This window comes from Amblyomma mixtum, chromosome 2 (genome assembly GCF_055824585.1).
Source record: "Amblyomma mixtum isolate Tamu chromosome 2, ASM5582458v1, whole genome shotgun sequence".
NCBI classification, from domain to species: Eukaryota; Metazoa; Arthropoda; class Arachnida; order Ixodida; family Ixodidae; genus Amblyomma; species Amblyomma mixtum.
Window position 1 is genome coordinate 228,852,279 of NC_143013.1, and position 71,874 is coordinate 228,924,152.

Here is a 71,874-nt window from a genome sequence, read left to right on the forward strand (position 1 = left end):
GCCAGGAAACGCTTTCGCCTTGCAGCACTTTAGAGAGCCAAAGTGGCCCCTAAATTTCTTTGTAACTCTATACATTGCTTCAAAAAAACTATCAATACCATAGATAGTCAATTTCCGGATAGTTATGCATAACTAACATGGACTAATTATTCAGCAATGGTCGCATAAACTTCAAATTAACGACATTACTCTTGAAATCAGTGCATTAATTAAGTATTGAATACAATTTCTTATTAGCGAGGAATATTAGGGAACAAATTCTTGTTTTCAATACCTTCCCTCTTTGGAGTTCATTACACGCAACTGAAACGGCCATCGAAAAATTTCGCTCAAAGAAACCCCCCGGAACGCAGGGGATTTCTGCATGAGCTTATCTCTACCAGAGGAGACAATAGGTTTTGAGGGTCCCTGCTGCTTTTGAGCTACTTATTCATTATATTGGTGAATACCGAGAGGAGCTAATCTGCGAAGGAAATATCGCTGGGTCAATTTCAGATAATTTCAGAAACACATACTACGAAGCCTTCTTTTGGATTTGAATAGCAGCCCCCCCGAAAGAGGCCTACAAAAATTGTGCTCTACGTTGAGAGCAGTCAAACTGGTGCTGAGGTAACCCTCATCACGACGCCTTCGCTCTCCCAACAGACGGAACTCGCTTGGGCCTCCTGCGGAAAACCACTGACATTACATATTCGGTACCAAAGTAATTCAACTTTTCTTGTGTACTGTACTTCCTGCATCAACAAAACCGATTATGTTTCTTTGTCCAATGTGTTCTCTTAAATGAAAAGACGCTTGTTTATTTGGCAAAGTCTGGTTTATTAAAAGTAGTTACTTATTTCTGTACAACGTTCTAATCGCGAAGGTATTGCTCTCTGGCGAATCTTTGTGAAAGTCTCTGTCTGTGTTTACGATTTCTGCCGATAGATGGCGGAAGCATTTAGGCGCGCTTATGTCCGCGCGTCTCCCTTTCAGAGGGGGTGGGGGGGGGGGGGGGGGGGGACACCCTTCGTACCACCCCGTGCCGCCGTATCTTGCGAAGATAGTGTTTGGTGTAGGCAACTGCAAGCCGTAACCGGTGAAGTCCCATGACGTCGCACCACCATAGATGGCAGATGAAATCGTGAGCCAGCGTCAAGCTTAGAGACGCGGTCCTGTTGATGGTTCGAATCATTCCAGTGCGCCTGCATTGCGGCTTGCATTAAATGCGCCAACAAGGCTCCAATGTCTGATCTAGAAAAGGCTATCTTAATGAAAGCACCATTACTATGTGCCAGCCGAGCCTCGGCGTCAGCACGCTCGTTTCCCGCTATGCCGCAATGGCTCGGTATCGACTGAAACTTAATGATATGGCCGCGGTGGAAAGCTTCGGCTAACAAAAGCACAATCTGTTGAACCAGCTGTTCGCATGCGCTTGGTTTTACATAAGCTTGTATGTCCTGCAATGGCGATCTCGAGTCGCAGAATATAGTCCATTGGTGCGCTCACTGGTGACCAATATAACGGACGGCTTCTCGTATGGTTGTCAATTCGGTTGCCGTAGAGGACGTTTTATGCATTACATAGAAACGGTGACATGAGGCATTGCCTGCCACTATCACCGCTGCAGCTGAAGAGGTAGGTGGTCGTCACGGATCCGTCTACGAAAACATGCTGGGCGTCTCTATACATAGATATAATGTGTGACAGCGCCAGCTGTTTCAGACCGACTGCTGGGATGCGCGTCCTCTTTGCTATCCCTGGGATGGTTGTACGTATATATGGTTTTGGTTTGGTTTGTTTATGGGGTGGTACTGCCCAAAGTGGCACCTCTGCAATCTGGTGTGACATGTAGTTCGAAGGCACCACTCCGAGAAGTCCATCTCGGCGCCGTCCTCGGTCTTCCGCATCTTGTGTCGCGGAACACGCCCGAAGAAGATGCGCCGCTATCCGTGGCCGAGAGCTGCGGCTTGGCGCGTTCGGCCAGTATCGCCTTGCTAGCGCCGTAGGCCTTGCTAGTGCCGGCTTCGCGGCGTCAGGGCCTTTGGTGTAACGGCAGCACCGGACAAGGGGCCTTCCTTGTTGCTCGGGAGGACGTGGGCGGGGCCTGCCGAGTGCATCGTGCGCGGGGCGTAGATCAGGGCCTCCCGGTTGACGGAGGCCATGTGGGGGACCGGCGCCGGCTGCTGTACGATGGACTGCCGGTGCTGGTTCGCGACCGACTGCGACGTCGCGGCCTGGGTCTCCGAGTCGGGCGTCTCCTCTGAGGGGTTGGAGACCCTCGAGTCCAACTGTTCTGCGGTCTCCTTCTTCGGCGCCTCGTCGTTGGAGGTGAGGACAGAAGACGCCACATCAGTGGCGGCCCCAACGTGACGGTCGACGACTTCTCATCGTCGTTCACTACAACTTCCATGGTGGGTTCTTCTGGACCGCCAGGCGCCTCAACAATCTCGACCGGCCAGGGTTGCCCACCAGGCCCCTGGAACGTCTTGGCAGCCGCAGCAGCCGCATAGGACCGCGGCAGGATGCAGTCCGACGTATGGTGCCCGCTGCCGCAACGCTTGCACGCCGCGCGGCAGTGCACCACCGAGCACGCAGCGCCGAGGTGGCCCTCACCGCCGCACCGCGAGCATCTCCTCTTCATGCCGTGGCATTCCAGCATGACGCGCGTCCCGGTCACCATCAGAAAGTTGGGAGTCGACCGCGTCCCGTTCCGGACATGGCTCTTAAACTGGAAGGCCACCTCCGTCACGGAGCGCACCTTCCCGTAGGAGGACAACGCAGCGGCGAGGTTCTCGTCGCTGACCTACTGCGGGAAACGGTAAGCCGTCACGTAGACCACTAGATCTCCCATCTGCTCCAGCGGCACCTCTTATACGGCAAGGCGCAGAAGGACCCTCGCCACCATCTTCGTAGCCTGCGCCAGATACGAAACTGCGACCAGGCAACGAAGGTGACCAAGATGCTGCAACTATTGCAGCCCCCCCCCCCCCCCCCCCCCCCCGAGTGTCGGCCGGAACAGGTTCCGGCACACTAAAAAAATGAAGGGGGACGCTTTGTTGACCTAAAGTGCGGTGAGGCGAAATCCTTAAGCGTGGTGTTGCTGCTTGTGTCACTGATATATGGTTCAGATGTTAAGCTTCGCCTAACGTGGTGGCTCAGTAGTTATGGTGCTCGGCTACTGACCCGAAAAACGCGGGTTCGATCCCGGCTCCGGCGGTCGAGTTTCTATGGAGGCAAAATTCTAGAGGCCCGTGTACTGTGCAGTGTCAGTGCACGTTTAAAGCACCCCAGGTGGTCGCAATTTCAACGTCTCTCATAGCCTGAGTCGCTTTGAGATATTAAAACCCATAAACCAAACCAAACCTAAGAGTGGAAGAGACACGTCTTGCAACGCCTTGCTCGTCGGTAAATTGGTTTTTGAGGAAAGGAAATGTATCCGTTTCGCATATCTCGGTGGACACCTGAACCTAGCCCTAAGGTAAGGGAGGAAGATGGGAATGAACGAAGACACCGTATTCACTAGACGCGCCTTTTGTTCATTCGAAAACCATCGAGCTGGCATGGTGGAGTGGTTCACGTGTTCGTCTCGCACTCCAGAGACTCTGGTTCGATTCCCCAAATCGACGAATTTCCTACCCGATTTTATTTATTTTACTTGGAGCATCACTATACCATCCCTATAATTGTTTGCATGGTTACTAGCCAAAGTACAATGGCCCCGTTTGTAATTCGCGCACTGTGACGTCACGACCTTTTCGACCAATTGAAAAGTGACTTTTCTGTCGAGAACTCCTGCTTACAACGATGAGGCAGCCTTACAGTGGCTGGAATAGTATTCCAGCCACTGGAATAGTATTCCAGCCACTGTACCTAGGAATGGCGCTGTGCAGGAGCGGGCACCACCATGCTCGATCGGCTCGTCCGGGCAGCCACGGCTGGGACACGGCGCCGGACGTTTTCAATAGCCAAATGATGACTGTGGCAGCCGGCCAAATCTTTAGCTGGCGTGTGCGACGGCCGCTTTTGAAGCGAAAAGCTTCACTAGGCTCGTCAACATCGCGCTTCGCGTGAGCCACACTACAAATTTGCCACGGCTGCGCATGCGCGAAACCGAGTGACGTCACGTGGAGTGCACGTGGCCGCTGCTGCCGCAGCCGTCGTCGCGCCGCGCGCTGACTCCGTCGCCTGACCTTTCGCCGCCGCCGCGCTCTACTGCGCATGTGCACTGCCGCTTCTCCTCCTCGCCACCATTCGACCTTTCGCCGCAGCCGTGCGCAGTGCGCATTTGCCCATACAACAAGCGCAGACACTCGCCATGGAAGGAGAAGAAGAAACAACTGTCGGACGGCGCAGAAACACCGATCCAGAAGTGGTAGCTCGGGAGTTGGCTGAAAAGCAGCGAGAGCTCTTCGCTTCAAGATATCCAGGCTTAACCTTAGTAAGTCACAGCCAATTTTTACTACGCTCCTGCGCTTTGCGACGAAGAAAACTTGCGGAAGGCTCAATATTAAGCACTGGCTTAGTGAGCCTGTGCTCAGAATTGATATTTTCGCAAGTTTGCTCCATCACAAGCTGCAGGAGCACGGAATACGCGGCCGTAAGGCACGCCAGCTAAAGATTTGGCCGGCTGTACGTCACGTGAGGTACGAAAAAAAAAAACACTATATAATTGCTGATTCTTCATAGGCCATTCCGATTGTTGAGGTATGCTGACTTTAACAATACAGGGAATTAAAACGACGCTACGGCGATTACATCACAGTTTTCATGCTTCATGTGACCTATATTGACCGTCTTTTCTTTTCGGTGGAGTTTGCGGACTTGAAAATGCTCCCACCTTGCTAAGAACATCTTCAAAGAAGTTTATTTGGTGGTCGGTGTGGCTCCATCCAAGCGGAGATGCAAGTAATACGAGCAAAGGTGGAGAGAGGAATAGAGAGGGATAGAGAGAATTAAAGCGCCTGGCATTGTGTTTTGCGCATCGCTTTAAACTAGCGAATGTAGTAGCAGTTTACGAAGAACTGCATACGTAGAGAACGAAAATAGGCTTGCGATTTAACATTGCTAAGCACGGAATATTGTGCAACCGTCTAGATCACTCAAGATACCCTGGCGTGGTGTGCAAGATGCCGTGTCACGGCTGTGACGCTGCCTGTATTGGAGAAACCGGAAAATTCTGCCGAAGGCTCCAAGAGCATCAGAATGACGTCATCAAAGGCCGCTCTGCATCTAATGCTTTGAGGGAACAGGTTTTGGTTTTGTTTATAGGTGTTTAACGTCCCGAAGCAACTCAGGCTATGTCGGACGCCGTAGTGAAGGGCTCCGGAAATTTCTACCACCTGGGGTTCATTAACGTGCACTGACATCCCACAGCACACCGGCCGCTAGAATTTCTCCTTCATTGAAATTCGGCCGCCGCGGCCGGGATCGAACCCGCGTCTTTCGTGTCAGCAGCCGAGCGCCGTAACCACTGAGCCACCGCGGCGGGGCCTATGGGGGAACACAACGCATGAACCCCACTGATTGGGACGAAGCATCTATCATTGCCACAGAGAAGTTATCATCACGCCTCCTTTGTAATCATTCCATATACAAAGCACAAAGCATGCTCTTAACAGAACACGTGGTAGTCTGCCAGAAATCTACAATGGCTCGCTACGCAATTTTAACCCCATATAAGCCACTGTCGTTCCATGCAGCTCTCTATGTGATCAAGGGACCATTACGGGCCCCGAAACGTCGTGTTTCCTTGTGAAGAATTTGTTGGCGAGTGTGTTTATTTCCACGATGTTCGCTCCTAGCCAGACGGTAATCTGTCAACCCCTGGACTATAAACATTGTAAACACCAATGCATGCAACGCACATGTGTCATCACTGCCACACAGCTCAAAGCGCGATTGAGCCAGTGATGCGCCTTAGCTTTCCTTTCGGGACTACCTCAGAGGCTTCACGCAAATAGGCTGATTCTGCGGCGTAGGAGGGTAATAGCGCATCCGCACTAAAAAAAAATTTGCAGGCTAGAAACATTACCAATCTTCTATAATCAGGGAGTATTTGGACACTGGCACCCGCTCAAGCACAGTCATACGGGTACAAAGGAAAGCTGTACAGCTTCCACAGAAACGTGGAAAAATTCGTGCTGGTTAAGAGTTCGAACGCGGAGCCAGCGCTTCATCGTTGCAGTCTCTCTACCAACTGAGCTAACAGGGACTTTTTTTCTTCATTGCCTGTTTCGACAGGTTACAACAACAGGTAACAAACAGATTAAGTTCGGCATTCCATTCACAAAATCAGGAGCGGACAAGCGTTTCGCCAACAGCAGAAACTCAGAACCGTTTCAAGGAACATAACTGCTTCAGGGCTCTTGGACAACTAGGAGCCCACACTTGAGGACCTTTTGTCCTTTTATTAAAATACACTTCATCACCAAAAACACAGCGCCTTGTACACTTCATGCAGATTAAGCACATTTTCGTAGAAGTAATCGCTGACAAATCGCGCATCTTCATCGCAGTGTCTTGCATCCGTCCTGCTGCGCCAGATATACTGTGCAGGCCAAGAAGGAAGACGACATCGTATATATAAAGGTCCGGTTCAACGTCAAGGAATCCTGTCCCTAATAGCGTCGAGGGTGAGTCTTCTTTTATTCTGCGCTGGAAGACGTTCCAAACGAGCAGCGCATTCCAGCCATCAATAAAGACGTCTTCAACTGACTCTGGTTTGTGACACCACCAGCAGTCAGCTGAACATGGTAAGGCCTTCTCCTCCATCCACGTTTTACATAAAGAAAAACTTTTTTTTTAATAACTTCCTCATTGGCCTCCGCTGCACAAGGATCGGTACATTGCCTCGGGGCACACTGAGTCAACCAAATATTTCAGTAGTTGTTTATATGTGACATTTCAAAGGCATTCCACACTAAAGCAAGCATTCAGTAACAGGAAAGCAAACATCACTTCTTTCAAAATCAACTTGCACTGCATCGCAACCCGTCTACAGTGGAAACAACATAATTTGGCAAAGCCGAATAAAGCCGCTCTGAAGTCCGCAGGAAAGGGTCGCGCTGATCCCGCAGAAACACGAATTTTGGCCCTACTTGCCTTAGATACAAGTGCGGCAAGACAATACTCCTTTTCTATGCCAGCGTATCGAAAAAGATTATCACGCTTATTCCTCTCCATGAGGACTACCGAAGAAAAACTGTGTAGAGACTAGGAAACTTTTGAGTGCCAAGTCGAGAGCATGAAAAGACATGCAACAAATGCCACACTTTTGAAACCAAGAAAACATTGGATATGTATGCTCGCACAAAAAGACAGGTTCCTCTCGAAACATTTTTGTGTACGTGTCGACAATGCTCGAATTCTTTCGTTCCAAAAGTAATCTAGATTTCGATATCTGTAAAAACGGACATCCAGGCAAGTGAAAAGGACATGTGTCCATTTTGCACATGCATGAAACCTAGGGGCGGATGCCCAGTGATTAAGGTGAAGTTACTGCATCGCATAAATAATTTCTATGTAAAGCGATGAAGCAATATTAGAGTATATTTTCGAGGTAATCATTTTGTCCCTTCGAAAAATCGCGTATCACATCTTGCTAATGGTATGTACTATTACGTCATTCAAATGACCAATATTTTAAATCCGCTTGCACAATATGTACGCCACCAGGGCTTCCGCTGTGCACACACGCTGGTCTTAGAGTTCATCGTTTTCTCTCTCTATCTCACGGTATAAAATAGCAAAAAATGAAAAGATAAAAATAAAATAAAGAAGAAAGTTTGTTATGCAACGGGATGTCGCCGAGCCGGCTCAATTTGCAGACGCAGTCGCTCGCAGCGTCAAAGCGTCGGCTGGCCTAAGGAGAGTCGGCAGGTATTTTCACCAGCATCTGCAGGAAAAGAAGAAAACATTTGATTAGGTACACGGAGCGAAAAAAAAAGTCTCTGCCGGCGCATTTAATTTTTTGGAGAAAAGGATACTAGATTTTTTTTTTTACTGGCAGAAGAAAAATTCACTGGGTGGAATTTAGGCAGAAACGCGGAGCCGGGGAAAAGGCAGTTTTCAGAATTTGTTACAAGGCCTATATTTCATTTGAGTAATGAATAAATTAACGCTAAGACTTTATCCCAGACAAGCAGAAGAAAACAAGGTGAGCTAGTCCTCCTTCGTTTCAGCAGATCTTGAGAATGCATCAGAAGCGGAAGCAGCTCTCTCCTCATAGAGGGTATAAATGCTTTAGATTTAATCCTTTAATAAGTAAATAGTTCGATACAATATGTGCACAACTGAGCACTTGGCAAAGTGCCAGCCTTTTCTCAGACATCATTGGACACTTGTCCCCAATTCGGATCTTCCTATTTCTGCGTAGTAAAAATTGTCTACAAAGCGCCATGGCGCAAGCGAACCTTATGCTCCTCGCCAATGTGACATCAAGCTGCACTGAGCAGTGCTCAGCAGTTTTGCGAATTGCTCACTATTATTTTTGTCTAAAGATTTGTATGGGCAGCTTTCATAGATTTTGAAAAAAGAAACGGCATGGTGCGACGGAGCAGTAGGCCCATAAGATATTTATCTATTTCAATTATGCACATCATCGTTCCAACCTGAACCAAGATAGGAATGGCTACAAGCACCAAGTTCTGCTACAGTCGTGCCCCGTTAATACATAAGACTCGAATTATGGACATTTTTCCTCGGGAACAAACTCTCTGAATGTATTTCCGCCTCGTTAATATGAAAACTCGCTGTCCGGACAATGGACAGCGTGAAAATGCACGTAGTCCATTTGAATCCATGGATTTTTGTTCCATTAATACAGAAAATGATGCCGGCCTAAACTACAGTTCCGCCCCATGCATTATTTGCGCAGAACACCGCGAAACCACCACCACCAGCGGACACCAGTAGGAAGGTGCAGGTGCCGTATACATTAATGTCGTTTTTGTGCGTGTGCTTCGTTCTTTTATAGTTGCAAGGTGCCCGGACAACGCGAATTACTATTTCCCTCAATACATAAATGGCTGAGAAAAAAAATTCTCCCTGCGCGCAATACGCTCAAAAAGCACGTTCAGCGCATGCCAGCTAACTCAGTACGCAGAGTTTGAACACTAGTAGTAGAAGATGCTTCGCACCAAGAGGCGTCATCACGCGTCTATGGACCACCAGGAGCATGAAAAATTCTAAATATGGCGACCAGAATAATATACCTGGAGATTCCAAGACTGCGCGATGTCCACTTCACTTCCCGCCTCTATGCAGAGAAGAAGTCCCTAATCATAGAGCGTTTTGTTTTTCAGAATATTTGTCTTTCTTTCATGATTCATTGGTACCAACGACTCGCTTTATGGTATCTTTTGCTCAGGAACTAAAGCGTCCATATTAAGCATATAAAGGAGGCACGACTGTATACGAAGATTAATGCGCTGAGTTAACGCATAATCTGTCTGCGTAGAATACGCGCAGAATCTGGGAACGAGATGATTTTCCGGAAAGCAAATATCAATACGCATGCGCCAGCACTGAATTTTGCGCGAAACACTTTTTTTTTGTTCTTTGGTCATGTCGCTTTTTTATTTCCTCCGGTTTTATATTTCTCCCTTATTTTTTCCCCTTGTTTAAAACGTGGATTTGTAAGTTTTGGCGAAAAGGCTTCCGGCGCGCTGTTCGCTGTGCCTTTAAACAGACAAAGGCCGCGGCCGCACTCACCCGGACATCGTGCCGAGCAGAGACGACGGGGCAGTCGGGTCCCGACCGCGGGTTGCAGCCCACCACGTCGCCATCTTCGACGACGGATCCCGACCCGTTAACGGCGAGGTACCCCACAACGAGTGCCCCGTGGTGGCGAGCCCTGGCCGCCAGAAGCCACTTGCTGGGAGCCTCGTGACCAACGACGACGACTGCCGTCGCTGTGGCCCCGCCCCCGGCGCGTTGAACCAGCCAATGGGAGCGGGCGCCCAAGGACGGCGACAGAGGCTGCCAGCGGTATCGAGTGCCTCTGCTCTGTGCCAGGTACTCGAAGGCGGACGCCAGGCGGCAGCGGCCCTTGGCACGATCCGCCACGAGGCAGCCGCGGCCGTCGGCGAAGCACGGAAGCGTGTCGCCCCTGCAGAGGCAGCAAACACTCTTTAATGCGAGAGCATCATGTGGCAACAGCTGTTCTGCTTCGGCGTCTGTGTGAAGCGTCCACCGGCCAACCTTGGCAGGTGGCGTTTGAGGGGAGTTTCCGCTCTGCACCTACCACCATCCTCCTGCCATAAGACCGGCTAGAACGAAACAGCGGCTACAATGAAGCACCGGCGAAGGACACTTCAGTGACATGTGATATAGATTGTGTTCTTGTAATGTCAGTGGCTTAGGGAAGTTAAGAGTAGCGGTAGTGGCCGTAGTGGTACAGCTCAAGCTGTATCCACCTTTTGTTCACTCGCGACAACTAGGATGACGGCAGAGAAAAGTACTGCTGTCACCGCGTCTGCCTTGGCGAACAGACCATGCTCACCTCTATCCATCAGGACATGCGGCATTCGTCGTGGCCGTGAGGTTGCGTACTCCTGTCACGCGACAAATTTCCGCGTTCGAATACGACCCATTGTGGTGTTTTTTATTTGTTTCTGTAACGCACGAGGACCACAGGGACCGCTTAAATCGCTCACTGTGGCCAACAGTGCTAGCGCACAAAAACAGGCAAGGGACGAGGAAGGAAGAAAAGACAAGGATGTCCCAACTAGTTTCACTCCTTTTTGTTCTGGAGGTGAAATCTACTTCGCATGACTGGAACTTAATAACATAGTGGAGCAGTACCTTTCAGTACTCCTCGCAAAGTGATGTCTCTTCATCACTGGTGCACAAATCCTCACATGGATACATGGATGATCGCCGAGAAGACCAACTAGTCTTTATCCATGGCATATGACATCTTCACAAGAGGAAGTGGATATATGATGACAGTAATTCATAGCCTCTCTACACCCACACATGGCTACGAAAAACACACTCATAAGCGTCCAGTGTTAGTCTCAGCGGAGGAATTTCTAAACCGCCCGTGCCTGGTCACCGTGCGGCCCACGATCTGCCCGACAGCCTCGTCCGCTCCGATCCTCGCGGGCCACAGAGGTGCACTGCGAGGCAGCACTGCGGGCAGCCATCGCTCGACGGGGAAGGCGTCCAGCCGTTTGCTCAGCACCTGCAGCGACCGCGACGGAGGCCTCAACACGCCGTCCGGGCCGGACAGCACCCGCCGCGCTGAAGACAGCAGACCGCCGGACGGGAGGCTGTGCGGCGACGTGAGGATGATGATGTAACCGCCGCCAACGCAATTCACATGTACCGTCGTGCGATACAGTTTGACATGCGTATTAAGCAGCCCTTTAGCTTTATTGTGAGCCCTTTCATAGCCTCGAACAGTTTCAGGTGTACCAGTCCTCAATAGACTGCGACACACGAGATGTGTACGAAACAAAATGTATTCCTTTTCCTTTGTGAGATTGCGTCAATTTCTCACGTGGCCACCCTACACGCTATGATTTTTATTCAACGCTGACAACTGCACAGCCCGTTTGTTCTCCAGTGGAGAAAAGTGCACAGATGTAGGCTTAGGAAAGCCGCGATTGCCCCATCATTTTGACTTTATGAACCTCATTACACTGTTTTTTGCCACGTCTAAGGAGGCCTACATTTCTTTAACATTTAACTGGTCCCGTGCTGCTCAAGGATGTCTCTCTTATGTATGCTTCATTTTTTAATCTCATCTTAGGCGTTCTACAATCTGTTTTCGGTTGTTTATCGTTCAATCGTCGCTGCTATTTTTCGGTGAACTTTTATGTCCTCGCCGGTTTGACACGTTTCTAATGTTCCAAAATGGACCAGCATACCCAAGTAAGTACTCTGGAAACTTTTTACTGACAATATTCTTTCCTTCTTGCATTGCACTGTGTTTATTTTTATTGCACAATTATTTGCGCTGCCGTCAGAATCCTGGCTCTTCAAGAGACGCACCCTTCGTCTTCGTACTTGAGCTGCCTGGCGAAGAAGGTGACGTCACCCAAGGCGGCGGGGTCTGCCCTGACTGCGTTGTCCGGAACACTGGCGTGTACACCTACCGGCAGCCAGGCGAGCACCAGTCCCTCGGTCTCCAGGAGGTACTGGAAGTAGCCGCTGTGCACCAGGCCGGAGCTCAGGCTGGACACGCACGTCGGCCTGGTGACGCAACAGTCAGTTTGTTATTATTCGCAATGCTAAAAAAGGCCCTCAATCCCGCCGGAGGTATTCAGGGTGTACCGGGTGAGTTAGCTAAGAAAGGGGGCAGCACATGCACAGAAAATAGGCGCGTGCTGTCTGCCCGTGTCTGGGTCGATGGGCACACTTTCAGCACTACACAAGAGGTTAGCTGTATCACCGTATTCCGGCGTACAGCCCAGCCTTCCATCCATACTGGAGTGATAGGTGACATTCACGGTAGGGACTTTCGAACATCGTCCGCTCGCAAGCAGAAAAGTGAGTCGAGTTCCCCCAGAGAACAGACGTGCGTTTGTTGCATACTCAGGTGCATCTCTCAGTGACAGCTGCGTATGTGATTTTGTCGCGCGCAGAAAATTTACATCGCTCTCACTCAACAACAACTCCAAAAACTATCGTATGCTCTCAACACTCTCACTCAACAACAACAACCCCAAAGACTATCGTATGCTCTCAACACTCTCACTCAACAACAGCAACCCCAAAGACTATCGTATGCTCTCAACACTCCTTACAAAGCATCCCTTCATCTTACCATTCCCACCTTGCCTCACCAGAATCAGCGCCTCGATGGGACAATTGCACAAAGATAGGCATGTTGCTTGCCTGCCTGACTCCCGACAGGGCCGATGGATCTTAAAACGGGAAGATGTGCCTCCCGTTTCAGAAGAAGCAGTGAAAGCGAACAAAAACTAATGGAAATAACGTTAAGGGCGCCACTATCCAGTTCGCTTCATGCTTTCGTGGAGGCGAGCGCTGCTGCTTCAACCGCACCGAGAAGGCATCGATAAGTAAAGGTGATCGACACGCATTGGACAAAAATGTTAAGATAAAAACCGCACAGGACGCGAGGTTAGAGGAAGGATTTACTGATGTTATCCATCCAATGCTACCCACAAAGGAAAAATGGAGAGGTTCTTTTGCTGAATCAGTCGCCAGCAACGTTGGTCGTCCCTGCACTGTCTACAGAATATACGCGAAGGGACGATACCGTCAAAATTCGCGGCTGTAAACTTCTCTGGGTGAGTGAAATAGGCGAGTGAGAGGCAGTTTTCTCTGAACTTATGTGGATTTTCGTAAGTGGAATAACTTGTTTTCACGCTCCGTTTCAGTAATTCTTTTTGAGGAAGCATCAGGAATCCAACCAGGTAATTCCGGTGTGGGAAAAACATTGCAGCCATGGAGGAAGGGAAGAAGTCAGGAGAGGCGGCTCCGTCACAATTTTTGAAGCCCGATCGGAAGGCTCTCCCCCCCCCCCCCCCCACACACACACACACACATACTTGGCCGTCGTCTCAGCGTGCTTGTGCATCCGCAGCCGACGACGCCGCTGCGCCCAGCGTTACCATTGGCTCCACCCTCTGCCAATGACTCCCAGTAGTGCCTTGCAAAGTCACGTGACTTCCGGCGCACTTTTCGGTTAGAAGCTCGGACAGCAAGGGCCTCCATGGTCCTCCATGGTCGCAGTGCTCTTTAACCTTCCTCTTTCGGGACAGACCCAAAGTTGACGCAAAGCTCATAAAATACTCCCGGTACAGAGATAAAAATTTCTTAAAGCAGCACAGAAGAGCGAAGCGCTTAGTCCGTTGCGCAGTCTCGGCAGCTTACTTGGCCTTCCGAGTCACTAAGCACGGCGTCTAGGCGTCTCCCCGGTCGGCGCGGCCCGCGTAGTACAGCGAGCGGCCGTCGAAGCCAGCGGCCACCGACGACCGAGGGTGGTGAGCGTCGGCGACCGTCAGCCAGTGCACTGCGAGGAGCGGAGACACGTGCAGCGCTGTTGACTTTTCACGAATGCGTTGGCTGGGGTTAGCTATTTACAAAACGTGGGCGCTACAGCGCCTGGCTGCCAGCGCCACCAGCGGCAGCGACAAAACCGTGCATGGCCGCACATTTTACGCACCGACTACGTCATACAAATATACCAGCCCTGTAATGCAGCATTTAGTCGAAGTTACAAGGCGTGCGTGTTTCTTTTTAAAGTCGTAGGTTGTCCGTCGCGTCATTTTTATTTCTTCTCGCTTTTTGGAGAAAAAGTGAGCAACCGCAAACTTTCTACAGCCCTTCAAAATAGTTAAATGGTAGGTTAGTTCCTATAGCCGCGCATCCTGGGACGCTCTCTCTGCATACGCCCTGCGAGCCTGCTCCGACAGGGCTGCGTATTATTTGTATATTTAATTTAATAAAAAACAAAACTAGCTCCCTCATTGAGGAATGGAAGGAAGCCAACGAAGTCCCAATTCACAAAGGTCGTTCACTGAATAGTCCTGTAAAGTACAGGCCTATCTTCCTTACTTGCATGTACTGTATAATAATGGAACACATCATTTAAAGTTCTGTGATCAAATACTTTGCATGGAGTAAATTCTTCACAGCATCGCAACAAGCTTTTCGGGCTGGCCATTCATGGACAATGCAATTAGCTCAATTCACTCATGATCTGTCGTCTGTACTCGACAGCCTGCAGCAGGTTGAGTGCGCATCCTTGGACTTCAAAAAGGCCTTCGACACACTTCCCCATCTCCTGTTACTTCATAAGCTATCGTTTCTTGGTGCAACAAGCAAAGTGTTTCAAAAGATTAAAAATTATCTTGAAGGGCGCAAGCAACAAGTCGGGGAACGGCCACTTTTCAGACATAGAAGTAGTCACTTCTGGTGTTCCGTAGGGACTTGTGTTAGGGCCTCTTCTGTTCTTAATTTATGTCAGTGATGTAGTGAAGAATTTTAATTGCCAGGTGCGGTTGTGCGCGGATGGCTGCGTTTTGTATCATTCAGTTAAAGTCCCATATGACACAGATGATCTCCAGCAAAACATGGAGCGCATTAAGCGCTGGTCTGAAATCTGGAACATGAGTTTGAATGCTGCAAAATACTGCTGGGTCTCCATTACGCGAAGGCGTACTCCTACTGTGTCGGATTATCTATTAAACAACCAGCTTTTACCTGAAACGACAGATTACAAATGTATCTGTGTTTATATTTCGGCTGACCTGACCCGGAGAAAACAGGTTGAATACATTTCTACAATGGTCTCACGAATGTTAAACATTTAACAAAGAAATTTCCAGAATGCTCCTCGGAAAGTTAAGCAAATTTTATATTTCACTTATACCAGGCCAATTATGATGTATGCATCTGCAGTTTGGAATCGTCGTGTTGGAACCGATTGTGATATGCTGAAAGCGTTAAAAATCGTGCAGAACGTTTGTTACTAACAAGTATTGTTTTAATATTTTCAGTAGCTATATCAAACTGTAGCTTAATATGGACTCACTAGAAGAGCGCTGGTTGGGAACTAGGTTCGAATTTCTCTGCCGCATCTATTCCAATAAAACCGGTATTAATCCTAAAGCTGATTTCCTGCCACCGCATTTCTTATCCACAAGGTGCGACCACGGGTGGAATATACCCGAGACAGAATGCCGGGCTGATGTTTTCGAGCACTCCTTCTTCCCGCATACCATCAATGAATGGAACAAGCTGCCCCAGCATGTTGTTGAATGCCAGTCCGAAGCTTAGTTGTCAGCGCTGCTATCGGACTTGTGACATGCTCAGTTGCTGTTTCCCGCTTTTTCTCTTTTCGTGACAGAACTTCGGCGAGTGTGAATTCGCAGTTGAGTGTTTTTTTCCAGCCATGCATTGTATCTTGTACAAATGTTTCGGGTGTGCCGTATATTCGACTTGTGCGTGTATGCATCCACCCTACAATTATGCCTTCAGGGTGCAGCAGAAAACGTAAATAAATAAATATGATGCTGTATGCTCCGTACGGGCGAAGTTTAGCCAATGCGTCACCCGATTATTCGCCGACCGACTGAGGGTACCTCAACAATGTGTTGAAGATATGCATAAATAAAACATACCGCAAAAAGCACACACATGTAGTGCAGCGTGATTCATCACTGCGTTGGCAGGCGCTATTCACTGCTCCCCCAGCAAGCGCAAAGAGAAAACTACGCGGATCCTCCTCCTCAGGCGCTGGAAGGCACTGAGAGGCACCATTGACCTCTAGAGATACTTGATCACGTACATTTAACGGGAATTTCCGGCTCCTCTTCTGTCGCATTCGTATCGTCCCACCAGTTGTCCGCCTCGCCGAAGATTTCCCCGCGCAACACTTGGCTGGTATTGAAGGTCGGCAGAAGCTCCGACAGGTTGCCTGTCTCGTAACTCTCATGACGCAGGGGCTCTTGGTAGGCTGCAAAAGAATAATGGTTTGGTTTGGTTTATGGGGTTTAACGTCCCAAAGCGACTAAGGCTATGAGAGACGCCGTAGTGGAGGGCTCCGGAAATTTCGACCACCTGGGGTTCTTGGAATTGACCTTGCTGCTCGCACGCGCAAGTGCACAAGTGCGCGTACTGATTGTGTGATGCAACACAGAAATTTTGTTAATTTGGAAACTATTGGACACGAAGGTGCTAAAACTCTCAAGCGGCTCACAGCAAGCCGCGTGAGATGCGAACTTACTTGTTCAATCCATCCTAGTCGTCATCTGTTCCGCAATTATAACATCTAAAAATTAATTTAAGCGCATCTATCTAATTAAAGATGTTTGCACCTCATCAGTTTTCCTACATCGCACTGACTGCGGCCCCTTTGGTTTGTGTCTCGGGTGGAGCAGTCTTAGACGGTGCCATTAGAAGAAGGTATAATATTTGGTCGCTTCTGTACCTGTCTTGGCGCATGATAGCCTTAGTTGCTTATGCGCCATTAAACTCAACTCAAGCTTCTGTACCTGTCATCAATATGAACATCACAAGCTCCCTACCTGTACATACGTTACAGTGTAAATAGTATATCTGTATACTGGGCCTCTCTCCCCTCTAGCCTTTCTGCCTGTCCCCTCAACTCTTTCATTTCATGCCTCCAGTCTGCCTGCTATCCCTTTATTGCTTCCCGTAGCGATGGCGGATGCCGGGGCTAGTAAAAGTATCTTCCTTCCCTTTATTATTATTTTTTAAACAAACCCCTACAACTACTACTGCCATCATACTTCGCGTGGCACAAAGTACACGCATCACTTCAGTAATGTCCAGGTTGTTGTTGAGTCTCTGTAGAGGGCCCTTGAAACAATGACGACGGAAGCGTATACTTTCAGATACTTACGTTTATATATACCAAATATATACAGTATCCTACAAATATTTGCAACTAAAGGGTAGTGAGTCCACTGAGCACATAGTAACTGAGACCGCTCGGGTTTCAGACTCCTGAGGAGGGCGTTGCTTCAGCCCGCACTGGCGTTCGAAGCTCGCGCGTCGGCCTTCGTGGGGCGCCCTGCTGCCTCCTTAATATGCTGATCTTCAGCTAGGCCATCGACACGCTGGAATCTGACAGCGCGGACAGTCCTCCGGAGGCAGTGGGCTTCAAGGTAGGCTATGTGTGCTGGAAGGGTGGGCGACGGTGAACAAAAGACTTCGGTATAAAAAGGAAAACGTGCCGTGTCGATTTAACTTTGGGAACACCTGAATTAGGCCGCTGATAAGTTGGGACGGGGATCGAAAGAGGAGGCGTCACGCCATGAGCAACAAGCTATGTGTTCTCGCCCGCTTGGGTCCGCTTGGAGGTTCCCGCTCCATTTTGTGTCACTATAATCTACGGCTACAAGGAGAACCGCTCCTCCCAACAGGATTTGTCCTTCGCGCCCAATCACTCATATATCTGAGAATTTAAAAAAATAAATAAACAAACACAGAGCAAATCAAATCAATATAAGCAAATCAAAGTTTTGACTCATTTAGGAGCTGCGGCAATTCGAACACCATTTCTTTGATTCCACGCTTACCTCTGTACAAGTCATGGATAGAGATGTGAAGGCCTGAAAAAAACACTGCAATTTTGGAAAAAAAAAAAGTGGTTTCTTTCGTTTTTTTCAGACGAGGAAAAATGGAAAGAAACATCGAAAATTTCACAATGCAATTTCAAGGTTTCATGATGGCTTGCTTTTAGTTTAGATTTTGTTTTTGCTTCGAAAACCATTACAGCGTGCATCGTTGAACGATTGGAGAGCAGTCGTCATCGCTGTTGCCAGGTGGTGCTTTTAAATTGTTCGTGCTGCGAGTACGCGGGTTGAAGGCCAAGTCACATATAAGATCCAGGCTCGACTTAAAAGCATACTAATACTTGAACTCACGGCTAAAGTAGAATAAAATGGCTGCAAATTCTACAGCGCTACACACATGTCATAAATAACATAGGCTGCTGTGCACGTAAGCGGTTTTAGCCAAAATACAAGCCTAGCTTCTTGATTTCCAACGCAGCAGAGTACAGGACATCTGCAGGAATTTGGTCCAGGACAGGGGTATTCAGCGAAGTATGTGGCCCCATCTAGCTGGTGGCAAGACCTTTGCACAAACCAGCCGCTAACTTGTCTGGCTTGCCGACTGCTGCAGATATCACCATCATCCGCCAGCTGCGAACGAAACTGGTCCCGTTTCGGAAACGTCCATACAAGGATTCGCAACAGGCTTTCAGGGGAACGCGTTCAAAAGCTTGTGTATGTGCAGTCGAACCCAGCTGTGGACGCAGCTGCTGCGCGTAGTGCCGCATCCAGCTACAGTGATTCTGAGTCCGATATAGAATGACTTATAGATCAGTTTTCATGTTCCCTCTTTTGGTGCAATATAACAAGAAGTTCATTCCACAAATATGATATTTATATCTCCATATTCGCCTGAAGTGCAAATCATTATTTATCTTCTCGGTGCAATAGAACAAGAAGTTCGTTTCACAATATGACATCTATAACTGCATATTCGACTGAACTTCGTAGCATTATTATTGATCGTTGTGCTGTTGCAAATAAATCTGTTCTTTTCACGTTTTGCAAAATTTTCAATTTTTGATGAAAAAAACCCTGAAAAAAAGGGTTTTTTCATGCCATTCAAAATTTCTTGAAATTTTACATCTCTAGTCATGGAATAAACATACTGAATGCACTCACCTCGTAGTGCCAAGAAAGGTGGGTTTTCTGCAGGAATTTGAAAAGAAATACAATTAGGGGAACAATAATTGGTAGTTCCTTAGATCTACTAACTTAAATAGGTAAATTTATCATTCGAGGTTCTTCGGAAGACGATTAGAGTGAAATAGGTTAAAAAAGCCATAAAAAAAACCGGGCCAGGATAATAGGACGAGTTCATTCCACTTTAGTTTTTGTTCTTTTCAAATTTCGTCGTCAGCCTAAGAGTCAACCCCACCCCCGCGTGTGACACGCTTGTTAACGGACAACAGTATGAACCATTAAACGCTTTCACCTTACTAATGAGATAAAGAATCGGCGCTCTGAAATTCATATTCCCTTAAGATTTCATAGCTGTGACTTCATTAATTGAAAAATATTTTCTAAGACCAGTGTCCCCAGTTAAGGACAATGCAAGGCAATCACAGATGAGTCGGCGCGTCCACTCACTGATGCCTTCGAGGACGAAGAAGACGGCGGTGACCACGATGGCGGGACACACGAGCAGTCCGCAGATGGTGTTGATGAAGCTGTTGCAGTTGCGGGACAGCGCCGCGTCGCCGGGGTCCCTGCACACAGGCGGTGGCAGCTTCACGTTATAGTGCATCCCTGGACGCCTTCCAGGTGGGTGTACGACGTGCGGAAGGTGCGTGGGTGAAGTCAGTAATAAAGAGAGGAGCAGGCGAGATTTTGGGTATTAGAAGCGAGGCAAGAGCGATGAACCGCGTACAGCATAGGCAGGAGGTCACTGATCAGCGGTAGGAAGAATGAGCCGCGAACATTCAAGGGAAAGGATGTGCGCACGCAGATGCGCCTTGGTTGCGGCATTTTAGCCCACGTTCTCTCTTGCGCAGTGTTTGTTTCGCGAAGGCTTAAACAGTTGCATTGTGTCTCTGAATGCCCACAAAGCACATACTTTTTTGCAGGTACCCTGCAAGTAGTACAGAACGCCATTAGAAAACGGGAAAGACACGGCAAGATTTTGCACAAAACTCTGGCTATGCTTGCTGCTGTGGTTGTTACGCTGTCGAACCGATGCAAGATGTCAATTATAAAGAAGTTACTTGACTTGAGTTGGAGAAAATAATAAAATTGATGTGCTTTTTTAAGTTCTGCAGTGGAGCATACGCTATTAACGCTATAGTCCCCCCCCCCCTCCCTTCCCTATTCCTCCTGCAACGTCCCACAACAGCACAGATTCTTTGTGACCGAAATAGTTCGCTCCAAGCTACTCTCCGTTTCGAGATTATTTCGCATGCGTCGAATAAGGACAAGTTCCCGTCTTTCGGTGTCTGGCGAAAGTTGTCCGCATTGCTCAGGCGCACATACATGTTGCGATCACGAGGAAGGGCGAACAACTTTGAGCTTGGAAATCAACAGCAGCTCACATGGTCGCCAACTCCCCATGGCAGTCAAAATTCCTGGAAGCTGGCCGCATACCAATACACACAAGCGCCAAAGTAGGCTCACACATGAAAAGGCTCGCCTCGGCCTGTCTGTGCAAGGATCCGCCAGTAATGAACGCTCGTCTCAAGTGCTGCTCGCAAAGGGTTTGCTGTGTCCCCCCTGTTTTGCTGATTAGTATCGAGAACATCCGGGTTTGTGTTCGCGTCAGCAACGTCTAGAGATTTCAGACAGTTCGTGCCTTCTAACAGAATTTTATTCCGCACGCAGTCAACCCCTGAAACACAATATCACGTGCACTCAGCGCGTAAATAGAACGAAACACTGTCATGCGAATTTTCGCTTGATGGCATGCTTACCAGTCGGCTGAAAGAGCAACAAGACGGATAGGGGCCGATTGTAAAGAGAGGACCTCAAAAAAATGGTGCGTTTAATTATTCCTTTAATGTAGACGACTTCGGCTTCATCTACAAAGCTACAAAAGTGGCTTTTGTACAGCGCTCGCCGCATCGGCGCTACAGCGGCATCTTGATTTAGCAAAACTTTCACGAAACTGTTGGCCTGTAGTAATCCGCTTTCTTCCATCTCCAGGTGTTCCATTTGGAGCTGGACCGTTGTTAGAGAACTTCCTCAACCAAGCTGCATGCCCCGATCACACGATGGCGGAATAGCTGACACTTGTAGATTTATGCAGAAATTAAGATTTTTCAGCCACTACAGTTTTCTACCTCTAGTATATATAAGTACATATTAAATTGATCATGAGGACATGAAAGACGCAGCAACTGTCCTAATCTCGGTGGGCACCTCAACCCGGCCAAATATTTTCTTTCTTCGTGACTCATGGGTTGACGGTATATGGTCTGCGAACTTCTGCGTTTAATTTCCGTCTGGTCAGATTTTTCCTCTTAATATCAGTCGCACGTCGACGGGCCAGCTGGTCAATAATTTCACATACCATGAGATAAGCCTGCGTTGGACGATTGCCTTCAAGGTATTACATCAATACTCAGGCCAAATAACTGCAATGCATATGTAGTGAATCGATTGAAAGCATTCGGTTCAGCATTACCGACTATCATCCTCCCGAGTTTAAGAGCTTCCTGAGAGAGAGAGAGGAGGGTCAGGAGGTCCTATTAGAGAGGTGGAGGAGCTCCGTAATTTGGGCCTTTTCATTCACCACAGACTAAGACCGGACTCCACTATTGTGAAACTCAAGAGAGTAGGCGAACAGGTAGAGCGCGTGATCCGTCGCGTTTCCAACAAGCGGGGTGGTCTGCGGGACAGGGACGCGCTTCGGCTCGTCTATGCCTTCGTGACTAGCCGGATCCTCTACGCCGTGCCATATCTCCGCTCTACTAAGCAAGACGAGGCGCGAATAGACGCCATCATCCGCAAGGCAACTGCGAGCCCTGGCTAGGTGGCTACCTCTAATGCCAAACTCAAGGCATTGGGGGTGCTAAACTCCTACCAGGAGCTGCGGGAGGCCCACCTCGTGAACCAATACACGCGGCTCATGCAGACGGCCCCTGGGCGCCGCCTGCTAAACCGCTTACACATCCAACACGACTGCACTCCTGAGGAGGCGGAGCGTATCCCAGTACTGTGGTGCCATATGCTCTGGGTCTCCCCGCTCCCGCGTAACATGGACACCGACATGCACGAAAACAGACGACAAGCGCGGGCTCGGGCTCTTGAGAGACAACACGGCTCTCGACCCGGTGTATATTATGTAGACGTAACAGAGCCATCGCCCACGGGATTTTACACGGCCGCTGTCGTTCACCAGGAAATGCACGTTGATGGACTCTCCTTTCGAGCCCCGAATTCAATACGAGCCGAGGAACTAGCGATAGCGCTTGCTGCCGCCCACACCAATTCTAGAATCATCATTACGGACTCCCGAAAAGCATGTGATCATTACTTGGCAGGGGAGATCTCCCCTTAGCTGCTTGCATTCTAAGACGGACTGCCACTGATCCAACACCGAAAAGAATCATTTGGGCTCCTGGCCACCAGGGATTACGAGGTAATGAGGCCGCTGGCGAGGCTGCCCGAGCGCTTATTCACCGGGCTCCTCATCCCAGCTCTTCTGGCTCGGAGACTAACTAGCCGCTGCTGCGATTCAGGGAAATAATAACGCATTATAGCGACAACCACCGCCTTTTCGCGGCGCCTGCAAAGGGGCTGAGTAAGACGGAGGAGCGAACTTTAAGGCGCCTGCAGATAGGTGCTCTACTCTGTCCTGCAATCATAAAACATTACGATCCTAACACGGATGATGATGCCCTCACTGTGGGGAGACCTGTAATATCTTCCACATGGTGTGGGCATGTACTCAAAATCCCCACCTCCCCCCTTCCCCTACCCCTTTCAGAGAGGCATGGGAGACTGCCCTCCTCAACTGCTCCTCGCTTGAGTACCAAAGGGCTCTGGTGAAACGGGCAAGAGACGGGGCCTTGTCATGCGGTGTCCCGGACTAGGGACGCCGACCAAGTAGCGGGGCCACTCTGTGGCTCCCATAGTCTATCTCATCAATTAAAAGATTTCACCACCACCACCACCACCTTCCTGAGAATTTAGAAAGTATAAGACCTGACTGGAATGCAAGAGCGGCACAACTGAGCAAAAATTAGGAGCCCTACCTGCCTGCAGCCCTGAAAAAAACCCTCATTTGATTCTAGTCATAAAGTGAAAAAATCTCACAGTCTTCGTTCCTATTTCCTCACGCATTTAAACCGAAGTTCTTTTAGCCCATATACCACACCGCTTTTTCCAGCGAAGACCAGGAGAACATTTCTTGATTTTATTTCTTTCAGCCCGTTATCGCCTGTGGGTGTACCAAACTCTCTCTTCTCTCCTTTTGGTCTCATTCTCATTATGACGGGATCAGTAGTCTAAGTGGAACGTATTTTTCATAAATTTTCTTTGAAGTTTGCCTCAGCGAGTACCTGTACCTCTCCAAAACTAGCTATACTTCCTCAAATTTTCGGAAAACATAGTTTGTCACAATTTGTGTTCGACAAATTTGTGGCCGAGATTGTCGCTGATCATGCCTTAGCTTCACTCGTCTCTGCGGTAACGAGAATAAATTGTGTCTTTCCTTGGCTACGAAAGCGGTCGGTTCTGAAGGAATATTAGAAAAAGCAGCTAAAATAATGCCCTTATGAAATAATACAGACAACTGAATAGTAGCGTAAAATGTCGCACGCGCCACTCCGTGCTTCGCAAATGCTGCAATGTCCAGCAACGAGCTTTCCACAGGCCGGTTGCAATCGTCAGGTTGTATTGAAGCTCATTTAAATTCTCCAGGGCAAACTAGGAATAGAAGGTTTTTGGTTTTTTGCTTACGTGCAGCCCGCAAGGTTTACATAATGCTAAAGCATTCAAAAACTCAAACAACGAAATTGAAAGATAAATTCGGTGATAATTGGCATTACTATTGTTGTACGGCACGATTGCACCAACTCTTCAACGCCTGATCACATATTTACGCTTCATAGCGTATTTGCGTATAGAAAGCCCAATAATGCTGTGGAATGCACTTACCAGGTCGCAGTGCTAAGAGAAACAGATCAGAAGCGTTAGTGGGTCAGCTGAGCAAGCCCAAGTCTTACATGATCGTATCTTACAGAGGCCGCTGTTTCAGGCCACAAACACAGGAGATAGGCTACATACGTTTTTGGTCAGCCTACAAATGAGAGCATAGTTCTGTGCAAGGTGTCTGCTGGTCTCAGAGTTCCGCTAACCTCCACTTCTATCTCGCCTTCACTCCCTACAACTTCGCGGCAGCACTGCGCTTCCCAGCTTGCACCTTCAAACAGCCAGGTTCTACTGATTTTTTTTATAGCACGGCTGTGTTGACCGTGGCCATGTGCGCAAGGTTTTGATGTCGCAAACGCCCTTTTTCTTAATGAAATCGGTGCTTTCCTTTTGGGTAGTTGAGTCCTTATGCGAACGTTGTGGCTGGCTGCAGATTCGATTCCTCCCGATTTCATGTGCAGGCAACCGAGAAGACTCAAAGACCCGATTAGTTTGCGTTCACAGCCCGCCATGCGAAACATCTAGTAAACTATATATGTTCTGGCAATATCTATGCGTGCGAAAATGATTAGTTTAAATCTTTTCAGTAGACGATCAAAGCCGTCCTTAGCATCCATGCACGGGAAAAGGCAGCATCTGATAACAATACCAGCGAGGAAGCTGCTAATTGTGTCCTTTTCAAAAAGAGGTCGCAGCATGCCGCCATACTGGGCACTATGCTGTGGGCAACAGTTGCCAGCAACTGAGTGTTGAGGCAAAAACTCCTCCACGTTCTCCCCAACGGCCAAAAGCAGCTGGCCAGGGTGGGCGTGAAAATGTCTGTTGGCACTTGAGCTACTAAAACAATCTTGTGCCCAGAAGGTATTAAATTCACGCGCTAGGTAACAATAAGGAATATATTCATATGTTCTCACCTTCGATGCTTTCTTCACCTGATGTCATAGAAAATAAAGAAAAGTAATAGTTAAAATGCAAGGCTTGCGCTGCATGTCATCAGACCGGTAGAGCGATGCTGAATACCAAAGCGTGCTAAGTGTGACAGCGCACTGCGCATCCCCGGAGGGCCGCTATCTGCGGCGATATCTTCCCTTTGCGGGACCCCGGAGGCGCTTGACCAAGAGACTGTATTAGTGCACTGCACGGGCTCGGGCCGGCCCGAAAGCCCGGGCCCGGCCCGGCCCGCGGGCCGGGCCGGGCCGGGCCGGGCCGGGATATGATTTGTTTTGCCGGGCCTGGGCCGGGCCCGGGCCTGAAGTTGCGGGCCCGGGCCGGGCTCGGACTTAAAGCTGCGGACCCGAGCTGGGCTTGGGTCTGTAGAGAAACGGCGGTAGAGAAACTATTGCAGAGTGAAGTACACAATTGCGGCATTGGAGCAGTGACACGGATGAGCTATGGGTTATAGTACGCGCTGAGAAAAAAACTAAGCTTTATTCATTGACTTATTTATTTCCTCATTTCCACGCCGCGGTGGCTTAGTGGTCAATGCGCTTAATTACTAAGCCGGGGAACCAGCGTTTGCTCCTAGCCTCGGCGGCCGCATTTCCATTTAAGTGGCAAGCATCACAGCCGTGTACTGTGCAGTATCTTTGCTCGTTGAAGAAACCCAGGTGGTCGAAATGATCCGGAGCCCTCTGCATCGGTGTCTCTCACAGCCTGACTCCCTTTGGGCCTTTAAGCCCCCCCAAAAATAGCTGTTATTTTGCAGCCATATTTTTCTTATGTCAGAAAATTCACAAACTAAAGCGCGTTTGGTTTTCTTTTTGATCAGCACCGGGACGTCTCGTAAATGAAATAGCCACAAAAGCTCGCGAGAGTTTGTAAATCTCATCTCATAACCACATATATTCCTCCTCACTTCTTTAGCATGGTTGTCATGACAAGTGTTTTGCCCTGTAAGTTATCACGTGGTTTGCGCGTTATCTTCTGCTCCACCAGTAAGATTAAAATTCAACCGGTCTTAATTTGCCATTGATCGATCGTCATCCCAAAACATACCTATACACTATTCGAAATACATTCAGGAAGAACATTAGTTTAGAAATACATTCAGGAAGAACATTAGTTTAGGACTCTTATAGTCTTCAAAACACACATCGTGAAATACTCAAGCCTTTTAACTTTTCGTTTCTGCTGAAAGGCGACCAGTTCGGCTATGAGTTCAACCTCTGAGATCGCTATCACTAAAAAAATGTCATTCCACTGCTTGCTAGGCAGCTTTAATGTTTATACTTCGCGGGCGGCAAAATATAACTGATTAAAATCATGGGGGACTGCAAAGTAGCCTACTACGCGCGTATGCAGCCCTCATTATTTGGCTTTCGGAACTTCCGAGTTTATCTTTGCGCACCTACACGAGATCACTGTCCAAAAGACGGGCCTGCCGAGCACTACTCTTAATCACTTCCTTCTGGGTTAAAAAGAACCAACTTTCTTCAAGCCAAACTGTGGGTTCAGAACCTTTGTCGGCCAGTTTCTTATCGGACTAGTAGCAGTCTGCTTGCTCAGAATGAGCAGTATACCTCAAGCGTTACTGTGAAACGGGCCGGGCCGGGCTCGATAGAGCGATAATTTAGCGGGCCTGGGCCGGGCCCGGGCTTGAAGCCGCGGGCCTGGGCCGGGCTCGGGCTTCAGGTCTCGGGCCCGGGCCCGGCTTGGGCCTCAGATTGAGGCCCGTGCAGTGCTCTAGACTGTATGGCACCAGGAATCGTCGGGTGACGGGGACCAATGTTCATTAGCGGTCCGAAGGCCGACAGCCTGGCTCTCATCTTTATCACCACACTGACAAGCATTGAACTGGTCAAGAGCACCTCGCAAGAGTGACAGGAGCGACGGCAGAAGGGGATAAAGACCCAGGCCGGCGGACGGTCCGGAAAGGCGGTGAGTGCCGAAGCGCTGGCGCTGAGAAAAGGGCGGGGAAGACGCTCCAGTCTCGAAAGGAGGATCGCCCCAATACGGGACCGCTGCTTCGCAGGGGGGCACTGCGGACGCCAGTGAAATGCGCCCTCTCCGGCCGACTCCGCTTTTTTGACCGGGCAAACCGGTCACCCCTCCCATTGAGTAGCTGCGCGAGCAGCGCGCTTTCTCCTGAAAAAAAGCCACTTCTGCACGTACTTTGCACGTGTTGGCGAGCCTGCAAATCTCTTTGTGCATTCGCGAGCTTTTCTGGCTTTTTCCCCTCGTGCTTGAACGCTGACGAGCTTCAGAGGATTAGCAAAATGTACAGGGGCGCTAGAAAGAAATGCGGACAGCACGGCGCCCACGCGCTGCGCAGTCGGAATTTATCTTCAATGCGTTTTTATCTCGGTAGTAACAAAAAGACGCTAGAGTGGTATATTATTGTATCACGGATGTCTCTAGCGTATTTGTGTTGCGACCCAAGTATAAGCGTGACGAAAATAAATTCCAACAGCGGAGCGCCTAGGCACCGCGCTGTTCGCATTTCTTTCTGTCGCGGCAGTACGCTCTGAGATGTAGGTTAAAAGAAATAGTGGACAGTGAATTTTTTTTTTCGCTGCGCAAACTTGAAAAAAAAAGAACTGCTAGTGGATCAGGCCCACTCCGTGAAGCAGATGGTTGACGAAAAAGCCGGTACCGTAACGGCGAAATGTGTATCGCAAGTAAATGACTAGATCATTTAAGACATGGAGTTCGAGGTAAATACCATTTTTTTTTTTTTGGCGCAGCCATCTTCGCAAGAAACTTAATTTCGTTGGGTAGCTGAGCAGTTCTGTTCGTCCAGGATTGTTGGCCAAATAATAAGGATTTTGTTACGTGTTTGGCTCAATAATAATGGAAATAATTTTTACTTTAACTTAATATAAAGTGGCCTTAAGGCGACACGCGAGGCTGAAGAGAAAAACGAAAACACGCTCTAGTTTGGTCAATCGCTGTAACGGAGATAAGCGGTTGGTATATTTATTTTAATGCCGATTACAGCGCACGCGCATCCCCAAAACAATTTATTTGCAGAGCTATCGCTCATATGGAAACGCTCATTCATATGCAAGCAAGCATTTCGATTATTTTTATTTTTAGAAATTGTTTACATGTAAAGCAACTTCGAAAATTGAGCCAGGCGTCACAAGTCGGAACATTGAGGCGATCACTGACCTTGCCTCACATGCGTCTGCATAACGCCGCTAGCTGTTGTTGTCAGCCTCCAAAATAAAAAATGGCAAAAAAAATTGAGTTTCGTTAGCGCGAGCTTTACTAAACACTGCATGCTTAAATTACATAAAAAACTGCTCAGAATATTACGCGTCCAACATACCAAACGTGTTTAGCAGCAGAAAAACGCTTACTTCACCCTGCCCACAGCAGTTATCGAGGCCTGCCGTTTCTCGTTCTCATCCATTTCATACCCAACAATTCCGGACAAACACTTTTGAATTGAAAAGAGTGTATGAACGCATTTTTTTTTTTCATATACTGGAAGATTTCACTATAGCAATCTCCCATCGATAGGCTTGCATTTTTTTTTTCGTATTAACGTTTTTCCTATCGTCAACTGCTCGATACGAGCAATGAAAATTTTTTAGGATTTTGCTACATATAGAAAGGGTGGACTGTTACTGTACGTTACAACATTCCAATATTAATTTTTTTTTCCCCAAGAATGTAGGACATGTGCAGGAGATCTGTAGAATTCTACGGGCAGTCCTTGGCTGTTCATGTTCAGAGAACAACTGTGACAGCCCCTGACACAACAAGTTTCTCCACTCTTAGAACGTCGCGGAATTCCTACCATGACTCACAGCGAGCGCCACCATCTCTTTTGTGCGCCCGCGAGCAGGACGGCGCGTGCTCACAATGAGAGAGAGAGTGCCAGCCGCGCGAGCAGCACGCGCTGCTTCGACAGGCTGCTGGCTCAATGCGCTCCGCCGGCGACCTGCCCGGACACAAACGGCAAAATGACCGGCAGGGGAGAAGTGGCGCTGATGCAGGGGGAGCAAACTTCAGGTGCGCTTCCCTATGGATGAAAAAAAGCGAGGAAGTCTGTTCAGTGGAGTGACGAGCAAGGCCCGAGACGACACCGCTGGGCAGTCGGTCCTCCGGCGCCCGAAGCGCCCAAGCCATCGATGAGAAGCCGAGCCTCAGCGAAGGAACAAGCTCAACTCCGCAGTCCCTCCGCTCCTTCTGACGGAGACTCCGCCGCCAACGGAGCAGCATGCAAGCTTGGGAATGCAAGCTTCTGTGTCATGTACTCAATAGTAATTCTTGAATACATATGTTCTGTTCCAACTGAGTCTAGCGGTGCCTTTGCCTCTCCGTCCCGTGTGAACCCGCGCAGTATGTAGGGTCTCAAAAACAAAGCTGCTCTGAATGCTGCGACATTCATGACTTCAATCCAGGGAAAATCACGGGACTGATTGTGGAACTTTGACCCCATTTGAGAGGCTTGAGACATCGAAGGGCTTCAGCGGAAAAAATTTCTCTATCTGAGGGAGCTCCCACCCCGCTGCCATCGCTCGGAACAAGGATGCTGGCATTGGGGAGCATTGTTTCGATATTTACGGGTGATGAGATGGCTCTTCCCATCAGCGCTTTCTTTTCCATGCTAGAAAAAAATTGGGAAAATGGGAGGGGTGTTCGATGCGCACCTGCTGGAAATTGCAAGGTGCAAGATGGCAGCAGCTGTTCGTGATTGGCGAGCCGAAAAGCTGAAGTCCACAAAAAAAATTTTCGGAATTGCAGAAGCTCGTGTTCAAGCACTTCGGTACTGAACTTCACCATGCGCGTATACGTAAGTTCCGCGGGGCCCGAGAGATGGCAGGGGAGGACGTGAGAGCATTTGCGCTGCTACCTCAGCGCGTAGCACGCTCAAAATTCGGAGAGGAGGGAAGAAGCAAGAGACACCGCGACGCTTAGATGGAACAAAACACATATTCAAGAATTACATATTATTGAGTACATGACGCCAACGGTGGGATGCCCAAACTTACATGCCGCTGTATAGACCACGGAGTCTTCGTCAGAAGGAACGGGGGGACTGCGGAGTTGACCCTGTTGGTTCGATGATGCTAAGCTTCTCCCCGACGGCTTGGGTGCTTCGGACGCTGGAGGGCCGAGTGTCCAGCGGTGTCGTCTCGAGCCTTGCTCGTCATTCACTGACAAGTTTTCGGCACTTTTCACGCCTATTCGGGTGATACTTCTTTTCAGGCTGGAGCGTCTCTCTCGCCCTCTACGGCGGCCAGTAACGGGCCGACTATAGTTGTGACGTACAAAGTCGTTCCGATGACGCAAACACAACAAGCCAGTTGAGTGGAAAGGAAATGGATACGAACTAAGACTATAAGAGGGAGGAAGGAAACGACAAGGGGGCAGAAATGAAAATTAGACGGGAATCAGCGGTGACACTTACATGCCCTCTGGTTTCTTCGCCACATTGGCCACGTTTCTTATTATCTCTGTATAAACGTGTTAATAAATGCTTTCGTGGGTGGTATCTATATTCTGGACGTCAGGGAATCCACTTCGGACTCCTTGGTGTGCGCCAGGATGGATTCCTGTGAATTTTTCGGCGTGCAACTTGTGCCCCCTGATTTGAAGCGAGTTTGCTTGTGCTGACTCCCAGCATGCTTACAGAATATTAAAGCCCTGGGATCAAATGACCCCGCGTGCTGCGAATACGAAACGTTTGATATGCTGGTTTAAAATCTGCTGATCACGAAATACTGTGCGACGGTCCAAATGCGTAAGACAAGGATGGAACATGGGTATAAACAGTCGGAACACAGTCATTCGCGTTATGAGGCTCCAAAATGTGAACTATGGTGTGTGCTGCAGCAGTGCAAGCCGTTATAGAGGGACAAGTAAAGGCGCTTTCGTTCTCCGAAGATCTGCTTCCATTGAGAGTCCCCTCTGTCAGAAGAGTGCCTTCGTTGAGGCCGTTTTGGGCCACCCCTCCCACTTCGAACGTGACTGATCTCACTGCTAGTTTTCTGACCAAAACGCTTTCATAGACGATTTTTCAGCTCGACAGCAATAGTACCCTTCGATCAGCTTGATCACGTTGACTTGCCTGAGAGCACAAACCCCTAGTTTAAATGCCATACTCGGAACCAACATTACCAAACTTACAACAAGGACATACTATGACATCATGCTCACGCCAATGTCATTACTAATAGTTTTTTCTCTATCTGTAGTTCATGAACAAACACGGGAGCATGAGCGCAGCAGAAAATAGGCATGTCTTGTTCAAACCCTGCCACCACATCCACCCACAAATGGAATCCATTTTACTACTCTCTGAATGGGGCGTTTCCGAGCAACGTAGCCACTGCTGCCTCGGGAAATAAGTCACCTAAGTCCCGTTTTTCTCCATTCTTTCCTCTCTATTTCGCTCTCTCTATGCGGTAAGAGTAATTGAAAGAATGCGAATGCGTGCTGGGGCAGTAATTCGAAGAGTGAAAGGTTGCGTACTGACCCTTGGCCCCCTTGCGGGCGGCAGCTTCGCCAGCACCAGGAGCCTGCGGCTGCTTGCCCCCACCTGGTGGAGAAACAACAGCAGCGTCAGAAAATAAATTAAGCCAGAGCAAATCCACAATCAATGACAGTGTAAATTTACTCGCTAACATTTGGCGCGCGCTTTACTTGAAATTGTTGGAAGTGGTATAGTGACAAACGAGGCAGTTTGACGACAGCAAGTGACAATGCCAAGGACCGACTCTACAGCACTTTTTTTTTCGAGAAAAATCAAGTTGTTCTCCAATCCAGCTGTGATGCGTGGGGAATATAACTGAACAAGATGTCTCAAGGTGATAAACGCAAGACAAGAAGACAAAGTCAAGACAAGACGACAAAAAGACAAGAAGACGAAAAAAAAATTTGGAATAAAGTAAGTTCTTTTAGGGAGGCTTCCAGCGCTTCAGAAAACAAGACAAGTGCTCTGGAACGCTGCTGGTAGCGAACTGCTTGCGTTTGGTGAAGAAACTTTCCGTCATTTCACGTTTAGTCAGGAGTGTTTAAATGAGCCACGTATACGTGCCTTCCTCCTCGTCGGACCCGCTTTCTGAAAAAAAAAAGAAAATAATGAACCGCATGAGCAACACGTCTAACTAGTGTGGGGGCCTGCATTTGTCATTTCATTTCAGTGCCCCTTGAAACCACCAAACAGGGAAAATAAAATTTCGATAAATTTTGCCAAGCCATCTGTTTGCGTAAGCTTCACCATCATAACATAAAGATCGATAAACGATGTGCGGCGGAGAGAAATACAGAAAATAAAATTGTATTTGTACTATTAAGAGACAGGAATAGGACATCTTAGTTCAGATGTAGAAGGAGACACAGGCTCGGGTAGGGCACGTGATGCGAAGGCAAGATAACCGTTGGTATTAAAGGGTAACGGAGTTGATTCTAAAAAGAAGGGAAGCATAGTAGGGAGCGCCACAGAGAGTCGGATAAGCAGATGCGATTAGGAAGTTTGCGGGGATATATGGTGGCCGCAGCTCAGCGCCAACGATAGAAATAATCATTAAGAACTAATGCTGAATTCCAATGGCAGATCGGGACCGCTCCGTCGGATCGCGTACGGAGCGCGTCGGAGCGCGTAGCTTCGCCACCTCCCATTTTGCGATTGGAATGCGAGTGCTCCCTCGGGAGCACTTGGTGCATCTAAAGCCAGGTGCATCAAGTTTGGTTGCGCGACGCCAGCGCCGCAGCGGCGAGCCGCGGAAACTAGGGGCGCCGCCGGAGCGGACGCACTGCTAGCTTCGTGTTCAAGTGCGACAGGAGTTGCGCGAGGCGCAATCTCCGCGTTGACAGACGCCGTCTCGGCGAAACAAAAAGGAGCTAGTATGAAGGCCGTAATGTAAAAACAAAACCAAAGCGTATGTACAGGATGGTCCACTCTCCGTGAACACGCGAGTATGCGGCCGCGGTCTTCGGAGCGCCAGTGAGCCTGTCCCTACCGTTCACGAAAGAAGTGGCGGACGACGCGCAGGCAAGTCGCTCGCTGCTCGATTTTCCAGCCTTGCGACTGCGAGACGCAAGCCGCTGAACCAATCAGCGAGACAGCCGAGCTTTCGGCAACGACGCCGCCCGCGGACACGCCGAGCGACGAACTGCGCTGCCCCCGGCCAACGTTTCTCCCTGGCTGCCGTAGTCGTCGCTAAGCCTAACTGTTTCACATCGATGCCGCAGTTGAGGGCGCTGTAGTAAAGGTTCTACTCGCGTCACCGTTTTACTGTGTTCCTCGTCTCATAATAAAATAAAGACATGATCGATTTCTGCGACGCCTCCAACAGCGGAGCTAGCAGGCAGCAGGCCAGCCGCACTGGGCATCTTGCAGGAAGAAATTTGCTTGTATCGCAGTTATCACTTCTACCAGCAACTCGGTATTGGCCAACGATCCTCAAAAATGATTCATTTTTTTACACTCCTCTACTCCAGGGCTTGTTATGAACGCGAACAAAGAATATTAGCGCATTTTTCTGACGCCGGCGGCAGGCATATACAGGTCGGCAGCTTTACACTCGCTGTCCGTTTCAGACGAATCTTCACTGCTGGACTCCGAGCTTTCAGTGCCCGAGTCGGAACTGTCACTTCCATGAAGCAAAATTAGTGCCGCACGGCTCGGAGCAAGATCATTGCCGTCCACTGTAGACTGGAAAGTGCCCGGCTGTCCCGACTCGCCCGTCTCACCACGTAGCGACGACAGGAACGAAGCGGCTGCTCCCAGTCGCGACAGGAAGCAGACGCGGCGGAAAAGAAAACGTCACGCGAGGTTCCGGTCAAATGCGCCGATTTCGGCGGATCAAGTATCGCTGCTCCACGGAGCGATCCGGGATTTACGCCTGATCCCGATCTGCCATTGGAACATACAACTCGCGCTCCCATTTTACCATTGGAATACGACTGATCCAAACCGAGCAGAAAAACTTGTTCCCGATCTGCCATTGGAATTCAACATAAGCTTCAGCCGGGCGTGAACGCTCGCCGTGCTTGTGCTATTTTCCAACATAAATGAGTGCGAGCAGCAACGATGCACATCCAATGAGCTCAGTAATTAACCAATCGCTTCAGTTCCCAGTGCAGCCGGTTCAGTGGCAAGAGTGACCAGTTTGCACAAATGTACCCGCTCGGGACAGCGGCAATGGACACTTGAAGGTGGCCGCCACAGATTCAGTTCCCAGAGCGTAAGAGCCAGACGAGCGATGAGGACAACCACGGAACCCACTTTCTCAGCTATGCCACCCTTCGTTTGACAGGAGCTGTACTCCCATGCAAAGGCCTCACCTTCTTCCTCACTCTCCTCTTCGTCGGAGGCCGACTCTTCGCTCTCAAGTTGGGAGGCGAAGAGGTTGGGAGCGTAGCTCGGGTCTTCGATGATGCGACGCCAGTCAATGCCTGCGCATTGCACGCCAACCACACGTGACTCCGAATTGATAAATCGTGTGCTAATTAACGGGCTGGGGTTGCAATAAAGAGTCGATCAATTGAGAGCATTCAGAAAGATTTTTGTTCAGTTTGAGAAAGATGGAGTACAAAGTAGCCTAGAATGTTAGTGGACGTAAACACCAGTAAGCGTTCATTCAGTGCAGCTTCCACTAAGCGCAGCCACCGAGCTGAGGACACCGGCGGCATGTCGTTAGGGGCCAGAGCGAGTGAGAGTGGGGATGAACAAAACACACAGAGAGAAATCTGGGTGAATTGTAGTCAGCAACGGGTAATTCTCTCGATATAGGGCTACAGGGTTCAAAACTACTTTTTCCCTCGGTATACTTGATTCAGTGGCCTTGCATGTACAATCAAATGCCGCTGATCCCAAATTCGCTTGATTTAAACCTCCATTTTATTCGAAAGGACACTTCGGTCCCGTCACGACAGTGACACGACGGTGCAGCAGTAAGCGACCGCGCGCAACTAATCGTGACCGTCGATTACGTAACTGCGCAACTTTGTCGCTGTGCTGTTCGGTACTGTTCAATTCGATACTATCGAAATGCGACGGTGTATTGTGATGATGTAATATTACCTCTTTGTGACAGGACTTGTAGGATGTTGTCCACGGTGAGGCTCGCTTCATCAGGGGAAAGCAGGAACAAAGGAAGTTAATCATTATTACGCGAGTACAGGGAGACAGCGTGTGATTTAATCAGGAAAAAATAAATCCTTCCCAGCGATCCCTTGATACGCTAATTAATTCCAATTCTTCAGCTGTAGCCCTCCGTTGCTGATCCTGTTATTAGAGGACACACACCATGTTTCACCTCAATCTATTATTAATTTCGAAAATTACTTTTTCACCGAAAACGACATATTCTTCGCCGCTATATGGATACTGTCACCTGTGGTGGCTACCAGAAAACAGCTTCGATGTGTTAATCGGGAAGTCATTTAACTAAATTTAACTTTCTAACTCTTGCAGTTAGGCTGCTTGTTTCTATTGAGACTTGTAGCTCGTCATTGCAGATATCTACACCGGTTTTTAGATTTTATAAAACTCCACTCTCGTCTGAGGTACGCGCAAAAGAGCATGGATAGTTTCCACGTGCTGAACCGAAACCCAGTAGCTGAGCAGGGCTTGCATTTACGTCTACGCACTTCATCCGTCGACTAGCCTGTCACGTGACCAGCCTGTCACGTGTCACAGCCTGAATAGATGTGGTTCCTACCTCTCTCTCACAGCCCTCACTGCGTTGTTGCCGCCCTCAAAATGCGCACAAAAAAAGCGCTGCATTTGCATCGCATGTCACCACATCGGTGGTCATCCACGGCAAACGTTGTACACAGGGTAGTTGGGGCGACATATGAAGCTTGAAGAGTTTGCGCCACTGTTTAAATATATGACCCAGGACGCGTACAGACCTGAAGAGAAAGATATTGCTCTACTGAATAGACACTTGTCGATGATCGCGGAGAAAGAAGCCCGTTCCACCTCTTTGAGAAGAAGATTGCTGGAGGAGCCCTTGCAGCATCTGGGCCTCAGTTTGAGCAGCCCGCTCTGGCTATCATTTGGCACCACCGCACTTGGCAGTCAGCCACGGCTCTGTTTGTGCCGCTGTTCAAAATTTCTAGCAGGAATCTCATCAACAGCCTTGCTAAATTGCAAAATTTTCTTTTCTATGCATTGTTAAATTTTCACTTAATAAATTATTCCTTTTTCTCTCTCTCACAATCTCTTTTTCATCCAAACTCTAAACTGTTTTCAGTCCATGCCCTACTTTAAAGCTTTTGAAAGGCTAACAACAGCAACAAACGGCTCGTGTGGAGATTCCTATCATCGTATGCCTTAGTGACGGTATCGGGGCTTCTTTTCATTTTGTAGGCTTTGCACCAAACTCACGTCGAAGTCAAATATTGGGCATGTGTTATTTCTGGCGAGACCAACACCATCACGTATCGATTCCCGAAATTTTAGATTACAGCTGCTCAAATGGTCACGTGTCGTCGTGTTTCTGAGTCCGATTCCTTTCTCCTGTGCATAAAAGTGCTGCTCAAGTTATTCAGGGATCATCCATGGCATGCCTGCCCAGTTCTACGGAATTTAACTGCACGACCAAACCCCGCGCAATGGTGGGCGGTCCGTACCGGGGTCCAGCCCGGCCAGGGCGTTCACTGGCAAGGCCGGCTGTGCCACACCCGCTTGAGGAATGGTCCCCAGGGGCTGCTGGCCGATGTAACCCGGGGGGGGGCCACGGCCGCTGTCAGGTACGGCGCCCCGGGCACCCCGATGCCCTGCGGGGGCACGCCTGGCGCGGTGCCGGGCGGAGGGGCCTGTAGCGGGTAGGGCGCTTGGTGCTGGGGCGCGAACGGTGCCTGAGGCGCCAGCGGTGCCGCACCGGGCAATGGCTGCTGCACTGCAACGACAAATGTACAGGGTGTGAGAGTCAGCATCAACGCCTGCCTTAGTTTCAGCCACTGTCCGCATTTTTTCTTCCTCGTGCTTTTGCACATTTCGCTTTTTTTTTTGTAACTGTTGCAGCCTGTGCATTCTGTGTGCTAATGTGTTGGTCATGACCAGCAATTCTGGACGAAAGCATTTGTAAGCAGGAAATAGTTTATGAACGCTATTTTTATATATATATTAGATTTTCCGATGGCAATCAATGCATCCGCAGATCTCCCGTCGGCAGGCTTGCATTTTTGTGCAGTTAACGGTTTTGCTATCGGCACAAGTGCTTCTCATGGATTTTGTATGGCAGTCTTAAGTGGCCGATTTTGCCGATTTGCCGCACACCGGAAAAATGGACCGTAACCTTCAATATTTGCACCAGTGCCTGACAATTTTAGAATGTTGAAAATTTTTATGAAGAATGTTGGACACGAGGTACGAAAAATAAGCAAACAAGGACTGGGCTGTCTTGCATAATGCCCATTACGGTGTTTCATTCTTTGGGATGCAGCGTAAGTAACTTAATATGTATCGAGATGCAAGGACACTATAACTCAGAAGAAGACATTAGAATGCACCCGAATATAACTGACCAAATGCACCTCCTTCGCTCTTGGGCAGGTTATCGCGTTCGAAAGTTCAACCCCTTTGTCTGGCCAACTAATCTAGTGGCTAGAAGCCTGAATCTGAACTCCTCGCTATTGTTCAGTCATGTACTCCAAAGTGATGTTCCCCTCATTTTTCCAGTATAGGTAAATGATGTCGTTAAAGGTCTCATTGTGTTCATCTTAGTATAATCTTCCGCCGATGTTTATTTATCTGTTGCATCTGTATTCTGTCTCCCGAAGTCTCTAACCACTCATATTCACTGCGCAAGCACATTACGGAGGTCACACGGCCACATGCAAACAAACAAAGCGAATCTTCTACAAGAGAATCTAGATGTCGCCAAGTATCTATCTGCAACTTTAGGAATCCGGGCCTTTTTACGGGCAAATCTATTTAGCCCAGCCACGTAAGTACAAAACAGCTGGCGTCGTGCCAAAAAAATGGCGATTCTCGGCGGATCGTTTTAATACGTTAGCATATCCGAGGTTGACACACTAAGTTCTATCCAAGATGATACAGTTAGGTTCGTATTTTCCGAGGTGAACGCACGAAAGTTGCTTATGTCCAAGGTTAACGAGAGTAACGTTGGTTATATTCGAGGTGGTACAGCAAGCTTCGTCATGCCACGCGGCCACGTGCGGCGGCGGTCGCCGTTTAACCCTTCTAACGCAACGCATTAAAAGAAGTCACTGCAGAGGACTCTTCGCATCGGATAAGGTCGGTTCCCGCGATGAGACCATTGGCCCGCGGAGTAGGTGTCACGTGACGTCCCATTTCACCTCCGCGAGGTCCGCGCCTGACTTGCGCAGGGAGAAAATGCACACGCATGTTTTATGCGCTTATCCTCCGAGCTTCACATTTACAAGTAGCGATAGCGACATTAGGCATTCGCATGGTATTCAACCACGCTATCATTGCTCGTTGACCATCGTGGGTAAGGCACAAGTTCACGAACAGGAAGGGAGATGTCATGTGTAACCTGATCCGCGGACCACGACGCAGTCAGCAGGCCCTGTAAAAGGAATCCTGAGCCATGGTTACAATGCAGGAACAAAGGCTGCAATTATCACTACCCACCTCTTGTGACAGAATGAAGACATATCATGTTATTCTCAACGTTAAGGTATTTGTGGACACGCCCCCCCCCCCCCCCCCCCCCCCCCCCTCGCAAGCCCTGTCGCGCTAAAATTTGCGGGCCGCTTCAGCCGCATGGAGAAGGCGGAGAGTTTGGCAACCGAGTTTAGTTCCATTAACGTTGGCGTACAGTGCGCTCTGCGGTTGCGTAGCGTCAGGATTAATGCGACTGAACGGGAAGTATGCATTAGGTAGTTGGTTCGCTCGTCGCAATAATATTCTGGTACTTTTTGAGTGTCTATTATGCATCGTACAGTCGCTGTAATCACACGGCAAGCGAAAATTAATGACGGACTGCTGGGTTCCCCAGTCACTGGCTGCGATGAAATAGAACAGCGGTGATTTGGTGTTCCTTCGTAGTTGTAATTTATAGAGCCATGGTCGTCGAATCCACTAGAATTAGGCTCCATTTGTTGTTCGTACGTGAGCACTGGTCGGAGGCCCCGAATTTTCTCGGCATATGGCAGCAGCGTGGAGGATGACCTGCCAAATATAACTTTTTCATCATTCTTTGCGATCTTTACTCCACCATATGTGGAGAATTCCACGAAGTAGTGGCAAATTTCTCTTCCAGACGTCCGTCGTCACACTGCTCTGAGGAGTAGAGCTGTGACATGTCTAATACCTCTTGTTCATACTTTCTCAACTGCTTGTTCCGCAAAAGAATCATGCAGCGGTTTAGTTTGCCTCTGAACGGTGTTGACTACATGCAGACTGATGATACGATGAGTCGAGGTTTTGCTGACCAGTGGTTGTTAAGCAGGAAAGTCCAGTCCTAAGTCCAAGACAAATTTAACTGACACGTTTATTTTTTCTTTGCAAAACTTCAGGAAAGAAATCATCAAAAGCGACCTCACAAAATGAGCCTCTAAACCAATTCGCTTGAATTCCATTATCCTTGCCAAGCTAGATTAAACAAAGGGAGTCGGAGCAATGCGGGCTGCCTTCCTCGCTTCGGCGGAACCGTCTGCTCTAGTTTCGAAAAGACGCTGTCCTGTCGCCTCACTTAGTAATATTCGGGCAAGGCAACTTACCTGTCATTAAGGTATGGGTCTGGGATAGTTGGAAAACGACTTTTGACGTAAAGCGCGCAGAAAGACACGGACGGGTCAACAGAACAGACAAGCTCTCTTCCCCGCAGCGGTCATCAAGAGAGGCAATGAAGAAAACACAAACTCTCGGAAATGCCTGCCAAGGGACGAATTTTACCGATGTGGCTGCGTGACGCCAACGAAACGAACTTTTTTTTCTTTCTAATGGAGAAAAGTTGGGTCCTATCGTTCGCGTCACGCAGTCGCGTCTTCTTTGCTTACTGACGCACAGAATCTTGGTACGCCGACAGCATATTCGTAGTGAGCTGGCGCAAAGAAGCGAGGAAGGAGCGGGGTGCTTAGAATACCTTCGTGAAATAAAGATAAATAAACTGAACGAAATGCTTGAGGAGAGCTCACACACTCGCTTACCAGAGGGAGCTCGCCTAAATAATATGGGTGCCTTATTGGGACATGTCTTTGCCGTCAGGTTCTGTAGGAAGCGCTCGACAAATCTGGATGTGTCCTGGCATGTTTTAACCCTCGCCTGTCCCTGTTGCAATGAACTGCGGGACGATTATAGCTTTCGCGGCCGACGTCATCGGCGCACGTGCTAGCGGTCTGGATAATACACGCTACTTCTGACAGCGTGATGCGCGGAAGGTTCAATGTGAGACTACTACACAATGATGCGTCTCCAATCGGGAAAAGAAAGGCAAAACCGAGGCGAAAGTATAAGAAAGTCCGCCCATTGGGCCACGCTTCTTTGCTTGAAGCGCGCGTGTTGTGAGCGTGATGTAGCTGTCGGAGGTCAAGCTGTGAGGATTTGTTGTGTTCCCGGGTGTTCTGCTCAAGAAGGCAGCGGCTATTTCGTTTTCCTCGGGAAGCGTGCGGAGAAAAAAATGGGAATCACAGGTCAGGTGAGGCGGCTGTAAACAAACATAACTCCAAAGTATGCGAGGCAAGGCATGCGAAATGCTTGCATTCGAGAACAATGTTTGCTTGATGCGGAGTTATAGTGCGCAACTTTAACGTTTGATCCTCGTAAACTTCTCGCACTTCACTTAGCGGCGAACGGAGAAGCTGTTTAAAAGGCAGTCTTCTTGAATAAGAAAATGTAGCTCGAAATAAGTAATCCTCTTTGTTTGCACAGTAATGAAATGTCAAGCATCCGGATACAAATATTCAACTGGAGCATGCGACGCCCGTTCTGAGACTGTAACGACTGTTCAAAAGGCGCCGAGTTTCAAGGCAGACTATTGTGAACGAAGGTATATTTCAGCGTAACTGACTTTGGTTCACCTTTTAAACAATCTGTGGTACCACCCGGTCTTTGGATGACACCAAATATGAGGAATTTCGCGCGGTAGAGGCAGTTGTCTCTTCGAAACAGCCCGTCGCCGCATTGCTCCCAATGTAGCCGAACGGGGGAGAGGGACCCAGCATTCCTCCGTCGAGAGCGGTGTCCTCACCCTGAAAACGGCGCTGGCCATCGAGGCACCCTAAGCGCGCTAAGGGTGCCATGATGTCCGCTCCACCGCACACGGATACTACTAATGGTGAGCCTGCTGAGCTTCGAGCTATCGCGGGGATTGCCATGTGAATTGATAGTCGCGAACGGAACACGTAATGCCAAACGAAACTCAAGAGTGGCGCGATCGTGCTACGCCCAGGGACTCAGGAATAGAGGAGGAAGCGTGGCACAAGCTGTCTAGGACGTGAGTCAATAAATCATAGTTTCTCACTATCGCGTAGAGGGAAAGCTGGCGGCGCTGCACTTCAGCCAACATGGACGCTCAAAGCATCATGGGCCGGTAAGCTACATGGTTCGGAACAGTCGTATTTTTGGGGAACATGGAGTGTCACTACTGAGATGTTTCATTCCGAAAACGCTGTTCGTGTGTGCGCAGACAATATTGGCGCGAAGGCAGTGTGCAAAAGCCATAGTAGCGAAACCGCAACAGCACACGACGCCAATAAAAGCGGCGGCTGAATTTCCATGGAGGCGAAATTCTAGAGGCCTGTGTAATGCGCGATGTCAGTGCACGTTAAAGAACCCCAGGTGGTCGAAATTTCCGGAGCCCTTCACTACGGCGTCTCTCATAGCGTGAGTTGATTTCAGACGTTAAACCCCAATAAACCAACCAAACCAAGCCAATAAAAGAGTTTTTTTTTCCGAAATGCCAACAAAACCTCTAAAATTGTTTAAGCCACAAGATTTTTTTTTTTGTAACGTATTTCCTTCTAAAAGTGCGCCTGCTAATCACGAAATATTATTTTGTAGTGTTCAATACTTCACCAATAGGACAGCTAGCTATCTCTTATTTTGGGCAAACTTTGCATTTACTTGCTTTTCTGCTCATTTGTTGCAATCATTAGACAGGATATTGAATATTAGGGCATTCTTTGTTATCGAACAGCATTTATTTCTGCCTTATTTTTTGGCCAAGAATTGTAGTTCTGCAGTCGGCAGCTCACCGGCCCATGATGCTTTGAATGCCCATCGCAGCTGAAGTGGTCTTGAGGGAGCTCCAAGCAAATTCCCATATACGGGGTGCCTCGTTTCCCTCTAGGTAACCGGAAGAAACTCTATAAAAAACCAGAGAGGTGCATGTACGTCTCTTGAGCTACTTTTGTGTATTCTGAAATTTTTTTCGTCTGCACGGTGACCCCTAGCAGGAAGTAAGTTGTGGGCGTACGTGTCTCTTTTTTTTTTTGTGTCTTACTTTTTGCTGTTCTAAGGTCACCTAATCCAGAGTTGAAGCGGAGGTCTTCTTTTTAGTTATACGTTAATTTTGCCTTCTCCAAGATGGCGGCCATGCAGCGTCAAAGTGCAGGCGCCTACGTTTTGCCTCTTTTGTGTGTGAAGCCGCCGCGGTGGCTCAGTGGCTATGGTGCTCGGCTGCTGTCCCGAAAGACGCGGGTTCGATCCCGACCGCAGCGGTTGAATTTCTTTGGAGGAGAAATTCGAGGCCCGTGTACTGTGCGATGTCAGTGCACGTTAAAGAACCCCAGGTGGTCGAAATTTCCGGAGCCCTCCACTACGGCGTATCTAATAGCCTTAGTCGCTTTGGGACGTTAAACCCCATAAACTAAACTAAACTTTTGTGTGTGAACTACTGAGTGCGCATTTTGGTGCTTGCTTTTTCAACACCGACTCTGTGCGCGCCGCCGGTGCTTCGCCCGCTAGCACCCGAGGACTTTAAAAGGGGCCGTATGGGCTCGAACTTCACTCCGCTGCTCGGTGGAAAAGCCGTCGTCGCGTACTCCCGGGACTCCGAGCCGCCACACCGCATCCTCAAAAGCGCAAGCTGCCTTGGAAGGACCCTCGCCTTCGGGGGTCGCCCTGCCTGCGTGTTTGTAGATGAACTGCCGCCGCGCTCCCCAGTCAACTGTTAGTTCGTTCCCCTTTTGAACTTTCGACGACTGCTGCTAATTGGACTCTCGCTTTCCTACTGATCTGTGTAGACAAGTGTTTATTCCAATGTTTACCTTAATTCAGTGTATTTAATGCGATGTGTTTTGTCCGATATTGGTGTGTAGGGTGTACATTAGCCCTATGCAAAAGCTGTCATATTCTTCGTATCGAACTTACAAAATTTGTTTTGTTGTTGTTGCCTCTTACTCGTAACATGCCTCTGTCTCAATCACTACGTTTGCTTACCGGCAATGCCGGGCATCGAACAGCCACCCCCTCATTGTCATGACTCGGTGATGACATCAAGTAATCACTGAACCCGTGGCACAGTCCAATCAGTACTTCAGGTGGACGGCGGTAAAAAGTGCGCCTAGAGGAGACCTCGCCGGGGCCTGCGGAGCGTAGCCGAAGGAGCGTCCCGCGGCATGCGTCAGCGAGGGCAGCCTCACTGGCGTCAAAACTCCGAGACCCCTTTGTCTCCCTTAGAAAGAGAAGTCGGGGGGGGGGGGGGGGGGGCACACGGAGGGCACGCCGTTGCAGACCGACCTCCTCACCTAGGGTCTGCGTTGCGCCCATGTATCATCTTCAAGACCCGGGAGCTGCGCGCCCTCGCCGTCTCGTTTTCTTCTGTCTCCGTGTGAACGATTATCAATGCGAAAGCATTTCGATCCTATCTCGACGGGGTCGCGTCAAAGAAACGTGTCAGCAGATCGTGTCCGCAGCAGTTTTGACGTTCACGGAAGACGTCGCATTAAAAAAAAGGTTGTGATCGATAGAGGACGGCGTGAGGATGATGCGCAAAAATAAAATTGTCACTAGATTCAAAATGACGAAACTGAATGTTGAAATAGCGTGGGCGGCAAGCAATACAGAAGCAGTTGTACAAAATGAGTGAAAAAATAAAAGTTCTAAATGATTGAAACGTGTTTGATGAATTAAATCCAAAGCAATCGGTTAAAAACACTTCATTTATTTTGAGTAATTAGTTAATTTATTAGCAACAAAAGCAATGGAGTGTTTGGACGGGTATATAGTAAGTGGACGGAAAAGCAATTAAGGCATCGAATTTGAACAAGGAAATGGGTAATCAATCATCGACCAATAAGGTTAACAAAGTGACAATTAGTTAAATAATTAAAGGCAAACGCAATCGAGCGAGGAATAGTTTGGACGGGTATATAGTAAGTGGACAGAAAACCAATAGGGCGTCGAGCTTGAACAACGAAATGGGTACTCAATGATCGACCGATAAGGTTAAAAAATCGATAATTAATCAACAGGCTGACAATGAAACAATTGATCTATGATTATTAAGTTGACCGATAATGAATCATTTCATCTATAATTAATCTATTGATCGATAATTAAACAATAAAGAGAGGCGACGAGCGCCGATGAGGTGTCAATGCTTCCGCATTTTCCCAATGCGGGTTGCCGAGGTGTTCTCTACTTTTACTTCCCCGGAGAGGCGGGCACTTTAAACCGTCTGCTTCGCTCCCTCCCAGTGGATACGCCGCCTTCGTCCGCTGCGTGCCATAGTTTCTGTCTTCGTTTCCTTTTAAGGCGAAAGCCTTTAATGCCTCATACTGTCGTTAGCAGACGCTGTCGGCAGCCGTGTCGACAGACGCGTCGGCAGGAGTGTCGACAGACGCGTCGGCAGTCGTGTCGATAGACGCGTCGGCAGGAGTGTCGACAGACGCGTCGGCAGCCGTGTCGACAGACGCGTCGGCAGATTCGTCCGCCTTTCGGCGACACTGCTTAAAAGGCTCAAGGTTCCAGCATGAATAAAGGCGCATCTATTGGATGCATGGGCTTCATGAATAAAAGAAAAGGAGTAAAGTCAAGATAAGGAAAATAAAAATAAAAACAAAATAAAATAAGACTTGAAAAAAAAATAAAGTTCAGGAAAGGAGCAAAAAATAAATAAAAACAAAATATGAAAAATAAAACAGTAAATAAAAACAAACAGTGGCCAGGAAACGCTTTCGCCTTGCAGCACTTTAGAGAGCCAAAGTGCCCCCAGAATTTTTTCTAGCCATTTCGCTCTCTTTCTACCCCCTTGCATGTTTATGCTACTGCTCCTGGCGTTAAATTTCTTTTTCGTAGTTTTCTTTCTGGGCATCCTAGTGGCCATTTTGTTGGGCTCAGCCGCCATTGTTACATTTACTACATCGCTTCTACCTACCCCTACGCCATGAGCCACCGTGGACCCCCTAAAAAAGCTACCGCTCGGCCTCCCAGGCGCCAGCCTATCTCTTCTTCTACCCTTCCACTGAAATGGATGCCATCTCGTCTAAAGTCTCTGCCAAACCTGCTCTGTGCACTTCCTTGTTTATGTCTACCACCTCAAAGCCTTTCTCGAGGCTTAACTGATTTATCTCTCGATTAAGATTCACAACGTCGTTAGCAACCTCTACATTCCTTCCTTGTGCAGCCGGCCAAATCTTTAGCTGGCGTGCGTGATGGCCGCTTTTTCAGCGCTCCTGCGCTTTGTGACGAGCAAACTTGGGGAAAGCTCAACATTAAGCAGGAATTTAGTGAGCTTGTGCTTAAATTTGATATCGTAGCAAGTTTGCACCGTCATAAGCTGCAGGAGCATGGAAAACGCGGCAATCAAGCACGCCAGCTGATGATTTGGCCGGCTCTACCTCCGGCACTGTACACACCACGATCTGCGCTTGCTGTGCTATCGCCCTTATACCGTCAACTCCCTCAGCTAATCTTTTCTCTACTTGTGCGGCGTTACCATTCAGGACATCATTCAGCACCGCCGCTACCACTACAAAGTTACGCCTTGCAACCTTCTCGGAAAGTTCACTTTTTGTCGCTCTCAGAATATCGTCCATTGTCCTTACTGGAAACACCCCGACTGCTACCCGCCTATCACCTTCACACGGTCCAGAATAGAACCGTCGTCGCTACGTTCAGCGCCACCAGTGGCCAGTTTTGCGTCCCTAGGTGTATGGCGCCCCATAGGAATACGTGACAAAAAAGACTTCAAAGCAACTTTATGATTTCACAGGGCAGGTATGATGTCGTCCCTTCGTGAAGGAAAGCCGAGTACACCCTAGAACAGATTTTGAAAGTCTGAGACGACATTTCAAAGGCGGTGTATTATTAGAACACCGCGATACGAGCCCGCGTGTCACCCTCGGCTGACGGTACCAGGCGGGATTGCGACCCACAGAAACACACGCAAACAAAACTTTTCGAACAATTTTTTTCTCGCTTCACGATCTCCTCACGAGGCAGCCGTTCCTTAACAGTTGGCGAGTTCTTTCAAGAAGACTGCGGCAAACTGTGGAACGTCATTTCGAAGGCAATCTATTTTTAAAATACCGCGATGAATGTGTGTTGTGACGCCGGACACAGCCTCTAAAGGCGCTGTGTCCGAAAGGCATGTGCAGGGGAGGGTCACATGACCTGCTACATCATCACCACCGGTGAGGCCGAAGATTACGAAGGTAGGGTGAGGCACGTGCAGGGGGGTCACATTATCAGCATCACCACCGATACCGCTATACCGACAGATGGGTCATTAACAGGTGCGGCGAGAAAATTCTGCTACCATATAGCTGAAGACACTGTAGGCTAACAAAAGGGGAATTTTGATCTCAATATTAATAGAAGCAATAAAACATTGTTTATTTCTTTATTGGTTTATGGGGTTTACGTCCCGAAGCAACTCAGGCTATGAGGGACGCCGCTGTGAAGGGCTCCGGAAATTTCGGCCACCTGGGGTTCTTTAAATTGCACTGACATCCACGGCACACGGGCCTTTAGAATTGCTCCTGCAAAGAAATTCAACCGCCGCGATCGAACCCGCGTCGCACTGGTCAGCAGCCGAACGCCGTAACCACTGCAATAAAACACTGTGTGGCCACGAAATGGCAAGAAGCGAAGCAGAAACCCGTCATTATTGTAAATGCATGCGCGAATTATTTCAGTCACGAAAAAGAGGCAGAACGGTGCGGTGCGAAATTCCTTATGCTGCTCCTTGCAAAATTAAAAACTAGTGCCGTGTGAAACACGGGATAAAGTTCATTGATTGAGACGATGGCTTTATATAAACGGCTTTTTTCACGCGTGGAAAATATCATACATGGCGCTCGAAAGAGAGCGCAACCACGCAATGGGGATATTACAACGCTGTTTTACCACCTGGCTATACACTCTAAGAACTGCTACTCCTGCATTAAGAGTAAAAGAGCCTCGCTACTCCTGCAGGCCTCAATCTACTCTCTCTACAAACGAGAAAGAGTGAAAGGTCCTGTTCACTCCTCTTGACAAAAGAGTAAAATGGCATTTCCACTCCTGCATACCCCTAGGGAGTTCAGTGCTTGTTTTACTCCTCCGCCCTTACGGCCATACAATCGTAAGGGCGCGCTAGCTTCTCGGGGCCGGCCTGCCAGCCTGGATGCCGGCGTCAGAAAAATGCACTGGTATTGTTTGTTCACGACCAAAGCTCTGGGATAGAGTATCATTAGCCAATGTCGAGTTGTTGGTAGAAGCGATAACAGCCATACAAATTTCCTCCCATAGCCGCTTTGCTGCTGCTCTGGAGTTCGCCTGGCCTCTGCTATAGCTCCGCTCCTGAAGGGGTCGCGGAAACCGAGCATATATTTATTTCCCTATGACGCGGGGTTCAGAGTAAAACGGTGCCGAGGGTAGCACCTAAGTGCTGGCCAGTTTCGAAGCGCATTCAGCTACAGCTTCTATGTGAAATCGGCTAGGTTTAGCGACGACAAGGGCAGCCAGCGAGCAGCGCACAGTTCGTCGCCCGGCGCGATCGCGGGCGCCGTCGTTGCCGAAAGCTCGGCTCGCTCAATGATTCGCTCCGTAGCTTGCGAATCGCGCACGCAAGGCTGGAAAATCGAGCAGCGACTGGCCTGCGATTGAGCGAGCCTTTATGCCCACGTTTGCAGCACAGGTGAACAAATTTAGCACACATATGTATGCATGGAATATCGGCGGCGTTGCGGCGATTCTTAAGCTCGTCCTCGACGCCATCATCACCGTTCGGGTGGACCCGAACATATCTTTATTTCACTACGAGACATAGTTCACAATAAAACGTACTTACAATGCAAAGAGTAGCACCTCAGCGCTAGCCAGTTTCAAAGCGCTCTCAGCTCTGGCATCGAAGTGAAACCTCCTAGGCTTAGCTACGAATACGGCAGCCAGGGAGCAGGCCGAAGCTCGTCGCGCGGCGCGCTCGCGAGCAGCGTCATAGCTGAAAGCTCGGCTCGCTCAAAGATTGGCTCAGAAACTTGCGAATTGTACTCGCAAGGCTGGCAAATCGAGCAGCTAGCGGCTGGCCTGCGACTGAGCGCACGTTCGCAGTACAGGTGAACAACAATTAGCGCACGAATGCTTGGGATACCGGCTGCGTTGCGGCCACGTTAAGGCGATTCTTAAGCTCGTCCTCGACGCCATCGTCACCGTACGTGACACACAGGCTGAGAACTTGAATTCGAGTACGTGCTAAAGTAAGCTGCTCGTATTTCTCGGAACAATCTGAACTCGAAAAGACAGTTGCTTCTGTCGGCTTCCATGCATGTGGGCTCTTGCTAGTGAAAGTACACTCGAACAGGATGCGGCGAGTGCGGGCCGCTGTTGCATATAAGCTAAAGTGTGAAGCAAGTATCGTCGTAGTTCCGTAACGCAGTTGATATCACAAATCCGCCTGTACGGGTCACATTTAAGCTCTGTTTCATGTAGATCTCCGTCGACCATGCCAGTGTCGCGTAGAGTAATGCATCGCAGCTGCTCTTTGTCCTACCGCTCGCGTCGAAGATATCCTTGATATGGACCAGTTTGCGATACGGTGCGTTTCTTTGCTTTTTTTGTCGCATTTAAGGGATTTTCGCTGCCGTCAATCGAAATTGCATTCCGTCAACAGCGTCGTCTGCGCCGTCGTCTGCTAGGACACCCGGGGATGGGATCACAGGATCGCAGCTTCTACAAACGACATGTCAGCAAAAGTATCTAAAAGCGCTTTGGTATTCGCATTTAATAAAGAAATAAAATGAAAAAATATAATTTGTTTTTGTTGCGAACACAATTCAAATATTAGTAATAAAAAAAGCGCATTGGTAGGTTTTTTCAACGAAGCAAAACTGCAGCCGTCGTCACGTTTTGTGTTATTTGGGTTTTCGTAGCATTGTTTGAGTGCTCGTGCGGTGGACGTGTATGAAGAACACAAGTGTGTTTTGGAAACCAACGACGAGAATTACGCCCTGTCAACACTGGTGATTTTGAACGGGTAAAGCCCTGAAGAAAGGTAGCGCTACGACTTCTTGTCATCTGGAGAGGCAACGAAGAAGAATGTGCGGTTTTGCTAAGCCTTGATGAGCCGTCTGAACGGTGAGTCCCGTGTACGTTTCTTTACTTCTGATCTCTATTCGCACGCGTTATTAGTGTGCGCCTATATAGGGATGGCAGTGCAGGCAGTCTGCGTGCGGTTGCCTCAGCTATAATGCGTTAACGCCGATTCACACGACGGTCCGTTCGCCCGCGGCCCGCGCACTACGTATTCATGCGTCACCACATTGAGAGGCGCGCTGTCGGCCGCGGCAGCGGGCGAACGGAAAATCGTGTGAATCGGCCTTTACCAGAAAAGAACGGGCGTATAGGCCGCATGGCAACTGTTGCTCCATAGTCTCTATCTGCGTTTAGTACTCGGGTGCCGTGGTAAATAAAAATGCCACCAGTTATCACAACAGAGTTATGCGGTCGCTTGCTAGCGCTGCGAAAAACAACAGACAATGTTTACTACATTCCAATAGCATAGATTTGTGCTACATAGGAGAGGATGATGAGCGTGCAGTGCCACGTTAGAGAGCGCTCTTGCTAGGCCAGCTGCGGACAGACAAGGGAACTGACAACGGTCGAGTTGCCTCGCGGCTGGTGCCCGTCGGATTGATTTGTGCTACTTAGAAGATGACGATGAGCGGCAGTGCCGCGCGACAGAGCACTCGCGCTAGGCCAGCTGCCAACAGACAGTGCTCAGTGTGTGTACTCGTCGGATTAGTGCTTACGCCTTAATATTTGTCATACAATTTTTTCGGGGACAATGATCGCGTGTAAAAGGCTGGGGCATATCCCTTGCCTAGTCATTTGTAAATTTTTATCTGTGCTTCCCCATGGAACAGAATTTGACACAGTATTATGTCAAAGTTAGATCGTTCTTGCGTCTGCCCTGAGGTGTAGGTGTCGATGCTTCCTCGCCTTCAGATTTTGAGAACTGTTTGGGATGCAACGTACTGCGCACTTATTTAGGATTTTAAGCTTTTTGCTATATCCCTCGTTTGTGCGGCCCGCTTTCAAGTCGTTCGCTATATCGGTGATGGTTTGTTATTGATTTTCACTTTCTCTTATTTATTCTTGGTTGACTGCCACCAGCTGTGCTGCCGGCGATTCTCCGCGCTCGGAACTATTCCCAGGCACGAGACCCTACCCACAGACCTCCCTGCACCACACTCACCAGTTTTCTTCGGTATTTTTTTCCCTTGCTCTTACTTGCATTGCCACTAGGCAGTTTTTATTTCTGTGCAGATTTGTTAAATGCAATACCAATTTTCGTTTCATGCTGTGATGTGAGATATCGTGCTTCTTGCTAATGAATGCATGCCTTTTCCATCCTCTCATCATTTGTGCAAAGCAGACGGGTCTACTGGTCGCTACGTTCAATTTAAAAATACCTTCGGTGCTGCTGCAAAGCACCCTAGTAGTAATAAAATCCTGTGCATGCTATATTCGAATAGTTACGCTCTTTTCATCATGCATAAAAATAGTGGTATTCCAGCCTGCTCATCTTTCTATGCGGGTGTGACAGTCATGTAAATCTACTGAAAAAATGTATATCGGTGCATCACATACAATCTGTTCATTTCTTTTGTCATGGGCCCTCTCATTGCTTTTTGTGTTGCTATGTTACTACCTTATTCTAATTTATGAAGCAGTAGACAATTTCTTCTCTTGTCATTCATGACATTGTTACGGCCACTGACAACAGTTGCTCTGACATATTTATTTGCAGTTGCCAGCTGCCAGTATCTACTGGGCCATTCGTGCTTCCAGCTTTTGGCTGTGCTATCTCTCCTCAGCTGTTTGTGGTAGGTATTGTTTTCCAGTGATGCATACCTTACCTGCCTATTTAGAAAAATTTCGTAGACATAGGCTCACAGCCGGGTTTAGAAATGCATGCAGAGCTCTACGTGCACTTAGCAGCAGTACCTCCCTGTATAATCACATGAATCTGATCCTGAATTACATGAATGTAATTACATGATCTGTATGAAATAGTCGCTCATGAAGCTTTTGACTGCTGCTGTTAACATAATGGAATTTACACTGCTTCAGGTGCAGAGACTATTTCACACATGTTGCCTCTTATGCATATGTGCCCTCTGAAAGGGCGAACATATTCCTTTATCCCTTTAAAAAACATTGTGTTCTATCATGATGCTTTACCGGTATTTCTGGTGTATAGACCAAAATGTCACTCAGTATTGTAACATGAAGCGGGAACTCAGTTTGTCCAATGTTTTAGAGGTAACATGAAGCGAAAACTGAGTTTGTCCAATGTTTTAGGGGTCCTAAAACATTGGACCAACACAGTTCCCACTCGAGTTATTGATCACTTCGCTCTCGCCCTACCATAAGCTTGCCGTCCAGGTTGGACAAATTGATAGAGCGACTGCTCCAGTGAAGTGGTGGTTCTGAGTTCGAACACCGGACCAGGACGAATCTTTCTTTAACTACGAAGTTTCTGTGAAAGCTGTATAGCTTTCCTTTGTAGCCATTTGGCTGTGCTCGAGTGGATGTCAATGAGTAATTACTCCTTATTACAGATCTTTTGTCAACGCCAAACTGATTCAGTAGCAACAAATAGTAGAAGGGTAAAAGCATGCTGCTCCCAAAAATTCGTTAAGCATGTTATAAAATGTATGCTGTATTGTTTTAACTGCTGCAAAGAAATAACGGTGATGTTAGATGCCCAGCCCCTATTAGGTAAACATAGCTCGCAATTAACACAGTGGATGGAAAAGAAATATGGACTTCAACCCTCACGACGACCCTCACCCCCAGTGGATGGATGATAATGGCTTTACCCTTTGTACCGGGCGGTAGCTTTCGCCACCTAGCCTATACTTCCCCCATTGTTAATTTAATTTTCTTTTCCCTTTCGCTCTTACAATATCTAATCTGTCTATCCTTTTACCCTCGAAATTCACGCCTCCCTTGATTTCCGCCACCAATCCTCCAACCTCCCCTTCGTCAATGTCACGCTTTTCCCATCCACTCGCCCGTCCTCCCCAGTAAATCCCAGCGCTATCTCTATGGTCGTTGCTGTCCCCTCTGGGAGGGCTGGGCGGAGTTCTGCGCACCTCAGAACCAAGTGTTCTATGGTCTCCGTTTCCGTTTTACATGCAGAGCACAAAATATCCACTTCTTCAAATTTGGACCTATATGTTTTTGTTCTCAGAGTCCCTGTCCTAGCCTCAAAAAGCAGTGAACTGCCCCGCGAATTATCGAATAATCGCTCTTTTTTGATGTCCTGTTTTCGTGTCCTATATATGCCTAGTGCCGATTTTTTCCTGCATTGTCTTTCCACATCTTTCTTTCCGACTCCTTTACCTCCACTTTCACGTTAGTCTTTTGTTGCGTCCCATCCCTCACCCGTAAATACTTCGTTCTTAGCTTTCGGGTTCTATTAGTCCATTTTGTGTTAATACTTTTCATGTACAGATACTTGTACACCTTTTTTGCCCACCTTGTTTCCTCCATTTGAGTTAGTCTCTGATCATATTTCAGTTTGCTGATGGCCTCCCGAACCTCGAACGACGCCCAACCCATATCTCCCTGGACTCCCTCTTCGGAGTGTTCCCATGGGCTCCCAAGGCTAGCCTTCCTACACTTCTTTGTCTGACCTCTAGCCCTGACTGTACTTCTGATTTCATGCACAGGACTGCATTTCCAAATGTGAGGCCCGGTACCATGATTCCCTTCCATACCCCTCTAACCACCTCATACCTATTATAGTTCCATAGTGCTCTATGCTTCATAATGTCTGAATTCCTTTTTCCTTTATCCTTCAGAATCCTCTCATGCTCTTCCAGATATTTTTTTCCTTCACTTAGCCATACACCTAGATACTTATACGTACTCACATGGTCTATCATAGTGTCTTGTATTTCTAGTGGGTCTCCCTTCTCATCATTATAGACCATTATCCCTGACTTCTCTCTACTGAACTGGAGTCCTAGCTTGTTGCCCTCCTCACCACAGATTTTAACTAGTTCCTGCAGCTTATCTCGCTTGTCTGCTAGTAGAACAATGTCATCCGCATACATTAGTCCAGCCAACACTTGGTTTACCCTCTGACCATCCTGCATATAACTCACATCAACTCCTACCCTACACTCTTCCAACCTCTTTTCCATTTGGCTCACATATACCATGAAAAGTAGAGGTGACAGTGGGCAGCCCTGCCTTAACCCTCGCTTAATTTTAGCTGGTTTTGTGGTTTCTCCCTCCCAGGTTACCACGACCTCATTGTCTGAATATATACGTTGTAGATATTCAACCAGATTTCTATCAGCGCCATATCCCTTCAATTGGTCCCAAAGTTTTTCCTGATTCACATTGTCATATGCCCCCTTAATGTCTAAAAATGCCATCGATAGAGGCCTCCGACTTGCCTCAGCTATCTCTATACACTGCGTTATGACAAATAGATTGTCCTCCAACCGTCTGTCCCTTCGGAAACCGTTCTGCAACTCTCCCAAGATCTCTTCACGCTCTGCCCATTCTTCCATTCTCATTTTCACCATCTGCATTGCTAGCCTGTAAATAACTGATGTGACCGTAATTGGTCGGTAGGATTTAATGTTGTCCCTGTTTCCCTTGCCTTTGTATATTAGTCTCATCCTGCTCACTTTCCAGTCTTTTGGAACGTCTCCTCCCTCTACCACTTTTTCAATGATCTGTCGTAATTTCAGTTTGCTTTTCTTGCCTAGTATGGTAATTAATCTCATAGGTATGCCGTCTGGTCCTGTCGCTGTTCCGATGGGAACCTTGCCTTCTATTCTGTCCCAGTCCCCTGCTGTTCTCTCCCTAGGCTCTTCCTCCCCTGCCCCATTGCTGTCCCTGCTCTCCCCTAGACCATCCGCCACAGGCTCTGCAAATGCTGCTTCAATTGTTTGTCTGATAAATTCCTGTGCTTCCTCTCCCTCTACCCTTTTTCCATCCTGTGTGGTCAGAGTGTGTTGGATGCCCTCTGTTCTCTTCCCTTGTAGCCTTATGTGCTCCCAAAACCTCTTTGCAGCATTCCTATCTTTCTTATTTACCTCCATCATCCACTGGACTCCTGCCTTTCCTATTTTCCTGATTTCCTATTTTCAGTAAAACAAAAAGTGCCAGTGTTGCCATACTTGAGAGCTTTGCTCTTTAAAATTGCAGTAGACTGCTACTCAAAGTTGACAAAAAAATGTGTCTCGTTTTCTGCATGTGCATTCCACAGTGCTGGTGCCATTTTCACTGGCCATTGACATTCAGTTGGATGATGTGCACCCCGCTCCTCGAGTTGATTTTGTTTGTCTTGTGAACCTGCCGTCAAAATCAGTGCAGGATAATGCTTCCCCAGTTGATCTGCAGTTAACCTTGTCCTTTGCCAGCTGCTGTCACCCTTTCTCCACAGAGAAGGGCGGTGGGAGTCCAAGCCAGGTGGAGTTGAAATATTTGACTAGTAGTGGACAGGGATCCTGCGGTTTGTTGAGTACACAGGCAAATTGGAGACTTATGGAAGAATTTTTTTACCAGCCAAAAAAGACGCATACACAAGAGAGAACCGCACAGGACAAGGGCTCCAATTTGCCGGTGTCCTCCACAGATTGGAGGATCCCTGTCTGTTACTAGTCAAATTCACTACTCCACCTGGATTGGACTCCCACTGCCCTTCTCAAACTTTTGAAATCCTGTTGCCCTAGCAGATCATCAGCTGTCGGTTGTATTACTTTCGCTTCAGTGAAATTTGACATGTAGCGGACAGGGATCCTAGAATTTGTGGAGTACATAGGCAAACTGGAGACTTATAGAATTTTTTTACCAGCCAAGGAAGACTCATACACAAGATTCGTTGTCTGTGTTTCACAACTGAAAGTTCTAAATGCGTGCAAAAGTGCATCGTGCATTCGCACGTATTTTGCAAACTCAATTTTTGCAGCATTAGGTTTTCGGAATTGGAGCTGTAGCATTGCCGCCACAGAATCCCGCTCGTTAACAAAGCGCACACTTATTTGCTAGGTATATATTCGGTATACCGCAACCAGTACACGTCACTGTTTGGAAGGCTCTGTCGTGAAATTTCTGATTGTGCAAGGTAGCTTTTCTTTTAAATTCAAGCGCTCTCTATTTGCTTTTTCCTGTGCATATTCATCGGTCGTTTCAATTCGGAAGCGTTGGTGCTGCAAGACGTGCATACGGAAGCTACGTTTGTGCACAAAGCTCCTGAATTTTTGAAAGCGCAGCTCTGACAGTTCTCGTTGTCATAAATAAGTACAAAGCAGCCTAATCTTTTTGGACACACCATTTCATGCTCTTAGCTGTTTCTGAGAAACAGGCTGCCTTTTTTTCTGTTTTTGGTGTGAAACATTCCTAACAACTTCTTTCTTTCTCCATGCACAGATAGCCTATGCATACACGGGCAGCTTGATTGCAATATTTAGGGCAATATTTATAACAGGTGCAGTGAGCCTTGGTGCATGTGGACAGAAATTAAGCTAGGGTGGGGTGGGGTATTTTCGCACAGGGTAATGTTATGCGGAGGGTTTGGCGTATTGAAACCGAGTCTTTCTGAGCTCTTATTAGACGTCCCAGCACCAGGACAGTAGTTGAGGCTTTTCTTCTTTGTTGTCTAGTTAATGGTTTCCATCACATAAAATAGCCTTAATTCTAGCTATCCCGTGGCCGTCTAACAGAACAATGCAGATATACTGAAGTGATCAGTGTTGCATAAAAGTAGTGAGAACATTGCAAATGCAAGACAACTTCATTGGTTTGCAGTGCACTAACGTGGCAGTCATAGAGAATTACACATTACATTTGCAAATCTAAATTGTGCATAATAGTATGGACTGGCACATAATGTGCGAAGTAATCACAGTTATCTCGTTCATGCCAAATGCTAGTGTCAAACATTGTTAGTATTGCATATTTATAAAGAGCAGGCATGCTGCGCCTAACTTGTCGTTGGATAGATTTTATTACTATGAAATTAAAAAGTTTACACATGGCTGTCGTGTTCTTGCGTGGGAAGTAGTATTACCTTAAATGAGTATAAACACCAAATTTTTGGTTATGTGTGTTCTTTGTTGTGACGTGCTGGGCATTCGTATACATAGAATTGTTGCATAGTATTCGTCTCCAATCGCTAAATAATTACAACCAGATTTCTTTTCTTCCCTGTTTCAATAGCATAGCAATTGCTATGACATCAATGTTCAGTATAGGTTATGGAAGGCACAAAAAAGCTACGATATCGCTACTTCATCGTTTTAATTAGTTACAATGCTAAAGCCAGCCTGCCTTAAGAGTCGGAATCACAATGAATGACGAAGCCGCAATTATATTGCAGTTTTCCTCATGCCTCCCCTGGCTTATACTGACCTTTGATGCCATTGCCATTGCTCAGTTTTTAAAAGTGAAGCAGGAGAAAGAAGATATTTAATTACAAATTATTTAGCAGTCATAGGCGAATACTGTGTGGTTATCCGTGCATAGTAATGCCTTATGCATCATTAAAAACAAAAAAAAATGTGCAACTGAAATTTGCTCGGCTGCTGACCCAAAAGACGCGGGTTCGATCCCGGCCGCGGCGGCTGGAATTTCTTTGGAGGAGAAATTCTAGAGGCCCGTGTACTGTGCGATGTCAGTGCACGTTAAAGAACCCCAGGTGGTCGGAATTTCCGGAGCCCTTCACTACGGCGTCTCTCATAGCCTGGGTCGCTTTGGGACGTTAAACCCCAAAAACCAACCCAAACCAAACTGAAATTTGTTGTCTGCCTCTTTGAGATGAAAAATTTTGAATTTTTCCTTCACTATTTTAGAGCATGAAATTCAGTTAATGGTATCTGAGAAACAGGAATTGCAACAGCCATTTCTCTTCAGCAAGAAAACTGTCATTGGTTTAAGTGTTTTCCCGATTCAAGGTTACCCTATATTTTAAACTGCACAATGTATTATGTGACAAGAAATCGTCAAACACAATAGGTGTGGTTTTAGAAATGACTGCAAGTGATAAGGGAATACATTTACTTAGAGCAGGTAGTGACCGCTGATCCGGATCATGAAGAGTAATAACTAGAGGAATATGAATGGGGTGGAGTGCATATGGCAGGTTCTCTCAGATCATGAATGGCAGTTTTTCAATACCCCTCAAGAGAAAAGTATACAACAGCTGTATCCTACCGGTATTCATCTATGGGGCAGAAACGTGGAGGCTAACGAAGAGGGTTCAGCTTAAGTTGAGGACAACGCAACGAGCTATGGAAATAGAAATGTTAGGCGTAACGTTAAGAGATCGGAAGCGGGCGGAGTGGGTGAGGGAACAAACGCGGGTTGAAGACATCCTAGTCGAAATCAGGAGAAAGAAGGGTGCTTGGGCAGGGCATGTAAGACGAAGGCAAGATAATCGCTGGTCCTTAAGGGTAACGGAGTGGATTCCAAGAGAAGGCAGGCGTAGCAGGAAGCAGCAAAATGTTCCATGGGCGAAGGTTTGCAGGAACACGGTGGACATAGCTGGCGAAGGACAGGGTTAATTGGAGAACATGGGAGAGGCCTTTGCCTTGCAGTGGGCGTAGTCAGGCTGATCATGATACTTGCAGAAGAGCTTGCTCATGTTAAAATTTTCATTTGGTAAATATGTGCTTGTTTTACATGCACACAGCTTTTGAAAGGACTAGCATAGTGATAATTGTATTGGGCTTCATAAAATTGTAGCTCTGAATGAAGGTTTGCAATGAAAGGTGTCTGCACTTGGTCACAATATAGGTACACACTAGTGGCGACATGACACACACGATCAGTACATTCTAGTTGTATTCTTTCTTTTTTTCATGGGCTTATATGCAGGATAGTATGAAAAGGGCATTGGAATTGACTCTTACTTGCATTATTTTCATTCATGTTTGCAGGCACCCGGTGAAATGCACTCATAGCCAAAGCTCCTTCACTCAGCCGAGCAAGCTACGGCATCATCCAGCATCTTAGTTTCTTTTGAGCGCTTACAGCTCACTGCGGTGGATTTGGTAGATGGGTTTACTTTGCTTTTGGCAGTGTTCTTGGCATTTAATGTCAAGTACACCCCAAAAACAAAGCGGGCTTGTCTGCTGCTTGAGACACTAATGGGGCTTGATCCTAGCGAGTGCCTCCCGAGCGTGTTTTGGGCAGCCACAGCAATCACAGCAATGACTTGAGAAATAAAAGTTATCAGTGTTGTACATTTGTGTCATTATTTCTTGAACCATTGTTATTCCCAACGCAGACAGAGCACCATACTAATGTGCAAACTGTAGTGTATACCCATAAAGTAGTTGTATGAGCAAAAATTATTCTACTCAAAGATTATAATCCCATTTGCTCATTACTCTTTTGTAGATGTAGCGCAGGTGGATCCTGCAAAACATATGACCAACTTGCTGTGAAGAATATGTGAAATAAGAAAATTAGTACGATACATTGAAAACACGTGAAACTCCTTTTGAAGGAGTAAAATAAGATCTGGGCTGATACTCCTTGAAGGAGTATAGTCACTCTAACAAACGGAGTCCTGGAACTCTACCTGAAAGAGTAGTAGGATGCTGTTTCAATGTGGTAGCTTTACTCCCTCGGAGGAGTGCCTGTGCTCTATTGCAGGAGTAGTACAGTACTCCTTGAGTAGGTGTTGGATCACTCTTTGTCCAGAGGGAGTAATTTTATTCTGGAAAAAGGAGTGGAATATGGGACAAGCGAATACTCCTTCAAAGTGTGTTCTGGGCACTCCTCTGCACTCCTTTAGTTCTAAGAGTGTATATGGTGTACCGAAGCTGCAGCCCGGCCCTGAATCGCGCACAATGCGAGTCCCAGCAGGAACTTGGTAAAACAGAGACCTTGACCCAATCGGCAAAAAAAAGGAGCAGGAGGATTCACAGAAACGAGCTTGTTTTTGTGTTAAATGCACATGCTACAGTGTTGACGTCAGCTGACCGTCCTTGGCTTTCTGTTTAATAAGCTAGACGACAACTTTTAGCCGTCGTGTACGCGGCTTTTATGTCCATTCGTTTCAAGGGCTCTCTTTTCCACTGTTGCGTATATTTCGCGAACCTTAGCGGAAAGTAAATATTTTTCTGTTACGCAGCATGTGTCCTTGATTGCACTTTTTTTTTCTGGTGCAGCGAGCGACTTTCAGCACGTGAACAGTGAATGAATCCTGCTGAAGCATCGACCAATTCAGCTCCATGAAGGGGAAGGAGAGGAAATGAGCAACTATTTTATCTTGGTCGCATACTATTCGTCCAGGACCGTTGTAGTTAGCATGATATGAAAGTTTAAGCGTCGGCAACGTTATGTAACCGAGAAGAGCGAATTCGCAAAGTGGATTTGCCTTGAATACAACGAAGAAGTTCGAATTTTCGAGAAATACGTCGTTACATCAGCACAGAGCGACGGTTTTCTTCCAAGAAGACAGAGAGAACGGGCATTTCACCAAGAAAGGTGCTTGTTTCGTTCCCAACTAAGATCTCACCCGCGTAAAGAGGTATCGAAAACTTGATATTGCTGATTTATGTTACGAGCGCGGATGACAGAAATAATACCTAAATATCTGCATCAATAAGAATGAAAAGAGCAACCACAGTTCGCTTTCGTCGAGTGGCAGAGATCCAACGGAAAGTCTGTTGTAAGACGTTTCGGCTTTTGTTTCTTTTTCACAGAAGAGGCGACTTCATTGAAAGCCGCACCTCTTTACATCCTCCTAAGCTCTTTTGAGATCGCATTATGCATACGCACGTGCAGAGGTCAAAACGCTTCTTTGAAGCGGTGGGTGCTCTGGACGTGTTCCGGGCAACAGATGCGACATCCAGCGGTGAGACCTGGATCGGAACGGGCCACACTCTCGAGATGGCATCGTCTTTTCTCGCCTTACTCGTCGCCGCTCCTTCGGCATCCACTTTCGCAGGCCAGAGCGCCCAACTCGAGCATTCTATAGAGCAATGTTCTGCCCTCTGTACATGCCCCACAGCCCGTATTTTTTTTTTCATGTGAAAGATGACACGCACAAAAGCAGTTGGTGGGCAAACAACGTGTTACCTAATCATAACAGTCTCTATTTCGTCCGCAGGTTCCCTTACTGTTACCCTAATGTCATCAACGATGTATGGTTGAAGTCGCGACAAGCACGCAGCTAGGTTTTTTTTTTTTTTTTTGCAGGAGGGGCCCGAGGGAAATACTTTTATTACGAGAAGGGGGAGGGGGGGGGGGGGGGCAAAACCAAAATGAGTGCTTGCCAAGATTGAAGTGGGGTGATGAGCTTGATTACGGGGGAGGGCCCTCTCGCCCCTCCCTCCCCCTCCTCCCCTTGGAAACGTGTCTGATGGTGGAGGTGCAGCCTTTGGTCTCATATACACCGACGTCGGGATTTTGTGAAATGGCCCTACTATACGCGCTATCGCAGTAAAATAAACAAATACGAAGCATATATTTGTGGCACACTTAATCTCCGTCTTTAAGGGAGATTAATGGGTCCCGGCAGAGGATCATTTTAAGGCGAAGGCCTTTAATGGCTCATACTGTCATCCGTTAGCAGAGAGGGTGTCACACGCGTTTAACTCGGGAACTAAAAAAGATAGAAGAAACCCAATGGCTGCTTCATGTAGAGGAGGAAAAAATGAACCTAGAAGCCACATTTGATGACTGTAGAGTAATTGGTTAATTAATTATAGCCAAGAATGTCAAAATTGCGTCGAAATAACGCAGACGTCAATATAGACACGGGAAAGGTGTCACGTCACATCCACCGGAAGTCGTCACGGCATAGTGAAACTTGTCACAGAATGGTCGGGAAAACGCCGGATTTGTGTCAAATTCGATGTAAAACTGTGTAATTAAGCGTAATTAACACTTAAGGTCTCCGAAAGATGCATAATTTGGTTATCGATTAGCCATGGGAACGGTGTGACGTTACATCCACCGGAAGTCGTCACGGCATAGTGTCCTCGGCTTTCGCCTCTCAACACTTTAGTTGCCAAAGTGTCCTCGCAATTTTTGCTCCCGCAGACTGTTTCCATATTATGTGAAAGTCCACCACGGGATATTTGAGCCACGGTTTCCTTTGTGCTTCGCAGCAGTGTCGGCAGTATACCAGGTGGCTATACTGATAAAGGGAGTGTACTGTTCACGCAGTAAAGCTATAGGTCCACCTCCGGGCAGCCGCCGATAAAAATTTATGTAACACCTACGAGCTTCCGCACCCCACCCACTCTCCACTCTCAGCTTACCGCGGCCGCCAGCCGCCAATGCGCACGTGCAGATGCCTCCATCTGCGCATGCGCACTAGCGGCCGCGGTAAGCGATCACGCAGCATGCGCTATGATAGAGCTATTATTCACATTGGATATTATATTTTACACTTGCAGTATTATTAGCTTATATTTTACATTAGTTATATTATCTTACAGTTAGAGCATTATTGTTTTTTATTAGTGTTATTTTACATTAGTTCTATTATCTTACAGTTCCAGTATTGTTGTTTATTTGTTTATATCCTTTTACAGTTGTGTAACGAAGTGTTCTGTTTCCGTAGTGGAGTCCTACGGAATCCTCCGCTTTATATACGTGTACCCATAGTACACGGGCGTTTTCGCACCCATTCTCCAACCTGGGCGCAGTCTCCGAGGCCGGGTTACTAGCCCGTGCACCTGCCCAACGCAGTCGCGTAACGCCTTAGCCACTGCGCTACCTCGAAGAGTGGTTACCTGTAGTGTGATTGCCCCTTATATGCCTGTAAGGTGCAGCGACAAGCTCCTTTAGCTCTTTGGCAGGCATGGCAGGCAGGCGTGGCACCATGTAGCCAAAGGGTGGGGGTGCGTACATAGTGGCCCAGACACACCATCCTCTTGTGCGGCTTGTGCGCCCCAGGTTGCTCTACCGGAGCAACCTCTTGCGGCAAGTCACAGCCACCTGCCACGGCGGGAAGTTTGTTCACTACCCGGTGGGCAGGTTGTGATGACGTCACAAGGTCACGTGACCTAGGTGGCCCACCTGCCTCCCAGGTTGCTCTCTGGGGACCACCAGCTGCAAGAGCTATGTCCGTGATTTTTCGCTCACAACACCGAAACCGACAACGCCGACACCAGATTTTCTGGGCAACAGGGGTCTTCGGACCAGGCAGGAGTGGGGAAGGCAAGGGGGCCAGTTGCCCCCCCCCCCCCCCCCCCCAACATTTCTGCAGAGGAGAAAACGCCCCACCTCCCTTGGTCTGGAACTCTTTTTTTTGCTCGTATTATATTTCTGTCAAATGCGTCAATTCTTACACGTTGCTGATGTACGTAAAAGCGCAGTGAAGCTGAGTTAGCTGACTTCGTAGCCACTCTGAAAGCTTTTCGTTTGAGTAACCTAAATCAATCATGTGCCAACAGAAATTGTCGATTGAGTGACCTTTGTTCATAAGCATGACTATAGCAGAGTGGAAAGAGAATGCACGAACTTCTTTAGGTTTGGTTTGGTTTGGTTTGGTTGGAACTTCTTTAATGTAGTCGATTACTGCTATAGTTTGTATACATCTTCACTTCATTTAAAGTTTCTTATGCATTAAGCAAATGCACTTTTGAACTGTGCTGGATAATAAAAATAAAACAAAAAGAAAATATAATTATTAAAAACATGGAATAAGTGAATAACAAAACAAATTCAATGTCCTGCTCCTGCCCTCCCCCCCCCCCCCCCTCCCTAAAAAAAATGCTCTCGAGTCCCTGAGAACGTACGCCGTCGACAGCTTGAGGCGGTGGCAGCCACCAAGGCCAGAATGAAGGACGAAGTTTGGGGAAGTGCGAAGATTCGATGGCGACGGACAAGAAGGGAGAGGTAGCTGGGGCAAGAGCGGTTGGAGTCGTGCAGCTACTGGCGGTGTGAGGAGTGTGTCGGCTTGACTTTTTGCAAGAATGTACGACAGTTGGAGGTTATAAGTTTAAGATGTTGTGGCCAGAACTGTGAGTAGTGCTCAGTGGTAAAGACAGATTTCCCACGGTTACACCCCAGAGAAAGTGTCGTCGAAGATCCGTGAAGAGAAACGGAAACCTGGTTTTAAGGCGAAAGCCTTTAATGCCTCATCGTTGTAGGCAGAAGGTTGTCAGCAGAGGTGTCACGTTTTTCTAGTCAGACCAGAAAAAAAAATATTTGTGTACGATGTCATTCGAACCACCATGCTTCCGTTCCGCAGCCGAGCGTGCTAATGGCTACGCTACTTCTTTTTTTTTTTTTTCAACATGGTATTTATTACAGTGATGCAATGTTCTATGTACATGAACTATATACAAGCCATTATGAAAACAGTGTTAAACAATACATATTCAAAAGACATACACTGGAAAAGGGGCAATGCAGAGCACATCACTAATAGTGAGTGCCACTCCGGTTCGTACTCAGTCTGGGCATACACGTCTCTTAAATGACCAACCATTCGACTGAAGTGATCCTTTGTAGACACAACAGGTTCACAGTGTCGACGCTACTTCTTGCCAACGCATATGGAGTTCTCCTTGTCTATGACGCTGCAGACTTTGCAGAAAGGCGTCGAATCAGACGGATGGCTTCCAAACGCCCTCCAGTGTCTCCAGCAGTTAAGATTTACAAACAATTGTGTACTTAACATCTTAACCACACAACAGTGACACAAGCAGCAACACCGCGCTAAACGCTTTCGCCTCACCGCACTTTAGGTCAACAAAGTGCCCCTCTGAATTTTCTTGACAAGGCGTCTCCCACTCATTCATGACAGAGGGGCAATCACCCCCCCCCCCCCCCCCCCCCCCCATTAAGAGTTCTAGAGTCGTAGTAGCGAGTCTCCGCTCCCACAGCCTCAAAACCCCGAACTCTTTCTTTAGTAGTGTGGAATTTATAGCTGAAGCGCTCCGACCATACAATGCCAATAACTTAATAGAGAATGACTCATCTTATTTGTCACTGGGACAGATTAGTGAACCGATTTTTGGGGAGACTTCGCAACTGCCATGTTTCACCGCGATCGTCTCGATCTTTAGGCACTTGTCCGTTCTTGCTTTGCTTCTCGCTTCACAGATTGTGTGCGCTTCAGTTTCTTCCGAGTCGAGCGTTGCCGCCCTTCTCACCACTTCTTGGATCTCTGTTTCCCTGTGGAGTCCAAGGTTAAGTCCTCCTTTCGGTAGAGTTACGATTTTGAAGCCTTTTGGAGGTAGACGCCGATGGTGCGATTCCACCGAACGCTGCGTCAATTTCCACCCGCCGCGGTGCACCGTGACGGCTTCGTGGCCGCCCTGTCGGCCGTCGTATTAAGGCGAAAGCCTTTAATGCCTCATACTGTCGTTAGCAGACGCGTCGGCAGCCGTGTCGACAGACGCGTCGGCAGGAGTGTCGACAGACGCCTCGGCAGGAGTGTCGACAGACGCCTCGGCAGATTCGTCCGCCTTTCGGCGACACTGCTTAAAAGGCTCAAGGTTCCAGCATGAATAAAGGATCTAAATGTAACGACATCGTCTCCCTCCTCCTCCTATGTCGGCGCTCCTTCCCTCGTCTCCTTCCGAGCGCCGCTGGTGGCGGCACCTAGGCACCAGGAAGCCAGCAGACGCTCGCAACGCTCGCCCTTTGGCGCGCAGTAGACCGCGCGTCCGTCTTCTGCCTTGGCTTCGCTCGAAATGAGATCATGCCATGGGAGATTGAATAATTTGTTACTCGAATAGCTGCCCCGAGCAGCGTTTCACTCCTTTATCGAAACTTTTTGTACTCTGATCGATTTGATTGCGGTGCACGTGGTGGAAGTGACTTCCGCGGCCGAGAATATCCTTAGTGTTGTTCTTCAACGCTCGCGCTTCGGCACGCAGTGGACCGCGCGCCCGAATAATTTGTTTGCAATTTCTGCCTTCGATTCAGCCGCAATAAGAACATTACATGGCAGATTATAAAAAGTATGGGTATACCAAAACAACTGCCCCGACCAATGTTGCACTGCTTTATCGCTTTCATTGCGGTGCACATGGTGGATATAGCATGCGCCAGCGAGCGAGCGGCACATCAGTGAACATTCTCGGAGTGTTGTTTTTCTACTGGCGTCTTTTGCCCAATGTTATTCAAAAATTAACTCCGCCAAGAGGAAGCGGTACGACATACGACTACAGCAGTGTGGCCTAGGCTTTATATGAACGGATGGCGGTGTAATGCTGCCGTAATACATTCTTCTCTCAAAGCCACGTTTGCTCGTGCAATGGGGTGTGCATAGGCGCCTACTCATCTCAGTTTTAATCTTTCTTAATGCACGAAAGCTTAGCGATTATTTCGGAGTTACTATATACCTCTTACACCTCGCAGGCTAACGTGAAAAGGAACCGACTGACGGCAGTCCATTACTGTTTGTTTGTAAATACCTAGGTGACTACGATGCCTATAGTTGCGCACTGTAACACGACTGACTGGAAGAATCTTGATGCAGGGTTAATTGTTTCGTTGAGTAACAGCAATCAAAAAAAGGCTTTTAACCGGTGCTTCTAGCGCAGACTCACTAGAATGTAGTTTATTTAAGTGATTGTCATCCTGGGTCAGCATATGCAATAATGGCTTATAAGAGGACATTGTCTTCCCTAGCCTGCTGGACATATAGCTCGGAGCCTCAAGGAGACCTCTCAGCAAACCCCATGCCACGAACTACAGCATAGCTTCCGCGCCGAACAAACGGGCAGCAAGCCGCAAGCTTCGTGGGTGAACGCGCCTTGGATGTGCGCTGCGCTGTTCGCCGCGTGATTCCTCCGCCCCCGCACGGCATCACTGCGCCCGAACGAGACGAGCGGGAGGTTCTGACGTCATTGGAACGAGTCTGTAGGACGCGCTAGGCGCTAAAACCCCTTAAGGGGCTTTACTAGGCGCTATCGTCGCGCGCTATCTGTTCGGGGCAGTGGCGTACATTGCTAATAGGAGATTTTAGTGGGCGCCGCCTGATGGCCCTACGTGCGCGGCAAGCGAAGAAGAAAAGTAGTGGAAACGAACTTTCCTACTCGCTTAACTACGACTTCTGTAATTGCCATGCTCATAATTACTAGCATACACCGCAGCACATGTCTCTAAAACACCCTTGTAAGACAACACCGCATTCACTAGACCCGCCTTTGTTCATTGCAATCCATCGTGCTAGCGTGGCGGAGTGGTTAGCGTTCTCGTCTCGCACTCCGGAGGCCCTGGTTCGATTTGCCAGCTCGACCAATTTCCTACTCGGTTTTATTTATTATTGCTTTTGGCATTTTTCGCTCACGGCCGACGACGCCACCGGCTTTTCTGCGGCACGGGGCGCTTAGCGCCACTGCGTGAAAATCTTAAACAAAAGTGACCTTGGTCAAAAGTTACGAGGAACTTTAGCGGCTAAAGTGGTGAAAGGCGAAAGCCTGAGTGCTGCATTCTGCTACGCGATTGTTCACTTCACATTCTTTTGGTGCATTAATTAACTGCCAATTAATGACGCTTTAGCTTCGCCTTTCCTACTCGGTTTATTTATTTATCTGGTCTGACTAGGAAGGTTAATTAGGATAATTGGTTAAGTAAGCCCCACTAACTTGGAGAATCACTATACAATCCCTTTAATTGGTTGCATGGTTAGTAGCCAAAGTACAATTGGCCCCGTTTGAAATTCGCGCACTGTGACGTCACGACCGTTTCGACCAATTGAAAAGCGTGACATTTTCTGTCGACAACTTCTGCTTACAACGATGAGGCATTAAAGGCTTCCGCCTTAAAATTTCCGAAATAAAAGCCAATCTGTTCTATGCAACACACCACCATCTATATTTTTGCATCGGCCACCTCAAGGTGAAATAAACGGGTGTTTCTGGTTCAAAACGCGGTTTTCTGCAATTTCAGCATTCCATTTTGCTTCTACTTATTAGTTTCACGACGTGCAACATTTTTTTATAGCGAATAAACATCAAGGGAAGCAAGACAACTATTTCGTGATTTCCGGGAGGAAGCTCATGTTTTTTAAATGTGCTAGAAACAGTCAAATTTTGAATTTTTGTTCCAGTTCCAGAAAGAGATTTATACAGGAATGCATCATCTGAACCTTAACGATAAGCCTGCATCATGTGCTAACGTCATTAAAAATAGGGGGAGCTTTTAAAAGTTACGATTTCTTATCGACAATTCAGCCCAGTCTGGTTTCACACCATTTAAAACCTTCAACCTGAGCCATAGAGTAATATAGAAGTAAAGAGCGGACACTCCCGTAGGCCCCAGCGGCCGACTTTTGTGCACAGCGCACCTAGCGGATCCGGGGAAACGCACTGGCCTCAGAGATGATAGGCATAAACACGAATCTTGGAGGCTCTACTGTCAAAACCTGGTGGTGGGCATCTGCCCTTGACGCAGCTTTGTTGCCTCTTTGGAAGTGCTTAGGAAGAGCCGCCGCCGCCGCCTTTAAGGCCGACAGCTGCAGCTTCTTGTTGGACAGTTCACGGGGTGGAAGAAACAACCGTCGCAGCACCACAGCAGTTACACAAAACGGACGTGCCCACGAAGCTTGCAGACGCCGCAAAAAAATACAGCCGCTCACACCGTCGGTCCGTCGCACACTGCCGCCTGGGCGTGCTTGCCCGTTGGCTTGACGCACTTAAAAGACGCCGCTGTTGCTGACGTAACTGCGGCCGTAGGCGCGCAGCGCACGTCACTGCAAGCCAAGATATGCCAAGACCATACTCTTTTTTTCTTTTTTTATTTGCACGTTCAGTGCCATCTGGCGGAAACGGGGAAGCGCCGAACTCGGCCGCGAAAGGGCCCGAGTGTCCGCTCTTTACTTTTATGTTACTCTATGCCTGAGCTAACCTCATATTTAAATTTTTGTGCTCAAATATTTCGCGCTGAGGTTATCGACGTTGGTGGTGGTTGAGGGGAACGCCTCGCACGGGGCAGTTACCATTCGACTGCCACAGCAGCACCAAATTCAGAGGGCCTAAGAACCATACGCCCAACAATTATTGTTAGTACTCGACTTCTTTTTCATTGACTCACTTGGCCTCCTAAGAGGCCATCCAAAAATTGAGTATAACGATCCACACCCCCTTCCCTCCCTGCAAAACGTCTAATAGCCTAAACCTACAACGCCTACGTTTCTCAACTAAACTCTACCATTTAGACCTCCTGAGGGAAAACAGAAACGTTGCTTGTTTAGTAAAGCAAAGCTTCCTGAATTCTTAACGCGTTTTGAATCTTTTCCGCAAAGCTAATAAGAACCTCTGTTTAAAGCTACCTCTTATATAGGAGAACAGTTTGCTTCTTAGGCAACCTCCACGGCATTAAAATTAGTTCCTTATTTGTGACAAACCATTTTCTTTCCGATGCTATCGCTCTCTGACGAATGGCTGTGAAAGCGTTTGGCTGTGTATCGCGCTTGTGTCGACAGATGGCGCTAGCAATTAAACGTATTGTTAAATGTTTAGTTGAGCGTAAAAGATGCTGGTTGCGTCAACCCGCATCGCAACGGCATTTAATGACAGGCCTTATGAGCTTTGAGCTGCCAGTGAGATTCGGAGAACAAGAGCGTCTCAAATTGAACTCGAAACGCCAAACGATACGCCCTAGTGGTGGCATCGTGGGTCGCCTGTCACTCTGCATTAGATTCCAACGGTTTCGCCGGCGGTACTTCGTGGCCCTGCGTGCGTTTCTCATCGCTCCAATCTTATCAGCATCACCAGCTCACATGCAGGATCCACTGGGCGTTGACGCTGGGGCTGGTATTCACAGGCGCTCGAATCCCAGCACATTGATGGCTTTTTGTCGCGTTCGCAGCGGCGCCCACGAAGTTGCTGCCAGCACAGGTTCGACCATGGGTTCGACCGACCCATTTTCTCGGGCACCGTAGCGAGCGGGCGAGCGACCACACGTCCCCGAGAAGCGAGCGACGGTCGGCGTGTTCCTGCGACGTCGTAATTCTCGTCGGCGGTGAAAGGCGCCGTTCGCCGGTTTGGAGGCACAACCGCTCTCTAACGCCTACCGCCACCCGCCGATCGAGTCGATCACGTAGAGGAGGATCTTGATAATTTGGTTACAGTGTGAAAGCTCCGTCATGTGACCAGCGCGTCTGCTGTTGCGCGGCCTGAGGAATAGTAAAAATGCCAAGAAATACTAAAACCGAAATATCAGCCCCCGCTTAAACGAAATGTATCAGTGATCAGTGCTGGTAGTTGACAAAACAATTAACACGGGAACGCAGAGCGCCCTTGGTGGGTGGTCATATGGCCAGGGAATCACAGTGCACGGTGAACAGCGTCGCGCCAAACTTGTGAGCCGCCTGACTGCCCGCACATCCAGCGTCGCCACGCACTCGGACCAACCTGACGATCGCCAGTGCGCGTTCTGCACAACGCGTGTGCATGGAGAAGAGAAATGAGCAAGGAGTACGCGTATTTTTTTCTACGGGATGTCACCTCTTAAATTGTTGATTTTTATATTATGGCTCAGAAGGCGGTCAGCTCTGACATCGCCGGCGTGGCTCAACGCCGGCGATCTTTATATGCCTTTTTTTCGCTATTTGCGCGCATGCGTACGCTCCGCACTAATGAGATCGTATGCATGAAGAGCAGGACTCGGCGAAAGTTGCCTCAACTACCGACAGACAGACAGAAGAAAATGATGGTAGATTTGCGCAGCCACGCCAAATGCCAATCAGGTGCACTCGTAGTTCGGTTTTACCGTCGGTCCCCGTGTCCGGATTCCGTGTTGAGATCCAGTGTTCGGATGGCAGTTGTTCAGCTAGCGATAAATAATTATAGCCCACATATGCGGAACTGGTCACTCTCGACATTCATAGATCACTGAAAGTCTTCCTACCACACCTGGCGCAGTGGTGCAGCGGTGAAGCGATGCGCCACTGACCTTCTATGGCATGCGCTGCTTTCGGCGGGGCTTGGGTTGGGTTGTAATACAGGTTGCTCTTCCCGCGTAGCGTCTCACGATTAGTTGAGCCCCCGCCTGAAACGGCAGCCAGGATCCTCACCTGCTCATGAGCACCCAACCCGGGTATACACTGTTACGGCCATAGGCTTGGACAAAGAAGATGACGAAGTATGGTGCTTGTGTGTTGTGCACGACGAGCACGAAGAGTTTTCGGGCGCTGGCCCTTATTTTATGTGCCGTTAAGCCTGAGGACATCATAATCAGGCTCCTTGGCTGTTTCTCGCTGTATATATCTGCAACCGCCTTTTGTAAATATATATTTCTACCTGCGCCATTATATATACCCGGGCAGGTGAGCAGCCTGCCACAAACGACGCTTTAGACAAACGCACAGAAAAACACAAAACAGTTAAGTTTTGGGACTGGCCGCTATAGATGCAAGCGCAATGAAACTTCATGTAAACAAGTGTGTTCGGGGCACGCAGGCCACCGGGCCCCCGCATGGGGCCGCTCAAGTGTTTATGTTCCCTGAGTCCACAACACTGAATGCGTGTGTGTGTGTCTGGAGTCGCCTCCAGAGTGTCGCATGTCAGTTATCTGGGGAGGGGTGAGGAGAGGAGGGTAGACCTGATGCGTGGCTCTGAAAGCCTGCGTCAGCTGGCTGAAAGAGCGCATACTTCGTGAATCCCAGATCGGAGTCCACTTGAGGCCGGTTAATAGAACCTCGGGCTGAAAGGTTAGCAGCCTCGTTTCCGGCATTCAAAAGGAGCATCGTGCATGCATGGTGCCATTGTGTACCTGCCCGGCCACTCTAGACTAGCATTGGGCGCTCCTGTCTCTCTTCGCATTAAATGCAGCTTATTTGAAACCATTCTGCATCGACGCGCAAGTGTACAGTGGTCGCAATTATTTCTGTGGCATCTTCCCATCAACTTACTGCACGAAGACTTCAGGTGAATACTTAGAGTGACCATGGAGTGCCACGCCAAGCTCGGTTCCGCGCTTGAAACCGCAGTTGCGTAGTTGCTGCCCGTCTTGAGCACGTTACGGAAAATAAGTAACTGGTTACTATTACCAACAGTCTATCTCAAATATAACTGATTACGGTGGTCAAAACACAGAAAAATAATCTGTTACTCTTGCGTTATTTGCATTGGAACTTTTGTTGCCATTACAAAACTTTACTGAGACAGGAGGGAGATAAAGCGGCTTACCTTCTCGATATTTTGCTACACGCATGTTGTTAATTTTCAAAAGGAGTTGTTTTTCTGAGTTGTTGTTGATGCTTTTCCCATGTTTCGGAGTGGAGAGACCAGCAGCAACGCTGAGCAAAACTAACGATAGTACTAACGGTACTATCGGTAGTTGAGTCACTATCGAACTATGGACGGTAAAAATATAACTATCCATAGTGCCATCGATAGCGCGCTATCGATAGTACTATCGATAGTAGTAGCGACAGTTCTGTCGATAGAACTTTCGATAGTTCTATCGATAGTACTATCGACAGGCGTATCGACACTACTTGGTATATGTAGTACTATCCATTCTATAAAT

At 48.1% G+C, this 71,874-nt stretch overlaps 1 protein-coding gene and 1 long non-coding RNA gene across 2 annotated transcripts; one reads left to right on the top strand and one right to left on the bottom strand.

The window, feature by feature from the left end:
• Positions 1-6,399: 6,399 nt before the first annotated feature.
• Positions 6,400-42,244, bottom strand: LOC149362847 (uncharacterized). Its single transcript, XM_089568394.1, has 12 exons — positions 42,219-42,244; positions 36,663-36,931; positions 35,107-35,151; positions 34,368-34,478; positions 32,116-32,139; positions 31,555-31,617; positions 19,629-19,747; positions 19,161-19,187; positions 16,247-16,414; positions 11,031-11,255; positions 9,694-10,090; positions 6,400-7,876 (listed from the first exon to the last, which is right to left on the bottom strand). The coding sequence occupies exons 1-11, from the start codon at positions 42,242-42,244 to the stop codon at positions 9,791-9,793; spliced, it is 1,377 nt and encodes a 458-aa protein (XP_089424520.1). The 3' UTR covers positions 6,400-7,876; positions 9,694-9,790.
• A 6,821-nt stretch (positions 42,245-49,065) lies between these two features.
• Positions 49,066-58,661, top strand: LOC149362848 (uncharacterized). Its single transcript, XR_016289057.1, has 4 exons — positions 49,066-49,524; positions 50,563-50,656; positions 51,200-51,275; positions 58,356-58,661. It is a non-coding gene; the product is annotated as an uncharacterized LOC149362848 (long non-coding RNA).
• Positions 58,662-71,874: the final 13,213 nt, after the last annotated feature.

Coding starts and splice junctions, on each gene's coding strand:
- LOC149362847 (XM_089568394.1), bottom strand. CDS start 42,244: ATGGGCATTCAAAGCATCATGGGCCG. Junction 31,618..32,115: donor CGGGTCCGACGAGGAGGAAG/GCACGTATACGT, acceptor TTTCTCCACCAG/GTGGGGGCAAGCAGCCGCAG. Junction 19,188..19,628: donor CTTCGTCCTCGAAGGCATCA/GTGAGTGGACGC, acceptor AAATTCCTGCAG/AAAACCCACCTTTCTTGGCA.